General features: G+C 41.7%; 1 protein-coding gene across 1 annotated transcript; it reads left to right on the top strand.

Annotated features, from left to right (window-relative positions):
- The first annotated feature begins 2,950 nt into the window (after nt 1-2,950).
- Nucleotides 2,951-35,369, top strand: CPLX4 (complexin 4). The gene is made up of 3 exons (XM_065407000.1): nt 2,951-3,117; nt 5,685-5,772; nt 35,142-35,369. Exons 1-3 carry the CDS (start codon nt 2,951-2,953, stop codon nt 35,367-35,369), a joined length of 483 nt encoding a protein of 160 aa, XP_065263072.1.
- Nucleotides 35,370-59,854: the final 24,485 nt, after the last annotated feature.

Raw genomic sequence — 59,854 nt, 5'->3', positions numbered from 1 at the left:
TGAACCATACAGAGCTATGAGATGGCTAAATGCTGTAAGTGTTACATTTTTGTTTGATGCCTCTTGAGAGGATGTTATGTTCAACAGCAGCTCCTTTAGGTCATTGAGGAGTGATACTACCGAGCGCAGAAGGACAGTGACCGAAAAGAGGTGTGAAACAGAAAAAATGGGAGGAAGTCTGTATCGTTTGGGTTTTAAATATAGATGTGGCAGGGAAGTCACTGGTGGGAAGGAAACATCCATCACATGGCTCATAGTCTCAAGTGGTCTTCGTACATGATTGGATTGCTATCACTGTGCACCACAGCCAGCAAATGAGAGGAAGTTGGGCTGCGCAGGAGTGTTGCCAGCCTGCTTCTGAGAGGTCATCTCCTGTCTTGACCCTCATGATACGATCTTACGTACATTAATAAACAGAGGACAGGTCTTACTTGATCCTAACAAAGAGAAAGGGAGTGCTTTCTAGGGCTGCTGTTCCAGAAGCAGTGTGGTGAGATTTTTCTTGTACCAATACATCTGAATTTGCTCTGTCACAGTAAGCTACTCCAAGCAAAACTAGAGAACTCCAGGTTCTTAGCTTCAGAGTACGTCAGCTAACTGCCTGAAGAATAAAATGCCCTATTCAGGTTAAGCTGCACCAGTCATCGTGGTATTTGAGTACCCGAATCCCTGCAGAGCTGCCAAACCAGAGAAAACTTGTGCCAGGGATTCTGAACACCAACTCCATTGCAGCTCTCTGGGCACTTTGCAGGAGTGGGACAAAGATCTAGCCAGATGTTCTGCAAAGTGTACAGAACCATGGGCCTATCAACCCACTTATGCAGGACCTAGTAAAAGTGATATTTCTGCTATGCCACATAGCTGAAACATGCCCCCTGCTGTAGATTGGGGATGAAGACCATTCCTCAGCTCCATGTGCATTTGTCTGGACTGTGCACTCTACCAGGATTTTACCCTTTAACAGCAGCCATGATCCACTTTGGAAGCAACTTCCCGTCTCTGATGGGCATTGTGATGCCTATCTATAGAATCTGTAAAGGGGCTATGTAAATGTAAGACATTAATTACTATTTTTGCTTATTGCTACTCTCTTCTGCGTAATGTGGGCTCACAGTAATTTAGAGATTGGCAACTGTATCGGTGCAAATTCTTAATAGTCCTTTGTCAAAGCAAAAGTGATGTTTCCTATCCTGCATGTATCTGTACTCTGGCCAATGAACAGAGCAGGTTGTTTGTTTGGGTTTTTTTTCTGTTGCAAACTGTGTGACTAGATAATGAGTTTTATTCATTATTTGGCAAACAGTTTGTGCATCAGTTTCAGTCTGTGGCTTGCTCCTGAGCTGCAACTGGTCCAAATTTTCTATTCAAACTGTGATTGGTCACCTAATTTGCATGTTCTTGTTTCTTGGTCCCTGATTGGATGACTGAAACTTTGGAAAGTACTTGGGGCCCAGTTTTGCTAGGGGCTGAATAAGCCAGCAAAGTAGAAGGCAATTCCTACTCCCAAAGAATTCAGTTATGCAGGACTTTAAAGGGGAGCATAATGTTTACAAAATGATTTCAGGCTTTAAAAAGCAATAGTTTTGTAAATCTTTTCAGTAGACCAAATGTATTTTGTTTGATTTTAAATTCTCCTAAATAATATTTATCTGTTTTCAAAAGGAAAGTTAAAGTCTGTTGATTAATCAGAGATAATCCAGGATTACTGGACATCCTGCACTTTTTTTTTTAGTAGCAGGGAGTGCTTTAATTAGAAAGGTACTAATGTAGATTAGGGCATTAACTGAACTGGACTCCTCCCATATCGCCAATGAAATGACGACTGCATTGGGAGAGCCATTTTGATAATCAGAGCTCAAAAATATTTCATTAAACAATACCCAATAATCCTCGGCGTGATTATTAAAATATCCCACAGGGTGCAAGGCATTTGAGAGACAGAAACAATTTCCCATCTCCAAAGAGTTTGCAATCTTAAGTGCCAGCTCCTGCAAACCCTTATGTGAGTATACCCAACTCACACAACTAATTCCACTGAAGTCAATGGGCTCATTCATGTGAGTAAGGGTGTGCAAGACCAGCCCCAAGAAGACAATTTTCAGACAAAGGATATCAAAACTGTAATCTAGCTGAACAAAATGCATTTCTTCTTACCCGGCTAAGAACCTTCAGCACTAAATATTCCATGCAGTGCCAATCAAAGTGATGGTCTAGAGAGAGAGAGGGTATAGTGCCATAAGCAAATCAGAATGGTGGAGAAAAATGGGAAGAAATAACTTTTTTTTTTAATAGAGGGAAGAAATTATGATCACACTAAGGATTCGTTCATCTGTCACAGAAACCAACCATTTAAAAGGCTTGAAAAAGCAGATGAAGAAAACCCCCCATCGTACTGTACTTTCTGTCCAATGGGATAAAAATATTAATGGATAAAAGGATTGTTTTTGCTTAATGAAGAATCCTAGTTTTCAAATCTCATTGGACGTGTACATCCAACAGGATTTGCTGCTCAGTAGCCTGAATTTTACAATTCTGTTGTGATCATGTAATCAACCAAGTCTTATTTTAATTCAGATACTGTGTGTTCTGATGAAGGCTCTTTGGTCTCCATGTAATTGAGAGTTTCAAGACTAAAGAAATCAAAATGCTTCTGTGAACTATGTGAATTTTTCTGTATTTACAATTAGCTTAAGGTATTAATATTAAAAGTAGGGAGCTGCATCTAATGACTTTTTGGAGTAATCTGAACCATCTGCCTCTAGATACTAAGGAGTTCACCACTTTAATCCAGATTATGGCTGACGAACTGTTTTTGGCATCCACTTCTCACTAGCATTGTGCCCTTGAAGAGCTGCTGAGGCTGTAGAAATTCCCTTGCTGACAAACATATTGTTGTCTTTCGGGAGCCTTTTTTGGTTTTGTTTTGTTTTTAAATTTTCTTGGGAAGAAAATGGCTTTCTTAATGAAAAGCATGTTGAGCAACCAGGTAAAGAATTTAGGACTTGGTGGTGGAGGTGAGGAAAGCAAAGAAGAAAGTGGTCCTTCCGACCCAGCTGCAGCAGCAGGAATGACTAGAGAGGAATATGAGGAATATCAAAAGCAAATTGTTGAGGAGAAGTGAGTACACATTCCCTTATTATCAATGTGTGACTAATTCATGATGACTTGGCTCATCTGAGACTAACCCCAGAAAAAGTCAGTACATTGTCTCCTTACCCCACATTCCTATTTTTAAGCATAGGGAACATTGCCTTGCCGAACAGCCTCTCCAAAACAAAAGCTCATCTAGCTGCAAATTGTAAGATGTTTTGTATCGTGGTTTCATCCTTCACCCTCATTTCCAATCCTCCCCACCTCCCCACACACTCACCTACACATCTTGTGCTGGTGTTGCTTTTCGCTTCCATATGGGCAAGAGAATTTCTTCAAGTTTATTTCTGTAGGTTTAATGGTGTAAATGCTGGTTGCAATCTAAGAATGCAGTGGTTAATGCTGAAAACCACATGATCTACCCTCTTAAAACATAAATCTGATATGCTTAAAATATTTAATCTCCCCCATTTATCATTGCAAAAATTGAGGACAGGGTAAGAACGAAGAATGTAAAGCTGGTAATGTTTATTCGAAGGATGCTTGACTAATTTCAAAACTATAAATTTAAACCATTTTTTCAGTTGTCCAAACTCTATTAAATGAAGGAGAGAGGTTTTGATCTCTGTTTATAGCTCAGGAATTGTATTTGGCTGATCATTGCAATCCGTAACCACATTCTGACAAGTAAAATGCAGGGGCACTGTTTACATAGCAGATATAAAATAAAATAATGAGTTTCAAGCAGGTAGGAGTTTAAACCCTGTAGAATTATAAAGAAAGACAATTGAATTCTAAATCTCCACTGCATCTAGTTCACTAATGATCAATTACATAATGGTTGTCTAAATCCTACATTTAAGATGATTATAGGTGAAAGGTTAATGACTTATAGAATTTAAGAGGTATCCAGGTCTATATTTAGCAGCAGCAGCTTCAGTCATAAAATTCTGAATAAATGTAACCTGTTTGTAAACACAATTCAAAATGTTACTTTCTTTTCTGGTACATTACATAGGGGGAGATTATTTTTTCTTTTCAATCAGCCTGCAAAAAGATGCTGTGCTGGAATAGATAAGCAAAGCAAGAAATCTGGAGAGGAGGAAAGATTCGAAAGAGAAGAGCATGTTATTTTAATAATGTTTTGAAGTCTGCTGTGTTTGTTAAATATGAAGCTGTGCTATAAGTCAATAACTGAACAATATTCCTTCCAGCACAGGTGGGAATAGGGGAACTGTAATGAAAATGGTTGTGTTTTTGCACAGAAAAACTGAATGATGGAACTGGACGCTGCACTGGTTCTGTAATTGTATTTCAGTTCATCCTGGAATCATGATCACAGATGCAACATCTGGTTTTAGTGACCTCCTAATTTTACTCAGTTTTACAGCTGCACAGCCTGAGGATCAAAGAGGTGAAGTGACTTGCCCAAGGTCACCCAGTGAGTCAGAGGCTCAGACTGGATTAGAACCCCTGACATGACCCCGTTGTCTCCACTATTTTTGTTTAACCTCTAACCAACACTGCTTAGGTTAAAAATGTAAAAATGCATCAATCACCATCTGGAAGGCATGTAAACAAGCAAATGAGAGACTTGTTAAAAGCGAAGGGGTCCTCTAATGAGTCACATAGTCCATTCTCCTGCATCATAAAAAGGTTGATTTCACTATTCATGATAGATGGGCATCAATTCTAGCCTTGATTTTCTAGAACTTCATCTCTGAAGTCACACTTTGACCCCATCTTCTTTATAAAGATTTGAGGATAGCAATAAATAAGTGGGAAATGACTATCTACAAGTATGTGATGGATGTAAAAATGCAGAAAGAGAATCTCTTATTATTGTACATGGGCAGGCTACTTAGAGTATTGGGATGACATTAGGTGAGAAAATGTATGCTGAATATCAGAAAAAGTTCCGGAGTGAGATCTATTCGGCTGTGGAATACCTTTTCAAGTGGACGCTTAAAACTAGCTTACGTGAAACTTTAGAATAGGTTCCACAGAAAATAATGTTGCACCAGCAAGAGGGTGAACTACACGACCTAATAGATATGTCACAGTTGTTATGAATCTACAACAGCCCATTAACCTCTAGTGGACAGGAACAGGAAACTGCATGGCAGGCAATTGCACATTATGTATGCAGGTTTTTAACTTTAAAGGAAGTTTTTCTGCTAAATCCACGTATATTGTTTTGAAAGCTTATGGTTAAGATTTGATCAAACCACTTTTGGTATATGTACAAAAACCAAACATTTTATGAAAAAAATTCATGAAAATTAAGAAGTTTGGAGAGAGAGAGTGTGTGTGTGTGTGTGTGTGTGAGAGGGAAGTTCCCCTGTAAAATGGGCATAATACTAGCCTACCTCCCATAGGTGCCGTGAAGCTGATTAGTAAATGTCTGGAAAGAGCTCTACATATGTTCGTTGTTGTTTGTTTAGTCTGATACAGACTATGCTGTGTTAAAGCATAAAATGGGATGAGAATGACTTCAGCCTGTAGTTTTCTGTAGCTGAGTAATTAGTTCCGTGACAATGACAAGTTGTCACATGATAGGTTTCTGGTTACACACCTATTATTTTGATTTTCAGGATGGAGAGAGATGCAGCGTTTGCACAAAAAAAGGCAGAGAGAGCTTGTCTGAGGGTTCATCTGAGAGAAAAGTACAGGCTTCCTAAGGTAAGATGAAGTCACAATCATGACCTAGTTCGCAGGCCAATTTTAAAACCGTTGCAGTCAGATCTGCTGTCTGGCTGGGGAGATTTCCATACCCATGTCGTCTTCCAATAAATGTGCACATTGAGACTATCGAGTCTCTTGGCCAAAGAGATTCCTATGCTACACTACACTTCACATAACACAAAAATGGAGGAAGGCTGGCTCTAGGTTCTCAAAAGTGGCTAGTGATTTTCAGTGCCTCCATTTTAGGTGCCCAACCTGAGCTGCTTTAAAGGGACTTGATTTTTAAAGGGTGCTCAGATAAATCTCCATCAAGTTTGGCACTCAAAATTGCTTGAAAACCCTGTCTCGTTAAGGCGTGGGGATTGGGCTTCGGAGACCTTAGTTTTATTCCTGGAAGAGATGGCTGAAAATTTTCCATCGGTATGGGTTTTTCAAGAAAATTGGGGTTTGATAAAATGAAATTTTTGGCAAAATGTGTCTGCTTTAGAAAACTTTGATGTTTTTGTCAAAAATCTTTTGTTTTTTTCCAAGGAAAAGTCAAAATTATCCATGGCGGGTGGAGGGGGGGCATTTTCTGACCCACTCTAATTCCTGGCTCTGCCACAGCCTGCCTCTTGCTTTGGGACCCAGTATAGTATCACTTAATCTCTCTGTGCCCAAGTTTCTCCACTTTACCTCGCAGGATTATTGTGAGGCTTCATTGATTAATATTTATATGAGCTACTTCAGATGGGCAGCCCTATAGGAGTGAAAAATATTTTAATGATAAAATAGTGTTACTGAAATAATTTTTAAAAATCTTATGGTTTCTTACTCCAGTTGTCCCACCTACAATAATGGGGGTGAACTGCCCTTTGCAATATTACCGGGTATCACCACAATTAAATATTTGGAGTAAAATTTTCAAAAGTGCCCAGGTGATTTAGGAGCCCACATTCCTTTTTTTTTTTTTTTTTTTTTAAGTGACACACTGTGGAGGCTAAATTCCATTGATTTTTCAATGAGACTTCAGCTCATAAGTGTGTTGGTCATTTCTGAAAATGGGATATAGGCTCTTTTGAAAATGTTACCCTTGGTTCTTGGTATGTATGATTAAGCATAAAAGGGGAGGACAACTTGCAGGTGAGACTTGTGTGGCTTTAGGTTCCTGTTACTCCTCAGTGAGAGAATTTTGGAAGGTCTGTAAGCAGAGTGCTTTGGCAGCAAAAGAAAAGAAGAAAAGAGGAAGTTGGAGCTGAATTGGCATTGGCAGTGGTTTGAGCATTGGCCTGTTAAACCCAGGGTTGTGAGTTCAATCCTTGGGGGGCATTTAGGGATCTGGGGCAAAAATCTGTCTGGGGATTGGTCCTGCTTTGAGCAGGGGGTTGGACTAGATGACCTCCTGAGGTCCCTTCCAACCCTGATATTCTATGATTAGCATTTGGAGCCTTTTTTAAATTTAAAGGTTCATATAGAGGCTGTATACCAAGCATTACTGCTGGACTATTGTATTACAGAGTCTGCAGTTAAATGACAGGATTTAGTTACGACTTAATTATTAGGTTTTAACAGCTGTACTTATACTGTAAATATGGGGAAAGAGTGTGTTTCTAGCTTTGTTCTGTACTGCACTGAACAGAGGGCCAATGCTCAGCAAGACATACACAATAACATTGAAAACTAGGGCTTTCAGCATTTTGATGGCATTGCAAACTCCCACTTCAATGTTGTAGGTTCAAACCCTCTGAACCTTTTGAATGCTGAGTTTCATTTATTCTGCCGTTCTTATAAGGTCAGAAGTTTGTTGCAATGGGTAGTCTCTCCTTCTCCCATCCCTGTCCCTAATGCCACTAATCAAATATTAACTGAGAAACCAAAAGGTAACCCCAAAAGAAGTAAAAGCTGTCAAGCAACAAAGATATCTGGAACATTGCTAACAGCCTGGGCAAGCTGAGATGGCTTCAGGAGCATTTTAGATAGCATGTTGGAGCTGAATTGGCATTGGCATTGGCATTTCTTAAGACAGTGGCATTTCCCAGACTGGTATCCAAATGAATATGTAGAAAGATGTATATGTCTGTCCATAGAGTTAAGTCAATGTGAAATCATAGTGTCTGAAATAGTTGCTCAGAAAATTGACAGGGATTCATTGAGACTCCAGCCTGTTCTATCTGACTTCATGCCTGGCCTCCTCCAGCGGCTGCCAATCTGACCCAAGTATGTGATTCATCTCCACTAATCAGAACTTGCAACCACACCTCCTTTTTCTTTTCTAGTCACTTCTGAGTTCATAGTTGTAGCGTTTTGCTATGGTTTCAGCCTGTGGAAAGTAGCAAAATGTATTTCTTTCCTTCTACATTTCTCTGAGACAAGGCCTTAGAGACCACTGTGGAATATTGTGGACCATAAGTCACTGCCACCTGCTGAGGTGGAGAAGGCTGGGGGGTTTTCCACAGTACTTGGGATAACTGAACTACTAATGATCAGTTTTTTCTGATATTGAACTTATTTTTTTTCTCTTATTAGTGGACTTGTCTGGTGGGTTAGGAGAGCTCTGCAGGAAGATCTAAAGATTGCTTTGGTTAACTTAATTTGCCAATTCTCTGCTTAAAATTTCAGCTTTTATTCCCTTTGCTCTAAAAGACTGGTTTGTCCTCATCGGTAATATGTATTTTCCCCTTGATTCCCTACTCAACCCTCTTTCTGAAGGCTAAGAAGCCCTACAAATAATTCTGGGCCACTCAGCCTTCCTGGGGAGCTAATAGCTGTGTGAACAGCTACACTAGACGAGGCATGGGTGTAATGCTTAGTCTCTTCACCTTAAGCCCTTTAGTACTGGACATTTCTGTGTACGGTGTGAGCAACTGACTCCGTAAAGTTTAAAAGCCAGCCTTACATCTTCGTTTCCTCAGGCAAAGGCCTGAGTTTACATAATAACACATATCTGCTCTTCCAAGACTGCCTTGTAATACAAGTATTTTTCTGACCACAGTTTAACCAGACCAGGAACCAACTCAGTTTCTTATACAGAATCAAACATCTGTTGCATCAATCAGTACTACAATGATTGTCCTTGAAAATCTTTACACTTTTTGCCTAGTGCAAAAAGATAAATGGTTCTCTGGCATATTCCATATAAAGTGAGTACATGGACAGTGGGTGGTATAGCAATATTAATTACAATTGTCTTTGTAATTTTAATGTCCGACTCTTTGAAATGAACGTATTAATCCTCATTACACTTACCATAATTGAGTCACTGTTACCTCGTGCTCCCCATATCTGTTTGTTGTATCCACCTGTTGTCTCTCATTTTATACTTTTTTTCCCCCACCTGGAGGGCCTTGCAGGATCAGATCCGTTAATTGTGCCTCATTATATTTGTCTATGCCTTTGTACTTAGCACATTTAGAATAGAATGAGATGAAGCCGGTTCAAAATTCTGTTGATATAGGACTTGGTCCAGCAGTTTTTGATCATGTGTTTCCAGTGGGGCTATTCGTGTAATTTAAGGCTGCATGATCAGGCCCATAATAGAAAGGGTATTGGGGAGCCATGTAAATGGGGCTCCATGCAGGTGCATTGGGGTCTAGTAGTCCATATTAATTGCGAGCCTAACTGTGGGAAAGTGGATAGAAGGTTAAAAATGGTTAAATTACCTGTAACAGGCAGAGTTGGTCATCTGTTGCCTTTTCCCATCAACATTTATTATTATAGATGATTGGACCATTTTATAAACTTCCATCCACTTTCCCACAATTAGGCTCACAATTCGGGCAGGACTGTGAGGCTCCAATAGGATCACTTCACAGCAGTTTAAAGATTCCTAGAGCGTTTCTCTTTCTATGTTGGATAAAATAGCCATTGTGTACAAATACAACATAAAAGTGTTTTTCGTCCTCAACTATACCGAATTTCTGAGATTTTAGATAGATTCATACTCTCAGATTTTAAGGTCAGAAGGGACCATCGTGATCATCTAGTCTGACCTTCTGCACATTGCAGGCCACAGAATCTCACCCACCCACCCACTCCTGTAAATAGACCCCTAACCTCTAGCTGAGTTACTGAAGTCCTCAAATCATGATTTAAAGACTTCAGGTTACAGAGAATCCACCATTTACACTAGTTTAAACCTGTAGGCAACCTGTACCCCATGCTGCAGAGGCAGGCAAAAAAACCCCAGGGTCTCAGCCAATCTGACCCAGGGGACAATTCCTTCCTGACCCCAAATATAGTGATCAGTTAGGGGTATATTCCTTTGTCAAGAGTTCCTCTGGATGGCATTGACTGACACCTTCTTGGAACAGGGGGCATTGTCTTGAGTTCTCTGCTTGGTGTCCTCCTCTGGATCCCTTGTTTGATCCAGTGATCTATACCCCCATCCCTGTTTTTCATTTTCTGTCTCTTGTAATCAGCTGAGTTTCTGGCTCTGTGGCCCTTCTCTCACCTGAGAGGGCGGGCTTTCCTTTGTTTTGGTGGACTCTGCCCCCTGACCCAGGATTCAACTAGGCTGAATCAAGATACATTTTATCGAACATATGACTGCTGAGTCAAGGCCTTATAAGTAAAGTTCTAGTAACTAGTGCAGTGTATGTAAACGTCAGGTTATTGTAGCAGTAAACTCATAGCATTTTCCTGCAGTCTTCTTTTACTGGGTGAAAAAGGGTTAGGGTTAGGGTTTATCTGGGATGATGGCCCTATTAAATGTTGAGAAGTCTCCATGCAACTTTGTTCTCTATATTAACTAAGCAGCAATAATGAAATTAACAATCAACAGGGAGTTCAACACATTCAAAATGCCCTCAACTAACAAATTATTAATCCGCCCAGGTACTTCATTCATAATTGCTCAGGGTTACTATCACAGAGGCTATGTAACAGCAGGGAATAAAGAGTCAACCATGGGCCCATCAGCAACCATCCTATTAAGGCCCAACTTAAAGAAAAGTTAAGAAAAAAATCTTCCCATGAGCTGTCAGCTCTTGTAATTTTAACTTTGCCAAAGCACGGATTTGGGAATGGATTTTTCTGGGAGGAAAAAATAAGTCTATGGCATCTTCTTTCCTGTGCAAAAAGAATGTGCTAACTACTGAAATGGGTAAGGAAAATGTAGGATGTCAGCAATAAATCTAACACAGTTGAGCCCCTCTTATATTAACCCCTCTTATCCGAATGCTTCTGTTATCCTAATTTAGATTACGTTCTTCTGTGAGCATCACTTACCTGGAAAAACTCCCACTTTTATTGACACTTCCATTTACCAGAATAAATTCCATGACCTCAGTTTTATTTGGATAAATGGGGTTTTTACTGTAATAGCATAACCATTGCTGAAGGCTACCAATAGAGATGGTCAGAAAACCCAGGAAAATAATGTCACACTTTTTAAAAAAAAATGTTCCATTTTGCATGATTTCAAATGGATTCATTTTCTGGTTTTCATGGATTTTTCACAATATTTTTACCAACATTTTATAAAAATGTCTTATTTAATAAAAACAGTGTATTCTTTGTGGGGGAAAAAAGGGAGGGAGTCCATTTTCTATAATGTCTTAAAAACAATTTTGATAAAATTTGTCTAAAATATAGATTAAAGTCGTGGCAAGTTTCACCAAAAAACCAGAAAAAAAATCTGTCAATTTTTTCTCAAAAATGTTTGTAAAAAGGCCATTATTTCATTAAAATCTTTTTGTGTGGAAAAATTTCCATCAGCTTTAGCTAGCAGTATGAGACTTCTTGCCATGAGTTTTGTTCTTGCTTATTTGAGCACAATAAGAAGGATTTAACCTGATCAAAGTTGATAAAAATACTGAAGTCACTTGGTGTCCCTTCTTTGCTTTGATCTGGAAGGTGATGGAGAAAAATAAACATACTGGAAGAGTTAGACAAGGGTTTTTTTAGCAGATTTTTTTGGGGGGCGTTTTTTGTTGCCCAAACTTATCTGATTTAAAAACAATTTTGAAATTTAGTGAGAATCGTGGCAGTGGAGTTCAATATAAATGTATGCCTTGTTTATGTATTGTTCGGGTTACCCCAATATATCAATGAGGTACAACAAGAAGTTTCTTGTTCTGGCAGAGGTGCATTTTGATATGCTTCCTAAAATGGCTCTGTGGTTCCTTGGCTAAAATGCCAAATGTTGTCGTTATTGTTGTTGTTAATTATTTGAATTGTGGTAGCACCTTGGAGAACCAGTTATTGTCCAAGATCCTATTGCATGGAGCTGGTTGGAAAATTTTTGACAATTTTTTTCATCAAAACTTGCCAATTCATCAAAAGTGGAACAGGGACACATATCCAGACTTGAAAAGAGTCAATTTTTTTTATTGTTAAAAAAAAAAAAAAAAAATTGGTTTTGACATTTTTTGACACAACTTTTCATTTCAATGTTTAAGCTAACTAGCCTGAAAAAATGTTTTTAAAAGTCTAAATCTAAACAAGACATTTCAAAATTATTGAAACAAAATGTTTCAACTAATCCAAAACAAAAACATTATTCATTAATATTTTTTTAGATTTGGGTATTTTGTTCTGATTCAAAACAGGAAAAATTTAAGTCTTAAAAATATTCATAGGACAGGAAAACTATTTCCAACACAACTCTACTATTGTGCTTGGTGTAGTCCATACACCAAACAAAAGGACAGTCCCTACCCAAAAGAGCTTCCAATCTAAAAATTTTAGCCACCTTATAACCCTTTCTAAAGTGGCATTCAACTCTTCAATGCATCAGGTACTTCCTTTATCACCATATACGTAAACTACTATTTGCCTGTTTTCTGTGAAGGTAAGGCACAAGATAAGCAGCACCCTATCACTTTCCCTGGTTGGTAAAATTGGGAATAAGAGACCTGCACAGGTCTTGTGAGTTTATTTGCATGAATGTTTGTTTTTATAGCTAAAAGTCAGGAAGCAGAACTTGTAGTAAAAAATTTTCACCAACTAAAGTTTTCTCATTAAGAATACTGTAGTAATGTTCATTGTGCAACAAAATAAAGGCCTTTTTCGTGGAGATTCTTCACCCACTGTTAAGAAGTCTCCAGTTTCATGCTACAGGACTATGATTGAGCCCAAAGTGCTGTTCAAACATGGTGACATTTTTCAAACTAATCTTTCATTTTGGTCTGAAAAATGGACCACCACTGGTAGCTGTCTGACTCCCTCTAACAACTCTCTGGTATTCCATGCTGATATAAATCACAGGAGTCGACCAGCAAAACTAAACTTGTTATGCAGATTTCTTAAAACAATTCCAGTTTTCCATTGCATGTCAATAATTTTCCTGTACATGAGTGTTGATTGCTTTAGGAGGCCCATCACCCACCTCTGTACTTTTAACCACTGTTACTTGCAATCCTAAGAGAACCTTCTGCAATAATCTGTTTTAATGTGAGTAGGTAAGCTGTCTTGTTTAAGAAATTTACTGTTGCCACTGTTGTGGTCAAAGACCCCCACGCAGTCATTTTAGTTCAAAGACTCAAGCCTGAGGCCAGTTTATTGACATACATACCAGTGCACTGGGGTGCAGTCCGAAGACTGACACCCCGAGCAGCAGCTCGCAGGCTACTTTATTTCATCAAACCGCAAGCAAAGTACAAACAATAGTCATGAGTTAAGAAATTAGGGTTGGGGTTAGTCCCTCCCCCAAACCGCAAGTTAAGAAAGTAGGGTCGGGGTCAGTCCCCCCCCCCCCCCCGTACCTTCCTTATTAATTTTCCGAGAAGTGGTTTTCCCCAGGGGTGGTACTTGGCACCAGTTTGGGTACATTTCTCAAGACACGTTATTTTCCGGGGTCTTTTGGTTAAAGATTAGGGGGGGGTTCCATGGGACGCCTAAAGAGGATCTATGATTGGCTATTTTTGCAGATAGCTGGAATCACGGAGTGGGTCACTGATCATTCAAAGGAGAAGCTGCATGAGTCAGTTTGCATTTAGCTAAAGTTACCTATTGCTTCACACAAGCAGTTATTATATTTCATCAGCCATGAACATATTTCATTAGTACTGCTGCTGGGGCTTTTTATTCTTTCCCCCCTCCCCCCTCCTCTGGACATGACACTTGACCGAGTTTGGCAGAAAACTGTGTTTTTTAGTCTAGTTCAGGCCCTGGCCTGGGCCCTGCTTTGTGTAAGGGTAGTTAGCATAACAGATCTTTGTTGGAGGGTTTATTTTGGGGCCTTCAGATTCACAGCTCTGGCTATCAAAAAGAAGCCCCCCCCCCTCTATTTCCCCACACCACTTCTCAGTCTCCCTGAAGAATATTATAACATTCATTAAACCATCACACAGCCACAAATTCGTCAAGGCCTTTGTTGGAGCTTGTATCCTTAAGCAGTCTCTGGAGGGCACCCTGTATGTCTTCATTTGCTTTCTTTCCCAGGGGAGGTGCTTTTTGGTAGGTCTTCTGTGTGCCACTGTCTCCATCCTGTCTCTGTATTTAATGGCACTAATGAGGTTGGAGGGAGTTTTACTGTATAGTGGGGGGAAAAAATCAAAATAATTCCCTAAAGCATACATGAGCACAAAGCATTTTAAGAAAGTTGCAATCTGTGGGCTCGACAGTTACCCAGTGCTGTGTATGGGATTTTGGAGAGTCCTGTATCATTCATATATCTCCAGTGGTCTGCTAGAAAAATAAATAAAACCCTACTGGTGTACCATCACACTGTCTCAGAGAAACAGCACCTGACTATTGAAATAGCCTCTTTGAGAGCCTTCCCAAGGCAAAAATATTGCAAGGAAGTTTACATACACTTCACACGGCCAGCTTCATCTAATATTTTAATGTCATTCAAAAACTCTTCTGTTTTTTGCATGAAAACCTGAGACTGCTGGTGTATGAATTAAATGGAGAATTTAAAAACACGGTCCCTAACCTATAGCTGAACTATATTTTACACATCTACCTCCTACAAAAAACATAACTTAGTACTAAAGTAGTTACAGCCACCTCTGCCCAGTGGTTTAAAGAATTCCCTTCCAAAACATCAAAAATGTTTAAAACAAACAAACAAAACAAAACAAAGCTGGGAACCTAACCACAAAGTAGTTAAAACTGATCTATCAGTTAGAAAACAAAACCACATTGCTTCAGAAAATGATTATAAACACACACATGTATTATTTAAAAAGCAAGTATAAATCTGTGTATTGTATGTAGCGTACTTAGTCTATTACTAACCTTTAGCCATTAAAGGCCCTCTGGTGACCTTTTCATAACATTACATCACTCTTACTTTAAAGCATAACCAAATGTTGGTACCTAAAACTCACCAGCTTTAAAAGCAAATAGCCCTGTTAAAAAAAATCAAACTTGCAGCTTCATAAAATTATGCCATCTTTCTTTATATGACTTGGCAAACCTTGTTCATTACCAGATGTAAAACCAATTTTTTTTTAGTGATCCAATCTATCATTTAAAATATATACCCTTCTCCATAACTGAAAACTTGCTGACTGACTTTAATTGCTCAGTGACATCAATGAAAACTGCTGCTATCAAATGTGGTAGGATTATTTTTAAATAACACTGTGTAAAAATGAAATTGACCTTCTTTGTTTGTCACTTTCTCCCTTTCAACTCTTCATTATTGAATAATACATCTGTGAACTATTAGAAAGCGAAAACAATTTTATATTAGCCCTTAGACTGGGATAGTCAAAGGATCCTAAACCTAAAATCACAGCCTAAGAGTCTGAATGGACACACTTTTTCTTTTGCAGTTGAAAGTTATCTCACTTGTGGCTTTTCATTGGATTTCTCCATTGTAATAGCAGCACTAACACTTCTTAGGTCTTAGATTCATAGTTTCCAGGGTCAGAAGGGACCATTGTAATCATCTAGTCTGACCTCTTACATAACACAGGCCATAGAACTTCCCAAAAGTAATTCCGAGAGCAGATCTTCTAGAAAAATATCTAATCTTGATTTAAAAATTTCCAGGGATGTAGAATCCACCATGACATTGGTAAATTGTTCCAATGGTTAATAATGCTCGCTGTTAAAAATGTGCACCTCATTTCTAGTCTGAATTTGTCTACCTTCAACTTCCAGACATTGGATTGTTATACCTTTCTCTGCTGAGGAGCCCATTATCAAATATTTGTTCCCCATGTAAGTACTTGTAAACTGTGACCAAGTCACACATTAACTTCTTTTGTTAAACTAAATAGATTGAGCTCCTTTGAGGCTATCACTATAAGGCAGGTTTTCTAATCTTTTAATCATTTTTGTGGCTCTTCTCTGAACCCTCTCCAATTTATCAGAATCCTTCTTGAATTGTGGACACCAGAACTAGACACAGTACTCCAGCAACGGTTGTACCAGTGCCAAATTCAAGGTAAAATAACATCTTTACTACCCAAGATTCCCGTTTTTGCTTACAAGGATCACATTAGTCCTTTTGGCCAAAATGTCGCACTGGGAGCTCATCTTCAGCTGATTATCCACTGCCACCCCCCAAAAATGTTCAGAGTTGCTGTTTCTCAGGATAGAGTCCCTCATCCTGTAAGTATAATGGCCTACATTATTTGCTCCTAGATGTACACATTTAGTCATATTTAAAACACACATTGTTTGCTGGAACCCAGCTTGCCAAGCTATGCAGACTGCTCTGTATCAGTGATCTGTCATCTTCCTTATTTACCACTCCCCCAATTTTTTGTTATCTGCAAATTTTATCAGAGAGGATTTTATATTTTCTTCCAGGTCAGTGATAAAAATGTCCAATAGTGTAGGACCAAGAACCGATCGCCGTTGGACCCCACTAGAAACACACCACTTGATGATGATTCCCCATTTACATTACATTTTGAGACCTATCAGTTAGCTAGTTTTTAATCCAGTTAATATATGTCCTATTAATTTTATATGCTAGTTTTTCAATTAAAATGTGCAGTACCAAATCAAATGCCTTATAGAAGCCTAAGTATATTACATCAACACTATTACCTTTATCAACCAAACTTGTAATCTCATCAAAAAAGGTATCTAGTTAGTTTGAAATGATCTGTTTTCCCTAAGACCATGTTGATAGGCATTAATTATATTACCCTCCTTTAGTTCTTTATTAATTGAGTCCCATATTAGCTGCTCCATTATCTTGCCTGGGATCAATGTCAGATTGACAGGGCTGGCTCCAGCATTTCTGCCGCCCCAAGCAAAAAAAAAAGCCGCGATCGGCGGCGGCAGTTCGGCAGCAGGTCCTTCGCTCCTAGACGGAGTGAGGGACCTGCCGCCCCTGAATTTCCGCAAGTGCCGCCCCTTTCCCTTGGCCACCCCAAGCACCTGCTTGTTAAGCTGGTGCCTGGAGCCGGCCCTGCAGATTGACATGCCCATAATTACCTAGGTCATCCCATTTACCTTTTTTAAATATTGGCACAACGTTAGCTTTCTTCCAGTCCTCTGTAACTTTCCCAGTGCTTCAAGAATTATTGAAAATCAGCACTAATGGCCCAGCAACCTAACTTGCATCCAAGAGTTTTAAAAGAGATGGCTGTCTGGACCTTTTGATTTAAAAATGTCTAACTGCTGTTTAATATCATCCAGAGATATTAGTGGAATGCAAAGAATGTTATCAGATTATATGACTGCATAATCTGTTTCCTCCTCCCTCCCACCCCCCAAATACAGAACAGAAATATTTATGGAATGTTTCTGCCTTTCCTGCTTTATTATTGATCATTCTACCATTTCCATTTAGTAATGGATCAATACCACTGTTAGGAGTCTTTTTGTTGGTAATATTCTTTAAAAACTCCTTTTTATTGTCCTTAGCTCTGCTTGCCGTAGATTTCTCCTTGTGTCCCTGTACTTCCTTTATCAATTTTCTACAGTTCCTTCGCTTCTGATTTATATTCATTACTATCAGCTTCACCTTTCTTCCTTTTGTTGTACATTATTTTTTTTATAGCTGCCTTCACTTCCCCTCTAAACCAGGTCATATTTTTTAACCAGCACAGCCTTATTCCTCGATTATGGGATTGTGTCTTTTGGGGCATCTAGTAAAATGTTCTTAAACAATTACCAATTATTAGTGACATTTTTCTGATTAATTCCTGCTACCAACTGACTTACCTCATAATTGTTTTAAACTTTGTGAAATTGGCCCTTTTAAAGCACTAAGTACATATATCACTGGTCTGGACTCTATACTGTTTGCATATTACAAATGTGATCAAGTCATGTTCACTCATACCTAAACTATCATTAATTTTTAGTTTTGTGATCACTTCCTCTTTATCTGTCACAATGCACTCTAATATAGATTTCCCCCTTGTTGAATACAACACTTTTTGAGTTAGGAAATTGTCATCTATTATATTTAGAAATTCCATGGATGGCAGCATGACATTTCCTGATCTTTCCTTGGGGGTACCAAGGGTGGGAGGTACCTCGCTACCACCTGCCCTACGCATGAGGAAGCCTTGTCTGTATCTGCCCCCCCTAGTCTGTCAGCTCCCCAACTCCACCTCCCACAGGCAAACACAAATATTCCCCTCTTAGCCTATGCAGGCTCTGCTGTCCCTCTGCAGACACACTGCAACCCCTGGACCCTCTGAGCATCCCCCTAGAGTGTCTAGTCTCTGTTCCACTGGACACTTGTAGTAGTCATAGATTCATTGTTCCCAAAGAAGCAGTACACACCAGCTTAGCAGTTTCACCTCAGATCACCGCTCTGGTTAACATACAGCACTTAGATATGCTTATAGTGAAAACCAATAAAAGTAAACAAGTAAAAGTTTATTTAAGAAAGTACAGAGATTTGAGAAGTAGCAAGTCAAAGTATTGGAAACAAAGGTTACATGTCAAATAAAATTATAATACACGTTCTATAGCCTAGACTTAATTAACCAGATACTTTCCTGTCTAATGAAGTTTAGCTCCCCAAAGTCTTTGCAGTGTTTTCAAGCCAGGTTGGCTGTGACCTTCCTTTCATAAGACCGAACACATTGACAGTTCATCTCCTCAGTGAAGGATCCCAGATGTACCTCAGTACTCCTGGTTCTACCCCAAAAATCCATTGTCTTTACCTGTAAACAACATGCCCCCCAGCTGTTTTTGTTTTTTCCTGCAGGTTGCCTCTCATGTGAATTCATAATCTCTTCATTTGCATCAGGCTCAGTAAGACACTGTGAGACATTGACTACACAATGACCAGCCAGAGAGATGAGGGTCTACTACCCCCGCCCTGAACAGAACCTGTGTATCACCTTCTGGTGACCTGTCAGCTCACATAATTTAAGGACATATTTTTCAGTATGGATGCATAACTCCTTAAATGTTATCTGTACATATGATGACTAGTAAGCTATTGGGTCTTGGTAGACACCTTACATGCCACCCTTTAGTGAACTATTATATAGATTCCTGATCCAGGGAATCCCTGTAAACCTCTATGTATGTACCCTTTATTCCTTCTGCCAGTTTGCACCACCAGTTTGCATATGTAACTCAGGTTGATCATACAGCTTTATTTCCTACACATTATAGATAGGTGCATAAGGAGCTGGTCATCCTATTCTCTAGCGTGATTTGGTGTTCTGTAGCAGACACCAATTACAACCCCATCTTGTGCATTGTCTGTCAGGATGTTAATCCGTAAGCATTCAAGATGATTTACTTTGAGTTATCAGTGACATGAAGCAGGCAATGCTATTTTGGACAAAAAGGGCCACTTCCCTTCCCCTTTTGCCACTTGATCCTTCCTAAATACAGACGCTCCCCAGGTTACGCAAGACCCGACTTACGCAAATTCACACTTCCGGAAAAAGTTCCATAAGCCAGAAATAGGATTTTCGAGTTGCAGAAATTTTTGCGTAACGTACGGGTATACGTTTCCAACTTACGCAAAATTCGAGTTACATCAGGCTTTCCGGAACGGAATGATTGCTTAAGTCTGGGGGTGTCTGTAGGTTAGAACCATTGATTTTAACATTCCAAAAGTGTGAATCATCCCACTAGGTTTCAGTAATACCAACTAGATCAAATTTATGCTCACAAATGAACAAATACAGTTCTTGTTTGTTACCAGGTTCCTAGCACTGGCGTAGTCAAAGAATTTCTTTCTTTCATGCCCCTGCAGCCCCCGGGGGGGTGGGGAGGATGACAGAGGGTCTCCACACACAGCCCCTGCCTGCAAGTACCGCCCCCACAGTTCCCATTGGCCGGGAACTGCGGCCAATGGGAGCTGCGGGAGCAGTGCTTGCAGGCAGGGGCAGTGCTCAGAGCCCCCTTCTCCCCCCCCCCCGGGACATGCCAGCTGCTTCCACAAGCAGCGCAGGGCCAGGGCAGGCAGGGAGCCTGCCTTAGCTCCGCTGTGCCGCTGACCAGAAGCCGCCCAAGGTAAGCACCGCCCGGCCGGAGCCCGCACCCCTCACCTCCTCCTACAGCCAAACTCCCTCTCAGAGACCGCACCCCCCTGCCCCAGCCCTCAACCCCCTCCTGCACCCAGACTCCCTCCCAGAGCCTGCACCTTGCTCCTCCTCCTGTACCCCAATCCCCTGCCCCAGCCGTGAGCCCCCTCCTGCACCCAAACTCCTTCCCAGAGCTTGTACCCTGCACTCCCTCCTCTACCCCAATCCTCTGCCCCAGGCTCAGCCCGGAGCCACCTCCTACACTCTGAACCCCTCAGCCCCAGCCCAGAGCCTGTACCCCCTCCTGAACCCCTGCCCCAGCCCTCAACCCCCTCCCACACCCAAACTCCCTCCCAGAACCTGACCCTGCACCCTCTCCTGCACTCCAGTCCCCTGCTCCAGCCCTGAAACCCCTCCTGCACCCAGACTCCCTCCCAGAGCCTGCACCTTGCTCCTCCTCCTGTACCCCAATCCCCTGCCCCAGCCCTGTGCCCCCTCCTGCACCCAGACTCCCTCCCAGAGTCTGCACCTTGCTCCTCCTCCTGCACTCCAGTCCACTGCCCCAGCCCTCAACCCCCTCCCACACCCAAACTCCCTCCCAGAACCTGCACCCCCTCCTGCACTCCAGTCCCCTACTCCAGCCCTGAAACCCCTCCTGTACCCAAACTTCCTCCCACAGCTTGCACCCTGCTCCTCCTCCTGCACCCCAACCCCTGCCCCCGGCTCAGCCCGGAGCCACTTCCCACACTCCAAACCCCTTGGCCCCAGCCCAGAGCCCGCACCTCCTCCCGCAACCCAACCCCCTGCCCCAGCCCGGTGAAAGTCAGTGAGGGTGGGGGAGAGTGAGAGAGGGAGGGAGGGGGGATGAAGTGAGCAGGGCAGGGCCTCGGAGAAGGGGCAGGGGCAGGGATGGGGCCTTGGAGAAGAGGCGGGGCAGGGCCACGGGGCAAAGGTGTTTGGTTTTGTGTGATTAGACAGCTGGCAACCCTAGTAATGCTTAGGCCCTGATGCTGCAGTAATCTCTAAACAGGTGGTCTCCTCTCCCCAAACACACACACACACACACACACACACACCTCTGTCCAAAATCCCAGTGAGCCCAATGGATTTCTCCAGTGCTCATTGTAGGATTCTGGCCTCATTTTTCATTCAATCCCCTCTAATCAAACTTCCAATGACAATAGTGGGAGTTCTGCCCAAGTAAGGGCAGAAACTCTGAGTCAGCAAAACAGTTAAGCACGTGCTTTGCTGAATTGGGTCCTAACTGGATAAGTGTTGCAAGATTCACCATTTTGGATCTGTGCGTCTATATGATCTGTTATTTTCTTGGTTGTAACCCAGCTTTCCTCCCTCTGATCATAGAAAATATATATATAAATTATACATTGAAAAAAACAAAGAATTAGATTCAAATTATCTCCCCCACAAAAGCATACCCCTTCATTATCCTTCTAAAGCACTGCATAATACTCTCAAAAAGGTAATACGGCAGCCCAAACTTTAACCAGTTGGAATCGTTGGCCTGAATCTAAATAACAGGCTATTGAACTGAAAGGCGTAAATTTTAACAATATCAAAAAGTATCCTAAGGTGTAAATAAAATAATGAACGTCAAGATTAAAAAGGGCCCCCACATCAGTGCAAAACCTAAAGCTCCATGCTATTTGGACCAGATTTATAGGAGAAAACAGTTCCTTAATGAACCTTAATCCTATTAACAGAATTGTCAGCTTAGGTTTGTCATTGAAAAGATGTTTTCACCCATGAGAGGTATTATTTGTTGACAACTTTCGCCTCTCCACAGTAGTCCGCATATCAACTATTTCCAAGGTAAGATCTGTCTCTACTGCATGTTTTTAATACAGTGAACTGGATTCAGCTTATTAATTGATTTTTTTACCCAACACTGGGCTTGGACTCAGTTGAATATTTCTTACCCACCTTACCCACACACACGGTCCCATTGAAGTCTCAAGTTTGTAGGATTAGGCCTCAAAAAGAAGGTGAAAATAGGAGATACCTCATGAGTTGCATTTTAAAAGCTCATCATTTGAGGAAAGTTCCTGTTATCCTAACTTAGGTTATGATCTCCAAAATTGTGTACTAAATAGTGTCTCTTTTCAAACATCATCATAATGGGACTGTTAGGCTAGTTTGAGCAATTGATATAAATATACAGCTAACCTGAGATATTTGATCAGCCAAGGTAATTCCAAAACCAACCATGACATGCCAGTAACAATAGGAACTTATTTTAAAGATGATCAACAATGAAAACAAAATTAGGTCTACTATTGTTTCTTTATAATGTATTCAGAGAGCCCTTTTTTTTTTTTTAAGAAAGAGGTTGAATGAGAAGTTGCTGCTTGTTACTTGCATTAGAAAGTCAGGCCTTGTGTCTCTTGGTTTTCTTCGAAGACTTCCTGGATGACTGGAGAGCTGTGAGGATGATGTTATTAGAGAAAGCATGCAAGGTGGAACCTTGATAATGTGTGAGGGGAAGTGATTCTTATTCAGACTGTTTAAAATGTTGTTGTCTGACACCTCAATGGACTGAATAAGAGTTTGAAGAAAAGCTCTTTGGGTAAAAAAATCTATAGCTTCCCACTTCAATTGAAGGATGAGAAAGTTCCAGATTTATATGTCTGGCTCCTCTAAGAAAGATTTTCAGCAAAATAGAGAAGATGGGACTTGGCATTCCTAATATTTATAAGGTAAAACAACAAAATTAAAGCACCAGGCATAATGAGACCCCAGTCCTGATTGGGGGGTTCCAGGTGCTAAGATATAAATACACCTCTACCTCGATATAACGCTGTCCTCGGGAGCCAAAAAATCTTACCGCGTTACAGGTGAAACCGCGTTATATCGAACTTGCTTTGATCCGCTGGAGTGTGCAGCCCCGCCCCCCCGGAGCACTGTTTTACTGCTTTATATCCGAATTCGTGTTATATCAGTTCGCGTTATATTGGGGTAGAGGTGTATTTAATAATAATGATAAGGCACTTTGGGACTGCATGCACAGAGGAGCCAAGAAACTTGGAGGTGATTGTCCCTCTCCGCACAGAAAAAGAAAGCGTAATGATAAGGGAACTCATCAGTAGTCAGCAAAGAATTCTCTGCGAGATAGGGGAAGAGCACAGCTCTCTGCCTTAAACATTGCATTTGGGGACTTGATTCATCACTACCTAACTTCAGTGTTATGCTGGTGTAATAGTGGAAGAACAGTGTGGATTCAAAACCTTGACTGGTAAGCTTTGTTACACCTGCAGATATGCTGCTGTGTGCTGCCCACTGTGATTTGTCTAGAAAAATAGATTGAAAATTCAAAGACATTGGTGAAACTAACGTTTTCATTTTAAATGATACCAAATCTGATTCTAAAAAATATTTTTGCATCTCTGAATTTGACATCTGAGCAGCACCTGAGATGTCAATTCTCAATGTTATGCTTCAGTATTTGATTTATAGCTGTTAGTTAGACAGAGATGGTATTGCATTATTATTTTTCATTAAGGCACAGCCAGGGATAGAATCCAGCATACTGAGTCCTGTGCTAGATCAAGAGATATCCATAGTTTTGCTTCTGTTGGACTTCTGTATCAGATAGGGTTTGTTTTTAAATGTAGGCCTGGACTGTGTTCTGCTTTACCCCAGTGTAAATCAAACTAACACTATTATCTTTTTGTCATAGTAGTGCCTAGTGGCTCAACTGAGATCCCATTGCACTGAGCTGCACTGTACAGACATATAGTAAGAGACCATCTCTGCCCTGCAAAGTTCTCAGTCTAAATAGATGAGAGACAGAGTGGGAAAGGATAATGGAGATGAGACAATTTGCCCAAGATTAGTGGCAGAGATGGGAATAGAGCCCGGGTGTCCTGAGTCCCAATCCAGTGCCTTATTCACTGGCATCTCTAGCACTACCTACCACAAAAGTCTTCATGAAGTCTGGATTTACACTGTTGTAACTGGCATCAAAATCTGGTTTGGAGTCGTCGTCATCATCATCCCTTATCCACTGGTGCCCTGTTCTTCTTCTCTCCCCGGGAGTATAATCTACCCTCTGAAAAGTAAATTGGTTTATTTTCACCTTCGACAGTGCTTTTCCTTGGCTCCCACCTGTGTTGTGCTATTGAATGCCCAATAATAAGACCATGGAGTGGAATTTTTAGCTCTCATTTTTTGTGTTTATCTCTTGCACATTTAAAGCCCAGACTGGCATATTCAAATCAGTAACTGTACATCTCACTACTCATTGTGCTCAGGTCGTTCAGAGGTGGCTAGAAAATCTGCTTTCTTGTTGCCTTACCCCCCCTCCCCCAAAAAGGGCAGGGGAGATGACATCTCTCTAGCTGTACATGAATGGCTTATAGCTTCTTTAAAAAGAAGGTCTGAGGTGGCAGTGAGGAACCAGGTGGAAAAATTGTAGGAAAAATTAGATCTGGGCAAAATGTCAGAATGAAATGGTCAAGGGAGAGGGAAAGAATTGTGGGACTTTGTCAGTTTCTTGAATTTTTGTCATGAATATTTTTAGAAGTGAAACATAAATCCCCCCACCCCCAGCTTTTATGTAAGACTTTGCAAAATATCATTCTAAACACCATCTGGACTGCAGCTGAAATGTACAGTATAATCTAATCTCCGCACTTTCACTGTCCATTGACGTTGCTTTGGCAGATTCCTGGTTGCTGGGTATGAAGAGTCTCTCAGTCATTGCCACTTGAAGGAAAAGGTTTACAGATATCATTCAGCATCTTCCATATAACAGGCTCATTATAAAATGATGCACTTACATTCTCTTTGTTTTTAAATTTAAAAAGGAATACATTTTCCTCTTACAATGCATGAAGAACAAAAGAAACATCATTAATTACATGCAGCCTCATAATCCCTAAAAAACCTTGTTGTTTTTTTGGAGCCAGACTATCACTGACTCAATTTAATAACTGCACTATTCTGAAATAAGTGATTTGCTAAATGTTATGCTGTATGCTACATAATCTCTTTCTGCCTCATAGATATTGTCAAAGCACAAAGGGAAACTTTCCTGAGGAGGAGAATTTGGAACACTGAGTTTTCAGAGAACTGTCTGTACAAAACATATACTGGACTCCCTTGTAGGGCCAAATCCTCTCTCTTCAGGCCCTGACCTAATAGAACAGATGTAGCTCCACTGTACAAAGAGGAGTAAGATTTGGGGATTCCATGCAGGCTCCACACACCAGTTGTGCGCCATGGAGCTCTGCAGGGGTGGGAGGTGAGATCTTTCTCCATTGCAAAGGGAGTTTGTGGGGAGAAGGGCTAGTGGATCTATAAATCTGCCAGGCATTCTTCTCCACAAAAAGGTGGGAGTGCACTGCGCACAGTGTAACTGAAACCCTGAGGCTACAGCAGTGCCTGGGGGTGCAGAATTGCTTCCCCTCGGCAATCCCAGCACACAGCCATGGCCCTAATGAAGTCAGATTTTGCATGCAACTTTCATTGTAGGTGCAGATTCACTCTAATTGCAATTGCCATCTGCCCATTGCAAAGCACTGAAACAACCCTGAATTCTGTTCAGTTTCACCGTATCCAAGTACCGCTGTACGTTAGGCACAGGCAAATCACATGACAGAATGATCAACCTAAATGTAGTCTGTTGCTTAATGATATTGAGGAGATCGTTTGGCTCCCCTATGGATTAGTCTGTGATCTTTCATCCCTTTGGCTTTGATTTTAAATAGAGTTGATCAGACTGAATGGTTAGACTAGATGATTGCTAATTACACTGATGTATAAGGTCCATAATCAGGGCTCTGGCTTAGAGCAGATGCTGCTTTAAAGGAAGTAGGCTAAAGCAAAACCATGGCTAATGTTCTCTATACTCTCAGAAGTGCAAGTCCTCAAGTGAGTGTTGAAAAGCATTTGCAGAGTCATGTAGAAAGTAGTGTGTGATTCATCAGTAGACCACAAGCCTTCAAGTAACATTATGCTTTCCTCAGTTAAAATAATATTGAAATCTGTGCTTTCCTCACCAGTGAAAACAATGTTTCCACCTATCTATCTTAGGATTTTATACTGGTACCTATTCATAGTGTCTGAGCACTTTCCATGTAAAATCATTAAAAAGAATTCGCTGGCCGGGATTGGTGGGTTTTGGTATAAATGTATTACAAAGGATATTTTTTATTTTTTTCAGCAGGCTCTAAAATGAATTTGCTATTAAGGCCAAGACTTTGAAAACAGGGTGCTAAAGTTGGCCACCTAATTCTTTATATAGGCACCTGAATGATAGAACTGATTTTTTTAAGTATTGGGCACCAGCTAGCTCCCACTGAAAAATTTGGTCTGATTTTCTAATAGAAATAATAAGGGATTTGTTCTATCAGGCTTACGCAAATCAGTAGAATCCAGATATCTAAACTAAATTTCCATTAAACAATCAAAGTAGGAAAACTGGAGCTCTGAGAAGCTGCCTTGAAAGGAAGGTTGAGGTTTATATTCTTCTTAGTTTACCATTGGTAGTCTATTCCCTACTGGAATTCTTAGCAAGATTAACAGACACTGGGCCAAATACAGATTTGGTGTAAGCAGTTGCAATTCCCCTGACTTCACTAGAATTGTACTTGCTTGCATCACTTCTAAATTTGGCCCACTATAGTCAGAGACTAGTTAAATCCAAAAAATTGCCTCCTGAAACCAGACTTCAAACACTTCAACAGTCCAGGATCTTCAGTCCTGGGATTTTGGTTCAACCCCATCATTGCCTATGTAGAGGTAGGCCGAGTGAGTACTGTATACACATGTGCAGGTAAGGATTTAATATACAGTAATTCATTATGTAGTAGTATTAGTGCATTTATTGCTACAGTTCTGAAGGTTGGGAAATCTATGGCTGACTAGTTAATGTGAATTTGCCTAATTTGTAGGGTAACTTTTGTCATCTGAAGTCTGCCCTCATCCACCTATACTACTGGTTGGGAAGAACCTCAAGAAGAGAAACTCCTTTTGTAGCAAAAGTTTCCTTATTAACACATTGTTAACTCTATAAAGAATATTTATTATAATATTGTTGCTGTCTTCAACAGATCTAGTGGTAGCAAATCATATTCCTATTGTTTCTTGCAAGCAGCCACGAGATAGCATGTTGATTTTATTTGCATCATATTAACTCTGGTGTTGCCCAGGCTATTTTAACAGCATATGAAAAAAAATCAGATTCGAGGTAAACAAAGCTATCAAATATATTGTCACACGGAAAACTGTAACAGTAAATAATGATTAAGCAGTTGGGTAAGCCAATCTGAGCTCCCTTGCTATAGAACCGAGACTGAATGTCCACTGCACATGTGCATTCTTTCATTCATTCTTACATTGATTCATTCAGATACCGGAACCCTCTCACTCGCTGAAACACCTCCTGCTGACAGCATTACTGCTTATTCACATTGGGCCTTAGCCACTGTCATGCTTCATTTTGGAGATATAATGAGGCATTAATGCTTATCTTTGATGTGTGAACTGTGTCAAAATATCCTGCTCTTATGAATGCTGGACCCATCAGAATTCACCATAAAATTTGAACAAAATGGCCATTGTTTGAAAACTTGACATTGTTTGAAAAAAGCCATTGGCAGGGCTTTTCAGTGGGCAAGCAGGAAACAAGCGTGTATAGTATTTGCTGCATTTCGTTCCCTTTAATTGCTTAACTAGTTCCTTCCCTTGCCTCTCGTTTGCATTCTCAGCCTCATGCCCAACTTCCACCCTCTCTTTTGTTGTCTAAGTCCTCCCATTACCCCACTTAACGATGCTGCAGCCAGTGCTCTGATTATGCACAATACAGTCCCTCACTTTCAGCATGTCATAGACCGGGGCGGGCAAACTTTTTGGCCTGAGGGCCGCATCAGGTTTCAGAAATTGTATGGAGGGCCGGTTAGGGGCAAACAGGCAGGCGTGGCCCAGCCCCTGCCCTCTATCTGACCCCCCCCCCCCGCTCCCTGTCCCCTGACCGTCCCCGGACCCCCCGCCCCTATCTGCCCCCCACCGCCCCATCCAACGCCCCCTCCTTCCTGACTGCCTGCCCAGGACCCCTACCCCATCCAACCACCCCTTCTCCCTGACCGCCCCTGGAACCTCTGCTAGGGTGACCAGATGTCCTGATTTTATAGGGACAGTCCCGATATTTGGAGCTTTTTCTTATATAGGCACCTATTACCCCCCACCTCCTGTCCCGATTTTTCACACTTGCTATCTGGTCACCCTAACCTCTGCCCCCATTCAACCCCCCTGTTCCCTGCCCTCTGATCGCCCCAACCCCTATCCACACCCCCGACGCGTGACCACCCCTCTGCCCCCTTACCATACTGCCTGGAGCACCAGTGGCTGACGGCGCGGCTGCACCATGACAGGCAGCCGTGCTGCCCGGATGGAGCCAGCCACGCACCGTGCAGCACAGAGCACTGGGTCAGGCTGGTCTCTGCAGCTGCACTGCCCCAGGAGCTCGCCGCCCAGAGCATTGCGCCGGCGGTAGAGTGAGCTGAGGCTGCGGGGGAGGGGCTGGGGCCTAGCCTCCCGGGCTAGGAGCTCAGGGGCCGGGGAGAACGGTCCCGTGGGCCGGATGTGGCCCGCAGGCAGTAGTTTGCCCACCTCTGTCATAGACAGACGCTGACTGGAGACCTAAATATAGTTTGTTTTGTATATTTGGTTTAAGGAAGATGGAGAAGAATTTGTCCAATTATTTATCCTATATAGGATCTAATACCACACTCATCACCATAGTACGTGAGCGCCTTCTCATGCTGACACACTTTTTTGAGGAGCCTTTGGTGGAAGAAGTTTTGTTCTTAAGGCTTGTTTACCCATGGAGTAGTTCCTGATTAACTCCATGTGTGGACATTCTTATTCCAGCATAAGAGTACCGTGTTCCTGTTTAGCAAACGCTTAAACTCCACGTGTAGACAATCCCTAAGATTCCTTATTGGCCACCAGATTCCTTGTGTTATGAGAAGGAGTAAATAAAATTTCCTTATTTACTTTCTCCACACCAGTCATGATTTTATAGACCTCTATCATATCCCCCCTTAGTCGTCTCTTTTCTAAGCTGAAAAGTCCAAGTCTTATTAGTCTCTCCTCATACGGAAGCCATTCCATACCCCTAATAATTTTTGTTGCCCTTTTCTGAACCTTTTTCAATTGCAATATATCTTTTTTGAGATGGGTGACCACATCTGCATGCAGTATTCAAGATGTGAGCATACCATGGATTTGTATAGAGGCAATATGATATTTTCTGTCTTATTATCTATCCCTTTCTTAATGATGCCCAACTTTCTGTTCGCTTTTTTGACTGCCACTGCACATTGAGTGGATGTTTCCAGAGAACTATCCACAATGACTCCAAGAGCTCTTTCTTGAGTGGTAACAGCTAATTTAGACTCCATCATTTTATATGTATAGTTGGGATTATGCTTTACAATGTGCATTACTTTGCATTTATCAACACTGAATTTCATCTGCCATTTTGTTGCCCAGTCACCCAGTTTTGAGAGATCCTTTTGTAGCTCTTCGTTGTCTGCCTGGAACGATCTTGAGTAGTTTTGTATCATCTGCAAATTTTGCCACTTCACCGTTTACTCTAAAAAAGAGCCACTGTGGCTTAACGACCATGTAAAAGAAGCAGTGAGAGTTAAAAAGACTTCCTTTAAAAAGTGGAAGTCAAATCCTAGTGAGGCAAATAGAAAGGAGCATAAATGCTGCCAAATTAAGTGCAAGAATGTAATAAGAAAAGCCAAAGAGGAGTTTGAAGAACGGCTAGCCAAAAACTCCAAAGGTAATAACAAAATGTTTTTTAAGTACATCAGAAGCAGGAAGCCTGCTAAACAACCAGTGGGGCCCCTTGATGATCGAGATACAAAAGGAGCGCTTAAAGACGATAAAGTCATTGCGGAGAAACTAAATGGATTCTTTGCTTCAGTCTTCACGGTTGAGGATGTTAGGGAGATTCCCAAACCTGAGCTGGCTTTTGTAGGTGACAAATCTGAGGAACTGTCACGGATTGAAGTGTCACGAGAGGAGGTTTTGGAATTAATTGATAAACTTAATATTAACAAGTCACCGGGACCAGATGGCATTCACCCAAGAGTTCTGAAAGAACTCAAATGTGAAGTTGGGGAACTGTTAACTAAGGTTTGTAACCTGTCCTTTAAATCGGCTTCTGTACCCAATGACTGGAAGTTAGCTAATGTAACGCCAATATTTAAAAAGGGCTCTAGAGGTGATCCCGGCAATTACAGACCGGTAAGTCTAACGTCTGTACTGGGCAAATTAGTTGAAACAATAGTAAAGAATAAAATTGTCCGACACATAGAAAAACATAAATTGTTGAGCAATAGTCAACATGGTTTCTGTAAAGGGAAATCGTGTCTTACTAATCTATTAGAATTCTTTGAAGGGGTCAACAAACATGTGGACAAGGGGGATCCAGTGGACATAGTGTACTTAGATTTCCAGAAAGCCTTTGACAAGGTCCCTCACCAAAGGCTCTTATGTAAATTAAGCTGCCATGGGATAAAAGGGAAGGTCCTTTCATGGATTGAGAACTGGTTAAAAGACAGGGAACAAAGGGTAGGAATTAATGGTAAATTCTCAGAATGGAGAGGGGTAACTAGTGGTGTTCCCCAAGGGTCAGTCCTCGGACCGATCCTATTCAACTTATTCATAAATGATCTGGAGAAAGGGGTAAACAGTGAGGTGGCAAAGTTTGCAGATGATACTAAACTGCTAAAGATAGTTAAGTCCAAAGCAGACTGTGAAGAACTTCAAAAAGATCTCACAAAACTAAGTGATTGGGCAACAAAATGGCAAATGAAATTTAATGCGGATAAATGTAAAGTAATGCACATTGGAAAAAATAACCCCAACTATACATACAATATGATGGGGGCTAATTTAGCTACAACAAGTCAGGAAAAAGATCTTGGAGTCATCGTGGATAGTTCTGTGAAAATGTCCATGCAGTGTGCAGAGGCGGTCAAAAAAGCAAACAGGATGTTAGGAATCATTAAAAAGGGGATAGAGAATAAGACTGAGAATATATTATTACCCTTATATAAATCGATGGTACGCCCTCATCTCGAATACTGCGTACAGATGTGGTCTCCTCATCTCAAAAAAGATATACTGGCACTAGAAAAGGTTCAGAAAAGGGCAACTAAAATGATTAAGGGTTTGGAACGGGTCCCATATGAGGAGAGATTAAAGAGGCTAGGACTCTTCAGCTTGGAAAAGAGGAGACTAAGGGGGGATATGATAGAGGTATATAAAATCATGAGTGATGTGGAGAAAGTGGATAAGGAAACGTTATTTACTTATTCCCATAATACAAGAACTAGGGGTCATCAAATGAAATTAATAGGCAGCAGGTTTAAAACAAATAAAAGGAAGTTCTTCTTCACGCAGCGCACAGTCAACTTGTGGAACTCCTTACCTGAGGAGGTTGTGAAGGCTAGGACTATAACAGAGTTTAAAAGAGAACTGGATAAATTCATGGTGGTTAAGTCCATTAATGGCTATTAGCCAGGACGGCTAAGGAATGGTGTCCCTAGCCTCTGTCTGTCAGAGGGTGGAGATGGATGGCAGGAGAGAGATCACTTGATCATTACCTGTTAGGTTCACTCCCTCTGGGGCACCTGGCATTGGCCACTGTCGGTAGACAGGATACTGGGCTAGACGGACCTTTGGTCTGACCCGGTACGGCCTTTCTTATGTTCTTATGTACCCCTTTTTCCAGATCATTTAAGAATATGTTGAATAGGACTGGTCCCAGAGTACAAACCCCTGAGGGACACCATTATTTACCTCTCTCCATTCTGAAAATGGACCATTTATTCCTACCCTTTGTTTCCTGTCTTTTAACCAGTCACCAATCCATGAGAGGACATTCCCTCTTATCCCATGACAGCTTACTTTGCTTAAGAGCCTTTGGTGAGGGACCTTGTCAAAAGCTTTCTGAAAATCTAAGTACACTATATCCACTGGATCCCCCTTGTCCACATGCTTGTTGATCCCCTCAAAAAATTCCAGTAGATTGGTGAGGCATGATATTCCTTTACAGAAATCATGTTGACTCTTCCCCAATAAATTATGTTAATCTATGTGTCTGACAATTATGTTCTTTATTATAGTTTCAACCAGTTTTCCCGATACTGAAGTCAAGCTTACTGGCCTGTAATTACCGGGGTCACCTCTGGAGCCCTTTTTAAAAATTGACATCACATTACCTCCAGTCATTTGGTACAGAAGCTGATTTAAATGATAGGTTACAAACTACAGTTAGTAGTTCTGCAATTTCACATTTGAGTTCCTTCAGAACTTTTGGGTGAATACCATCTGGTCCTGGTGACTTACTACTGTTTAGTTTATCAGTTTGTTCCAAAACCTTCTCTAATGACACCTCAATCTGGGGCAGTTCCTCAGATTTGTCACCTAAAAAGAATGGCTCGGGTTTGGGAATCTCCCTCACATCCTCAACCGTGAAGACTGATGCAAAGAATTCATTTAATTTCTCCACAATGGCCTTATCATCCTTGAGTTCTCCTTTAGCATCTCAATTGTCCAGTGGCTTCTGATGTACTTTAAAAAATGTTGCTATTACTTTTTGAGTCTCTGGCTAGCTGTTCTTCAAATTCTTTTTTGGTCTTCCTAATCATATTTTTACACTTCATTTGCCAGAGTTTATGCTCCTTTCTATTTTCCTCACTAGGATTTAACTTCCACTTTTTAAAGGATGCCTTTTTGTCTCTCACTGCTTCTTTTACTTTGTTGTTGAGCCACGGTGGCACCTTTTTGGTTCTATTACTATGTTTTTTAATTTGGGGTATACATTTAAGTTGCACCTCTATTATGGTATCTTTAAAATGTTTCCATGCAGCTTGCAGGAATTTTACTTTTGGCGCTGTACCTTTTAATTTCTGTTTAACTAACCACTTTTTTGTGTGTAGTTCCCCTTTCTGAAATTAAATGCTACAGTATTGGGCCACTGTGGTGTTTTCCCTGCCACAGGGATGTTAAATTTAATTATATTATGGTCACTATTACCAAGCGGTCCAGCTATATTCACCTCTTGGACCTGATCCTGTGCTCCACTTAGGACTAAATCAAGAATTGCCTCTCCTCTTGTGGGTTCCAGGACTAGCTGCTCCAAGAAGCAGTCATTTAAGGTGTCAAGAAACTTTATCTCTGCATCCCGTCCTGAGGTGACATGTACCCAGTCAATATGGGGATAGTTGAAATCCCCCATTATTATTATTGAGTTTTTTATTTTTATAGCCTCTCTAATCTCCCTGAGCATTTCCCAGTCACTATCAACATCCTGGTCAGGTGGTCAGTAATATATCCCTACTGCTATATTCTTCTTATTTGAGCATGGAATTATTATCCATAGAGATTCCATGATACAGTTTGGTTCATTCAAGGTTTTTTACTTCATTTGATTCTATGCTTTCTTTCACATATAGTGCCACTCCCCCACCAGCATGACCTGTTCTGTTCTTCTGATATATTTTGTACCCTGGTATTACTGTGTCCCACTGATAATCCTCATTCCACCAAGTTTCTGTGATGACTATTATATCAATATCCTCATTTAATACGAGGCACTCTAGTTCACCCATCTTATTATTTAGACTTCTAGCATTGGCATATAAGCACTTAAAAAACTTGTCACTTTTTAGCTGGCTGCCATTACATGATGTAACTGAATGAGACTTTTTTTCATTGGACTGTTTTTCATCAGATCCTACCTGTATTTTATCGTCTTCCATCCTCTCATTCTTATTAGGACACAGGGAATCTCCATTTATAGATACTCCCCTAAGGGATGTCTCTGTCTAAACCACATGCTCCTCCGCACCTGTCGGCTTTCCCTTAGAAAAGTGATTGCATGGGAACTGCAGATATCGTTTACAGCTTGGAAAGAAACAGATCAGAAAAAGTGACTTACTGAGTTTCTAATTTGGGGGTAGGGATGTGGCAGCCCAGCATAATGTTACAATGGCCAGATTCTAAAAGAGCAATCCCCATCCTCAGCACAACCACCACCACCATTCCTTTGATCGGAGGCCTTTTCCGACGGTCCAAGGAAATACAAATCTATTTTTTCCAGCTTTCACTTGCACTGTGCAAACTGGCACACTGGCTTTGTTTTCAAGATCTAATAGATATTTTGCAAGCGTTGCAACAAAAAAATGACAGCACAATTTCTCTAAAGCTAATGACTTCTGGACCACCTGCACAATAGACTTCTTAGCCTAGAAAATATTTAAAAATATAGCTTCATGTCATCTGTAAGTCACAGCTGAAAGAATAAGCTTCCAGAAGTGAGTTACACTGCAGGTTAGCTATGGGAGTTGCACCAGGTTGATTTTGATGATGTTGTTGATATAGATAGATCACACACACAGGGTACCAACTTGTCACCTCCATTAATAGTGATGGCCAAGATTTTCAAAAGTGTCAAGTGATTCTGAGTGCATCAATTTTTGATTGTGTTAGTTGAGACACTTTACAGGGACCTATTTTCAGGGGGCACGTGCTCAACATTTTCTGAAAATCAGGCCTCTTTATGGTTTCCCAGGCTGGACACCAAAATTTACTTGTTGTGTCTAAAAATCTTGACTGAAGTGCCCATGGGTTGCTTCTAGTCACACTGAAGTCAATGGAATGACTCCCATTGACTTCAAAAGGCGATAGGTTAAGTTAATTTTTTTACATTTTAAATTTTTTTTTTTTAATTAATGGAGATATCCTATCTCCTAGAACTGGAAGGGACCTTGAAAGGTCATCAAGTCCAGCCCCCTGCCTTCACTAGCAGGACCAAGTACTGATTGCCCCAGATCCCTAAGTGGCCCCCTCAAGGATTGAACTCACAACCCTGGGTTTAGCAGGCCAATGCTCAAACCACTGAGCTATCCCTCCCCCCACGTTAGGTTCTATATTAGCAAAGGCAGTGTGCTGTCATAATGGAATGTACTATATTTGTTTTTCTCACAGAGTGAAATGGATGAGAACCAGATACAAATGGCTGGTGATGATGTGGATTTACCAGAAGACCTCCAGAAAATGGTGGCAGACGATCAAGTAGAAGAAGAAGACAAGGAGTCTATCCTTGGACAGTTACAGAACATTCAGAATATGGATATAGACACTATTAAAGAAAAAGCTCAAGCCACTTTCACTGAAATAAAGCAAGCAGCTGAACAGAAATGTTGTGTCATGTGAAAGAGAAACCAGAGGTTGAGAGTTTTTGCGAACCATATGAATTTAATATTGTATCATGGGAGTTGCTGGACGGTACAAGCAAAATTGATGGAATGCCATATAGTTCCAAAGCAATATGTATACATATGAGAGAGAGAGAGAGAGAGACTTCTAAACCTCCAGATTTAAATCCATGTAGGCAACGTACCTGCTTAATTAGCACTAATCTAGAGCTGGTCAGCATTTTTCAAACAGAAAGTTTTTCCATGGAAAAATGGCATTTTCAAAAACAAAATTTTTCATGAAAAATTGTCAAATTATTTTTTGCAAAAAGTGCTGCCTTTTTTCCAAAAATTTTATTGAAAACATCAAAAAGCTTATAAGAATGGTTTTTAATTTTTTAACCAGAAATTGGGTCTTTGGTAAATGAAAAATGTCTATAAACCACTGTGATATTGTTTTCAGAAAAAATAAATCATGGAAAAAATGTTACAAATGAAAATTGGGTCATTTTCAAACTCTTCAAAACAAAAGTAATGTTGAAATTTTGACACATTTTGCAAAACTAGATTTCCCTTTTTTGACCACCTCTATGCTAAACATAAAAAAAATCTTGAAATTTATAACAATGCATCATAGGACAAAATGCTTTATGGATTTAGAACTTGCAGGAGATGCTGCACAATCACACAGCTCTGAGTGAATATAGTGATTTTTGTGGTAAGTCAAAGATAGGTGGCTAGCACTAGAGCCAGGAATAATGAATAACGCAAACTTCCTCCAATTACTTTAACTGCTCCTCAATCCTGAACTACAACACAAACTTACTATTACAGTAGTGGGTCTCTCCTGGATTGCCATTTGTGCCAAATGCTGTGGGTTTCTGATGTTGACAAATATCCAGCATAGGCTAAACTGAGATTATTAAATGAAATGAATTTGGTTCTTATTCTACAGGTGAAAGATGCAAAGTACGATCATTATCAGATCCCCAGAAGTGACAGGTAAGTATTTTAACTCATGTGTCACCTTATACTCCAGCAATCATCTTTGTTGTGCATCTTATACTGTATACACATGTGGTGTGTTAGCATTTAATCTGATTGAAGTCTGGGATTTGCACAACTTTAATAGTAGCTTTGTTTCTTTTTCAGCTGTTGATTTTTTCTCTCTACTATTTCTCATGCTTTTCTGTAACTAAGTTACAGTTATTAGACACTGTAGAATATATTTTACTTCTCTTGAAATGTGCTACTTATAAATCTCAGAACAAAGAACCAGTGAGATCAGGAAAGAAGAACCAGTGCAATTGTTAGACACGAGTATTTATCTTACCTGCAGTTTTGCAGGTACACCTCTACCCCCATATAACGCTGTCCTCGGGAGCCAAAAAATCTTACTGCGTTATAGGTGAAACCGCGTTATATTGAACTTGCTTTGATCCGCCGGATCGCGCAGCCCCGCCCCCCCGGAGCACTGCTTTACCGCGTTATATCCGAATTCGTGTTATATCGGGTCGCGTTATATCGGGGTAGAGGTGTATTTACAGTGGGCTAAATCCTAAATTCCTTACTCAAGACAAGTTTCTGATCAGCTACACCAGTGTCAATTCTGAATAATTCCACTGACTTGCTTCTGATTTACACTAATGTAATAGCAGAATCTGGCCCTTAGGTTTTAGTCTTGACTCAAGCAAAACTTTCATCAATGTCAACCAGAGACTTGCCTGAGTAAAGCCTAAGTAAATGCCAAGAGCCTGATTTCTCCTTTCACTTACCCTGATATAAAGTGGGAGTGACCGAAGCATAAATGGGGAGAATTAGGTCCTGAATAAGGACTTTGGGATTCAGTCCTGTAATCAGGTGAACATGAAGATATGATTAATCATAATTTGATTGGTTTAGCCCTTTTCATCCCCAAAGTTTTCAAAACACAAAGGTACAGTATGCAACGACCAGCTTCCAGCTGAGACAAGCTTGGCACAGCCTCTGCTGGCTTTGTTACAGGGAGGCATAATTTTGGATCACTTGCTAGAACTGCTGCCTGTGGACCACGAGGTTAGTTAGCTGGCCAGTCCTCTTCAGTGACTGGCAGACTTGAGGCATTTATTTTTTCTAAAAGAGCCTATAATAAGTGACATTAAATTAGGGACTATGAGATAACTCGTCGATAGCTAGTGCAAAGCATAGTCTTGTGGTTAAGGCAGTGAACTGGGACTCAAGGTCAGATTCAGTGCCTAGTTCTGTCACAGACTTCCTGTGTGCCCTTAGGCAAATCATGTACTCTTTCGGTGCTGGAGTTCTCCACCTGTAACACAGGGATAACAACACTTCTCTGTCGTAAGAATACACTTATTAATGCTCACAGGGCCGGCTCTAGGTTTTTTGCTGCCCCAAGCAAAAAAAAATTTGGCTGCCCCCCTCCCCCCCCCGCCAGCCCTGGGCTCTCTCACCCCCTCCCCCTCAACTGCACCCTCCTGCCGCCCCAGCCCTGGGTCACTGGTAACTCGCTCCCAGGGCGGGTCATTCAGCAGGAATTTTGGATGTGCACAGAACACAGACAGGATTGGTTCCCATATGGTTACAGAACTGCAGTAAAGTGGAACAATTTTCAGCTTGTGTGATTGAAGGATATCTGGATGCATATTATAAGACTGTCCTACATAAATGAAGAAAAGTTGAGGTGCCTTTATTATTCTTTTGTTCCATTCTTTGTTTCTATGGGGAATTTGCCAATGCAATATCACTGTCTTCCTTTTAAACAAATAAAACTAAAACAAACAAAAAAACAAAAAAAACAATGGCTGTTGAAAATAGCAATTCCAGTCCTAATAACCACTGGGAAGCATTTCTTGCTCAATTTATTCTACTTTTTCTACAGCAAGTTACAGTGGATCAGTATATTTGATTTGGGAGAAATGAAGTAACAGCTGCCCAAATTGAGCTTGAGCACTCCTGAATTTTGAGGGTGTTCAAATCTGGAAGGCAGGTGCTAGATTCCCTTTCTGAATATTAGCTAAATCTGGAAAAGAAAAGTCAATTTCTGCTTCCATGGCTCAGAAGTGTAAATCCTCCTACGTGCCTGGTACTGTATCTAAAGCTGCCCAGTCTAGTAGAGCCTCCCCTCCCTTACTTTTCATTTTAAATTCTAGTGGGATCCACGTACCTCCCTTGCTAGGCTTCAGATAGAGAGGTGCACTGTCCATTTAATCCACTCAATTCTTTCTTTGGGGGAGAGCCCAGGGCTAGGGCGGCAGGGGGGTGCAGGAGGGGGCCAGAGCTGGGGCAGCAGGCGGTGTGGGCAGGGGAGAGTCCAGGGCTGGAGCAACACAGGGGTTCGGGGGGAGCCCAGGGCTGGGGTGGGGGCGGCAAAAAACCTAAAGCTGGCTTTGTCCCTACCATTCACAGCAAGCTGCAGCATGAGGTTTCAGTTCCACACTCCTTCCCCTCCCTTTCCTGTTAATTGCAGCCAAGGGAATGCTGGGAAATGTAGTTCTTTCCCTGCTCCAGGGCTGGCTCTAGAGGCAGGGAGCTAACCAAGGAACTACAGCTCCCAGGGCCCCCTGTTGGTTCTCAGCTCCCAGGCTGGATTCTTGCGCCTCTGCAAATTTGCTGCCCCAAGCAACTGCTTGCTTTGCTGATGCCCAGAGCCGGCCCTGAATGCTCAATACTACGGTGACGCGGGCTGTGTAATTCCTTGGTCAGATAGGCCAGGATGAAATTGACAAATATTCTATGATGTGTGTACCTAGATTAATGCTATTTGAGAGGTTTATATGTCTCTCTCTCTCTCTCCCCTCCCCCTTAAGTAAAGGATTAATTTAGAATGAACAAATGCATTAAAATATGGTTGCTGTTTCATTGTGAACACACAAGCCAAACCTGGTCTCACTTATCTTCCTTGAAATGGCCAAAGGCAGCTTTAAAGTGGACTTCAGATATGAGATCCATTAAGAGTTCAACACTCCTGCCCCCAGTCCTCCAGTTTTTAATTACTTCTTCCCAACAGCTTCCACCTTTAATATTGGACTAATGGGTTTATTTGAGTTAAAACTGGCCTCTGAGGGATCAGCCCCCTGAATCCCCTAGGGGAGGGAGTGCCTCGTATCTTTCAGTATCTACAACATGGTCAGTGAAGGAGCTTTGTTGAGAAGCTCCAAAGGAATTCTTATTTGACTGTCTTCAGAAAGGAGGTGTGGTTGCTTTGAAATGGGACCTTCACAGGGTGAATATAGTGTGGAAGTAGCTGGGCATTCTCAGAGTCCAGTGGTGGATACAGAGAAACACCTGCCTCTCTATTATTGAACATTTAAAGGGATTCTGTCAACTTAAGCCAGGTCTGGTAAACACATTTCTTTCCCTATGTTCCTAATCATACCCTAGGTACTAAATGTGAAAGATCCTTTAAAATCTAGTGTACCTGTCTTTGCTGATGCTCTCTCTTTGCCTGTTGCATATCCCTTGGCTTGGCACTGAATATCAAAGAAGCCAGTTTCACTTTCAGGATTTGGTGCAGCAATGATTGGATTGCAATGTTTGTATTGATTTAAACACAATGGTTTTAATTAGAATTTAAAAGCATTGAAGAGACATTTATATTGATCCTAAGCATTAGTTTTATAAAGTTTTGCTTTCACAAAATGTGTATTTTGCTCAATTTAAGAAGGCAACATCCCCTTTGAATATCAAGTTCTTCCCCCTTTATTCCAGCCCCCTACTTGAATAAATGTAATAAAAATATACTTCACCAGCTTTATGAACAACAGCGTATAACATTTTCTTGAACCAGAAAACAAACATTCATGTGAATGGCTGCTGACAGTTTACTCATCCCATGTATGTAAGAAAGAGGAATTAAAAGACCTCAGTAGGGGGTTGATCCTGCACCATTCAGGTCAATGGGAGTTTTCCATTCATTTGAGTAGGATCAATTTCTAAGGATGGGTTAATTCCCTAAATGTAATATATTCGCTCGCCTCCCCCACCACTCCATTTTGTTAGCGGTGTCAAGGCTTTGGCTTAGGTGTTATATCAATGCTTGCATTTAGCCTGCAAGCTTTCCAATATGGTGCTCAAGAAGCAATACCTTAGGTGCTTTATCACAGGAAAAAATAGACTGGATAAGTTCCTCCAAAACTTTTACAAGTTTATCATCTCAGCAAGGGCTATAATACTGTCCCCCATCCACAGTGCAACTCCAGTTGCACAAAGGGATTGAGAGCACTATATGGCTTCAAATGTTCATTACTGTATATATCATATCAAGGGCCATTTTTGTATTCATTTGGGGGAGTATATTCAAATATTATATATCTGTGTATCTTTGATTTATTTTCTGCCACAACATTTCTAACCTTTTGTAATTTTAAAGTGGTTACCTTTTTCTGTGAAGTGGGAAAATGTAGGTGATCTTATTTAAAATGTGTTTGTTTCCCAGCACTTGCTTCAGAAAATATGCTCTGATTAGTTCAGGTTATTTAGAGATTTTAGCAAAAAATTACAGGAATGTTTACGTATTTAATACATCAGTCCTGGCTGCTGAGCAGTTAGGAAAGATTTGAATATCAGGGATGGGTTTATGAGGGACAAAAGAGACTCAGGATATTGTGTCCAGTCTATTTTTGTTAGCATTATGTACATAATATTGTTTCTATGGTTTCTTTGAAGGTAGATAGTAGCAGGAAAAATGTACACAGCTGTAGCCCCACTTTCAGACCCTCCCATCAACGTAATCATAGTTCAAGCCACCGACTATACTACTCCTTTCACATCAACTGTCCCTAGCTCTGTATTTTTCTGTCTCAATTCTCACCCAACAGAGAAAAAAACCCTTTAAGGTTGAGGTTATCAGTCACAAACTCCCAGGCAGGTGTCAATCAAGTACAAACACACACCAAGGTGGCATCAATCTGATGTTGCCTGGCTTCTCAGAAGGGGCACTTTATTTTAATTTAATATACGTGAAAGGAACTTCTGCCTTTGAGACTGTGTGCTAAGAATTATGTAAGTTCCCCATAAATCTTAGGTCCTGAGTTTTTAAAGGTGACCCCTGCTTTTAAGGTCCTTTTTGCTTTTCTATGATGTTTAATGAAGGTCTAAAAATTTTATTTATTTATTCCTAAAAAACCTGTCACTGGGAGGGAGAGTTTCCCTACTTGCTTTTTTCCATTAAAAATGCAGGTCCTCTCTAGCATGGAAGACCCTATGATGACATTTTGTGAGCCCAGAGATTGAGAGACACGTGCAACTCACTATGGAGCTTGAAATGGGTGCAGGGCTGTGCCTGCACATAATTAATTGCAGGATCTGGGCCTGAGAGGAGGGGAGATTTGAATCAAGGTGTTGGCCATGTCAACATGCAAAAGTTGTACTGTTTTAACCATACTGGTATAAGTGGTACAATGCGCCTGGAGTGGATACAGTTATACCTGTATATCTTATTCCTATATGGGCAGGGGGGGAAATATATATCTGTAAAAGGCATCTTTATACTGGTATAACTGAGTCTACACAAGGGATTGTCTCGATATAACTACACTGGTAAAAAAACAAAAAAAACACATCCCTAGCCAACATGGTACAAAAGTGGTGTGTAGACCTTGACTCTTAGAGTTCGAAGACCCTCTAACTTCAATGACTTCAATTAACATTTCTGGGGAAAGAAAGCATTTACTAAAGATTCAGTACCCTCCTTCAATTATGGTGGGAGATCTAACAATATAGACCTGCTGCATCCCCCAACAAGTCCTCCAACAAGACCAGGTGAATCAGACCTATCATTCCGAATACTGGTAAGGTAAGAAAACAGTTAGAAAGTAGAAGAAGAAAACCTTTCCTCCCCTCTTTGTACAGTTGTCAAGAATCACAAATGGTACAAGCCCAAAGTTTTAAAAGCCCTTTGCAGGTGACTTTTAGGACAAGCATTGAGAAGGCTACAGTGCATTTAAAGACTTCTCTTAGCAAGAGGAGGGCATCTTCAACACAATCGGTTTCAGTTAATTTATTATTTTTTGTATCTTAACTGCTTTGGCAACACAGGTAACACATCCCGTGGAAATGGGCTACAATCTTGAAACAGGCAGAAGTTGCATTTATTATCAATGGGGGTTCAGCCCGAGTCAGGCGTACAAGACTGGTTTCAAAATATGGCAAAGGTGATGTGTAAGTAAAGAGAAGGGGAAAAATTGTATATATTTATTACTGGAAATTTATAAACCATGCTTCCCAAACCATGTGCAATCAGCATTATTAAACAGTGGTCTCTGATATGTTATAGTAACCAGATGATTACAGATACACCAGGTGTCATACAGTGTGTATCCATTAGAAATATGAAAGAAGACTAAAACTGGAACGTTCAAAGCCTCTCAAAATATATACGCCTCCTCCTGATGGGAAGTTGACCATGCTTAACCCTGTACAGGAATTCAAGCTGTTGGTAGCAGGTTTGTCTCTGAGTCAAGTGTTGCAGGTTCAAGTACAGTACAGGATCAGGAACTTTGGCTCACACCCACTGTGGCCGCTGTAGGAGGTACTATAGTGCTAGATGTGTCATCCCTAATCTAGCAAGTTTGAACTGACTGTTCCTTGGGCCTCTCAAGGTGAAAGTTAAAAATCCAGCAGCCATGTAGAAAAGAGGAAAGGAAAACATCTGGCGGTGTGTGACGGGGTGGACTAGGCCCAGAGGCCCCCTGCTGGAGGCCTCAGGGTCCTGCCATACTTGTCCCAGGTGAGAAGCAGTGGAGAGGTCCTCCAAGCAGACTAGAGTGGCTGCAAGGGAAGCAGCCAATAAGGGCCCAGGAGGGCCCTATAAAATGGAGCTACAGCGCTGGAGACAGGCAGTTCCTTGCTGGAGGTAGAAGACTGCAGAGGGGCTCCTGGCTGGCAAAGGGAAGACCAACAGAACGGATAGCTCAGTGCTAGTGAGGAGCAAGGAAGAGCTCCTGGCTGGCTACTGGGCTTGAGCTTAGAAGAACCCTGAGCTAAGGGTAAGGCATTGGTGAGGGCTGGGGCCATGGGAAAGTGGCCCAGGGAACTGAAGATAATTTTACTAAAGGGATGCGGTGGTGCGTGGCTCCTGTTCTTAGTATTCCTGGGCTGGGACCAGAGTAGTGGGTGTGCCTGCCCCCTTCACCCCCCTCCCCCCCACATAGGCCATTGGGGAAGGGCCTACAATTGGACATCAGTAAACTCCCAGAAGGGGACTGAACTGGCAGGAGGCCCAGGTGGGGACTGGGGCCAAAACAGGCTAGGAGAGCAAAACCATTGCCTCCAGGGAGGAAGCCCTGGGGGTACAACCCAATGGCAGGGCTGGGACTGGTTGAAAGACTGTGGACACACCCAACCAGAGGGGGCACTTATGAGAGGCGGGTGCTGACCCTGTTACAGTGTACTCAACATTTCCTACCTAAATTTCTTGAAAACAGATGCTAATGTCTATGGTTGTGGGTCAGCTATTTCTAAGCTCATAATAGCTACTCCATTTGCCTATGTATTTGCTGCAATACCAGTAACTAGGGGTCTTGTTCTTTGAGGGGCTTAGAATCCTCAACTTCTGCTGCAGCTGAGACCTGTGTTTAGTAATGTTCAACCTTTCAAACATGGAGACTAAATATACTAATTAGTTCTCAAACTATCCAACACCCTAATCCTCCCTGCAACTGATTCTCCCTCCCACCGAGGGAACTGGCTCACTCCCAGCCTCTGACCCAGCCCCACCCTCACCACTTAACTCATACGAGAGACCAGGTTGGATTGCTATTTCTTTCTTCTTAAGTGCTGCCCTGTTACCATCTGCTCCAGCTTCCCACCAGTTCCTTCTCTTTGGAGAGGCATACATCATCCAATCGCCTCCCAACTGCCAATTCCTGACCTAGTGGTCCAACCTGGGCAATGGCAAGGTAAGTCACATGGAAAGCATGTGCTGGAGATAGAAGTAAAGCTGGGGAGGGGGAAGCCAATTTCATGTTGAAATCTCAGAGCTGTTTCCATTGTGTAGGGTTTGAAGCAGAACCATTTTTTGGTTTTGAATATTTTCTAGGGCTGTCGATTAATCGCAGTTAACTCGCGCAATTAACTCAAAAAATAATCTCCATTAATTGCAGTTTTAGTCGCACTGTTAAACAATAGAATACCAATTGAAATTTATTAAATATTTTTGGATGTTCTTCTACATTTCCAAGTATATTGATTTCAATTACAACACAGAATGCAAAGTGTACAGTGCTCACTGTATTACTTTTGATTACAAATATTTGCACTGTAAAAATGACAATAGTATTTTTCAGTTCATCTCATACAAGTACTGTAGTGCAATCTCTTTATCATGAAAGTGCAACTTACAAATGTAGATTTTTTTTTGTTTGTTACATAACTGCTCTCCAAAACAAAACAATGTAAAACTTTAGAGCCTGCAAGTCCAGTCAGTCCTACTTCTTGTTCAGCCAATCACTAAGAGAAACAAGTTTGTTTACATGTATGGGAGATAATGCTGCCCACTTCTTATTTACAATGTTACCTGAAAGTGAGAACAGGCATTCGCATGGCACTTTTGTAGCCAGCATTGCAAGGTACAGTATTTGTGCCAGATATAATAAACATTCATATGCCTCTTCATGCTTCAACCACCATTCCAGAGGACAGGCTTCCATGCTGATGATGATTGTTTTAAAAAAAAAAAAAAATGCATTAGTTAAATGTGATTGAACTCCTTGGAGGAGAATTGTATGTCTCCTGCTCCATGGTTTTACCCTCATTCTGCCATATATTTACTGTTATGGTAGTCTCGGATGACAACCCAGCATATGTTTGATTTAAGAACACTTTCACTGCAGATTTGACAAAGCACAAAGGTGGTCCCAATATCAAATTACTAAAGATAGCTACAGCACTGACCCAAGGTTTAAGTGCCTTCCAAAATCTGAGAAGGATGAGGTATGGAAGATGGTTTCAGAAATCTTAAAAGAGAAACACTCTGATGCAGAAACTATAGAACCCGAACCACCAAAAAAGAAAATCAAATTTCTGCTGTTGGCATCTGACTCAGATGACGAAAATGAACATGCGTCGGTCCGCACTGCTTTGGATCATTGTCGAGCGGAACCCATCATCAGTATGGACGCATGTCCTCTGGAATGGTGGTTGAAGCATGAAGGGACATATGAATCTTTAGCACATCTGGCACGTAAATATCTTGCGACGCTGGCTACAACATTGCCATGAGAACACCTGTACTCACTTTCAGGTGACGTAAACAAGAATTGGGAAGCATTATCTCCTGCAAATATTAAAAAAAAACCTTATTTGTCTGAGCGATTGTCTGACCAAGAAGTAGGACTGAGTGGACTTGAAGGCCCTAAAGTTTTATATTTTTTTGTACATTTGTAAGCTCAACTTTCATGAGAGATTGCACTACTGTATTTGTATGAGATGAATTGAAAAATACTATTTATTTTGTTTTTTGCAATGTAAATATTTTTAATCAAAAATATAAAGTGAGCACTGTATACTTTGTATTCTGTGTCGTAATTGAAATAGATATATTTCAAAATGTAGAAAACATCCAAAAATATTTAAATAAATTGTATTCTATTGTTTAATAGCACGATTAATTGAAATTAATTTTTTTAATTGCTTAACAGCCCTAATATTTTTTGAAAAACAAATGTTTTAAAAGTTGAGAAAAAATTTCCATCTTTTTGCCACTGAGCACAACAAAATGACTGATGCGCCCAGGGGGTTGGATTCTCCCCCTCCATACACACACCTTTTCCTTTTGCTAGTCTGTCGCTTTTCAAATCTTCATCAACTTTGGAATAGTTACAGATTGACACAAAGCAAAAATGGGCGTACATGAAAATCCTAGACCGCATTCGTACTATTGTCCTCAGTGAAAAGAAAGGGGGAGAACTGGGGGCAAACACAGATTTTTTGGCTTTATCCTAAAAAAAGGAAAAAAGATTGAGATGAAAAATTTCAGCCAGCTCCTTGAGACTTATTCCAGACAAGAGTTCCAGTATACTCTGGCTCCTCAGTGCCTGAAAGGCTTCCAGATGTCTGAACAAGCAACCCTTACCAGAACTGGCTACAAAACCTTAGATGCACACAGTATCCAGGTATTTGCTTCCTCCAATCTGGCCAGTTTATTAACAGTAAAAAAGGCTTTGAAATTCCTTATAAGAATAGCTATACTGGGTCTGACCAATGATCCATCAGGCCCATTTCCTGTGTTCTGACAGTGGGTAGTGCCAGGTGCTTCAGAGGGGATAAACAGAAAAGGCCAATTATTGAGTGATCCATCCTCTGTCCAGTCCCAGCTTCTGGCAGTCTGACATTTTGGAAATCCTCGGAGCATGGGGTAGCGTCCCTGAGCATCTTGGCTAATAGTCATTGATGGACCTATCCTCCTTGTGCATGAATGGTGCTGTATGTAGAACCAAAGGAGAGTCTCACGTTACCTGCTGTGTAATTACATTCCTCAGTTCAACTGCTTGAACCTGATCCTGCAGCCCTTACTCTGAGTGCAGGCTTCAGCAACTGGCCTTCACTTGGATTTCTTTATATTGTCTCATGTGTCGAGTACATTCTTTGTGGTTTCACTTAAATATAATAACTATTCTGTGACATTATCCATGAAAACTGACTGCTCTTGGGTTTTAGAGGATGGACGATTTTCTTGTTATGATTAATGGAAGTATAAAGTGTGGTGGGTTTTTTGTTTTTGTTTTTGTTTTTAAGTAGGGAATTAGTTGGATGATGGCATCAATTTTATGTGTAGAGGTTTGACAAATTAAATCTTTCTGCTTCCCAAGGACACTGTTTGTTCTGATTGCTCCAAGGGGAGAAAGGGAGCCCTGTACAATGGTGCTGGAAGCATTTCATTGTTAAAATAAAATCTACATTGTATTTTAAAGTCAAGTTAAAAGTGAAAGTAATTGAAACTTAAAGGACCTGATTCTCACATACATTGAGGTCCCTTTATATCACTATTTATATTCACATAAGGCCCCTTTATGCAGCCAGAATGGGGTAAATGAGAATCAAGCCCTCAATTTGATGTAGTCTTCGTTCATTAAGGACCAAATCCTACTTCTTTGGGCCTTGTCTACCTGTCCAATACAACCCCTATCCGAGAACTTAGATAATAATCAATCATATCCCTTAACTCCCTTACAAACAGGGGCCCTGGTCCTGCAAGGAGAACCACGCAGACTGACTCCGCATCCAGATGGACCCCTGGCTTTAGTGAGACTTCATCAGCATGGTTCTCTTTACAGAATAGGGGCCCTGGGATGCAGAACAACTCCCAGTGACTCCAGTGGGAATCTTTGGTGGGAGTTGCATCTAATTTGCAGTATAGACAGCTGCTTCCTCATCTTTCCAAGATCTCCTTGTTAAGAGAACCCCCTTCACATGTGGGCTTCCCACAGAAGGGTGGAGTCAGCTGCCTCCACAGCACTCTTCTCCCCCCCACCCCCCTTCACAGGACCTCAGGAGCAGGACAATGATGAGGTGACTATCAGGCTCTGTACCAAGGATAAAGGGAAGTAGGCAGGGATTAAGCGGTCCCTCTGTGGCCCTGGAAATGGAGATGTAACTCGTCTCCTGATCTTCCCAATGGAGCTAACTCAGAAAAGCTAATATAACCTCAGTCAAAGGAGCTATACTGCTAGGAGCCAAGGACCTGGTATGGAGGCATCTGTCCTGTGTCTGTCACCACCTGTGGATCTCTGGGGCTCTTCCAGGGTGGGAGGAGTTCCCTGCAGCTGAACTTCACTGGTATCTCCCCAGCCTACCATTGGAGCAACTGGGCTGGAGCTCTGCAAAAGGCTCCTTGGAGATACACCCTCCCAGCGTTACTCTACCACTGAAACGGATGTTCACCCTCAGACTGACAGTTTTCTTGTAACTGGCTTCCCTGCTGTGATTCTAGTCACACCGTAGACAGGGCTTCACGCATGTGAGCAGCTGGAGATTTCATATGTGCAAGGGAAGCAGGATTTGGCCCTAAATCAAATTTTTTTTTTAAGATGTACAGTCTGAATTTTAGATACATAGACTGCAGAGGTGACTGCTACATACAGCCCTCTATACCTACCAGATTATTATTTTATCTATTTCTATTGCAACAGAGAGCACCCAGAGGCCTCAGTCAGTGATCAAGACCCCATTGTGCTAGGCTCCCCATACTATAAACTTTTATTTGAATATTCTCATTAATAATATGTTTAGATGCAAAATTTAAAAATAATGTAAGCCCAAGGTTTGGGCCTTGATTTCATTGCAGGTAATTTATTTAATTCAGTCTAAGAACCTTTAGTGACACAATGAGTGATGAAATTCAAAATTTTATTATGATAAAATAAATCATGTATAGAAATTGCAGTATAACAAATTAACGCTATATTTATACTCGCATTGCTAAGATGAAATAACACCAAGAGGTGATCAGTCTTTTGATGAAGGAATGGGTGTAGGGTCCTTCCGTTAAGCTGTGTTTGAGACTTTCCATAAATTGGTAGCTACCCTATTTATAACAAAATACAATTAGCTAATGAATTTACCTTTTTTACTAGATCTCTTCTACTACTATAGTTAATCTTCTGTTATAGTGATAGATGCCTGAAGGGGTTTGATTAAACAAATTATTTTTAATTCCTTACAAATGGGCTAGTCCATTTAATGCCAAAGTTGTGCAATAATTGCGTGTGAAAAGCAGGGTGTTTGAACACTAGGGCTTAAGTGTGTGGGTGTATATAAGGGTGTGGTTGTAAGACAGTTTGGTTTGGCACAACCTGTTATTTCCACCAAATTAGCCCTATCTGTAGTGCAAATTTGACCTTGGTCATGCCTAGGTTGACAGATGTGTCAATATGGGCCTTTTTTGTGCTTCCTATGTAATACTAAGGGGCAGGGAGGAATGGATTTGTGCCATTTAAAAAAAAAAAAAAAAAAAGCTTGATTTGATTTGTTTTTTCAAAATAAAATCTGCTTATTTTTTAAATTATAAAGTCCATTCTTATCTGGCCTAGAAGACTCTCTGGAAGACTGCAATACTAGGAGGATTATAACATCCCAGATACCAAGGATGAGAGAGCTGGTTATGTCCCCAAATTCTCACTTGTGCTTTGCTGCCAATGGGTCACTAATTAAGCACATGCATTAGTGTGGGCGGAGTATAAATGAAGTGGTGTGTGTTTGTTTGTTTTTGTTTTGTTTTTTAAACAACAAGGAGTCTGATGGCACCTTAAAGACTAACAGATTTATTTGGGCATAAGCTTTCGTGGGTAAAAACCTCACTTCTCCAGATTCAGTTTTTTTAAAGACTGTTTAAGTTCTTTGGCCAGAAAGCTTTTTCACTCTTACAAAACCCTGACAAGCTAGGTTTTTGCTTTTTTATCTTCTTTGCCACATTTACACTGTATTCACAGCTATTGGCCGACAGATTCCTGAGTGTTGAATCAAGCTATTTAGTTTTAATTCAGAATCACCTTATGAAAAAAGTGCTCCCAATGTGTGTGATCATGGGATCATAGATGTTAGTGATAAGAAAGATCTGTAGATCCATGCAACTAACTTCACCATCATCTAGTATAAGGTAGTTCCATGTGGTATAGTTTCTAAGTTTTTAAACCAACTGTGATGCAATTGGAGCTGCTCTGTATTAATTTATTAATACTGTATGTAGACCTGGTGATTGAGATGTTTACTGTATGAATATATTGGTTTAATGGTGGACTGTCAGGAAAGGAAAGAATGGCTCAAGATAAGCCACTTCTCAGCAAACACTTGAGGGTCGTTAAGGGACAATGTCAGAGGAGGATCCTGGCTTGATCTCCTACTGAGCCTACAGGCCTGAGTTTGTCCAGAAGGGCCAGAGCTCAAGAATGCAGAACAAAAAAAGAACTCTGGCTGTTTAAAAAGAGACAAGAGAGTGTCTCTTAATGGAGTGAGGAGCTGTTCTGGGAAACCAGATTGAGACACAGGCACTTGCTGGGGTGTCTGAAGAAGTTAGGCCTGCCTAGGTTACCATAAGGGGATGGTATGGACTGTTTGGTTTTTAAACCCTTTTTTCCCCTAAATGCTTTGTTCCTACTGCAAAACAAACAACATTTTCAGCTTTAGAAGGCTGTCTTGTCACTGTAGTCACCCCTGGACGCAGGCTCCTGAAGGGAAGAACTGCAAGTGCCAGATCTGGTGAGTAAGCCTGGTGGATCCATAGGGGACTATAGCCCCAGGGCCTGGTCTAAGAGTGGAGGAATTGTGAAATTCCATCCCAGAATAGATGAAGACATGAGGCCTGGCACCTGGAAGATGCATTTGGAGAGACCAGAGTGGGGCAGCGGTACAGCTAGCAGTGTAACTGAGACACCCATTATGTTGTATCTCTTGGCAACTATTGTTTCAAAGGTGAACTGCAAAGGATTGCTAATAACTGGATTTGTTATAATATAGTTCTCCTCTAACCCATGTACAAGCATGGGGCGTTCCCCCAAAAAGTATTGTGTGTGTTTTTTTGGCCTTTTCACCTTAAAAAATAGCAGGAATGTCAAGTTGGGTCTTCCCTTCTTTTTCTGAAAGACTACTGGGCCATCTCTAAGGTGTGTATTGTGAGTACTCACATCTTAACTGAAGGGGTGAGGATAAGCTTTAATAAAAACCCCCTCCCTTTTTTCCAAAGACTACTTTAGTCAGAGTTTAATATGTTTTCTGCTTGAAAATCTTCCCCCCGCCCTTGTTTGAGTTTATCTCTTGTGATGTCATCATGTAACCAGTCACAAGAGTTTTCGAGAACGTTTTTACTTAGGTTAAAAAAAAAAAAAACAAAATAAAACAGATGTGTGTTAAACTAAAAAGTTTCAGCCTGCTTTTCTACATCACAAAGAGAAAAAAGATTCAACAAGCCCAATTTCAACCTTTTAAATTCTGGTGATCAGTCCATGCCTCCATTTATATTTTTTCCCTACATAAACCTGATACTACCGCCAAACCTTTGTCTAGCTTTGCAGATTAAAAGTACCTTATCTAAAAACACCACAGTAAACACATCTAAAGCATTTTGACCTTTGAATTAAAACGTGACAGGAACATCTTGAAAATCTTATTGAAAGCATCTGGTGGTTTCAAGCAGCTAATTAAATTCGTCAGTACATATAGGATCAGCATTTTCACAGTTTAAAGGGTCAAAGGAGAAAGTATCATCAGAATCACTACACAAGTGCTTAATGAGATTCCATAAAATTTAAGGGTTGAATGAAGCGAATAGATTTGAAGTGTAATTATAGAAGTCACTGTTGGAAAAGACTTTTCGCTGTACGCTGTCCCGCATTACTAAAAAGTAATGTATTTTTTTAATGTATGATATCTGTGCCGAAATATAGGGGCTGGGGGCAGCTATATAAGATCAAAGCAAATGGGTGCTGTAATAAAGCTGGGCTGATATTAACAAGAGTGAAGTGAACTAAAATGCCTTTTGAAAGGGATCAGATTATTTTATGCACTATTTTTAAAGACAAGCCAAGAACTTAAAACAAAAACACCAGCTAGAATTTTGAAACTTGGGTGACTAATATTCGGTACCTGGATCTACGTTTAGACGTCTCAGTGGCTTGATTTTCACTGGACTCTGTAGATGTTCAACTCCTCTGGGAATCAAATCACTTATTTGAGACAAGTTTCAAAATCGTATACGGAAGAGATGGCACTTTGCTGACAGAGGCATGGTGCTGCCTACAAGAAACACCTCCGATGACTTGTGAACAGGAATGCAAACACACATTGCACTTTACGGAGAAATAGGTGAGATTCCCATTCGGCTTTAGGTTTGCAAAAATCTAAAAGCAGCAGCCCGCAGAGAATGAAAAGCAACGGGCTTGAATAGTAAATCCTTCCTGTCATCTGACCCACCGCCTGGCACTTAAAAAAGATGACCTCATGCTCTGCGCGTTAAAGGGCTCGCGTTTTCAGAAATCAGCTTGCCACTTTCTTCAACAGCGTTCACAAACCTAGACAAATGCTGATGGGGAGGAGTTTCTGGGTAATTGACAGGGTTATTTTTTTTTAATGCACGAGTCAAATACGGAAAGACATTATTTGCCCCAATAACTGTGAGCACTAGGTCCATTGCCTTCAATGAGATTACTGGCAAGAGATCGTTAAATATGGGAGCAAAGCTTTGAAGAATCGGTGTATTAAATTGTCTCACAGGGAATTTAGCCGTTTATTACTAGTAAAAACTGACAAAATCCTTAATAACACCACTTATCTCTTAAATAGCACTTTTCTTCTGTGCATTTCAAAGTACCTTACAAAGAAGGGAAGCATCAGTAATATCCCCGTTTTACCGATGGGGAAACTGAGGCACGGAAGTGAAGTGACTTTGCCAAGGTCCCTCAGCAGGCCAGCGGCAGAGCTCTGAACCGAACTGATTTTACACACAAAAAGAGCTCAGCCATCCCACCTGCATCAATCAGAAGCACAATTCCCAGCGGCTACCACTCCATTGGTGGGGAAAACGGGCGCTCTGAGCCTGTGTGGAGGACGGTGTTTAAACACAGCTGTGACTGATCTGCACTAATGCTCCGAGGAGTGGCGCTGCGTAGGGGCTAGAGCAAAAGTGGGAGAAAATCCTCAATGTAGACCAAGCCCTCTACGTATCTGCCACTTCACCTTAGATTAGTAGGTGTCTGAGCTTTGTTGGGGTGGCCCTTGGCGTGTGGGATTCAGTCCATTCCTCCTCACTGAAACTCACCCTTCTTCAGGGAGAGTTGAGGCTGATCCCTGTGTCGCTCACCTCTGCTTCCCCTGCCCCCTGTTATTTTTCAGAGAAATGATTACTATTATTTCATGTTTATATAGGGGAAGTGCGCACACACACACCCGCGCCAAAAGCGCTAGCAGTCCGCAAGTGAAATGTTTTGTTTGTATTCTATGTGAAACTCCACACTTTACTTGGTGCTACACAAGACACACAATGAGAGTCCTTGCCTCCAAGGGGTTCCTCTCTAGCCTCAGGTTTTGGTTTGATTTGGTCTCTTACATGTTTATTATTGGCATGTTGTTCCCTTTTAAAGGCACTGTAGTCTTAAACTGTAATCTTCATTAGCTACATCTCACCCTGAATGTTGTGGCACTGGTGGGCCTTTTAGAAATAAAGCTTGGGATTGTCCAAGGAGTTTAAGGGATTTAGAGTCCTTTGATAACCCAGCCAAAATTATTCTTGTACTGCTTCTTGATTAGTGCATCTGGACAGCAGTAGTGTTACTACAGCTTTGCATTTCACAGAGCACCTAACTCCGCTTCCCAAACGTGAATTCACTCTCACAGCATGGGTGGGGGTAGGTACACGTCTCCAGTTCACAGGTGTGGAAAACGGAGCGAGGGGAAGTCCAAAAAAAAAAAGTCATAAAGAGACCCTAGTTGTGAGCGCCTTCGCGGGCGGTGCCCGGTTTGAGACCCCCTCGCGCCTCAGTACTCGCAGGCCCCATCGCCTGCACATGGAGTTGTGGCTGCCCAGCGCTTCTGAAAATCAGATCTGCGGTTGGGTCAGGCTAAGCACACAACCCCCCCCCCCCCCTTATAAATCAATGGCCGCTTCTGAAAGCGTTCCCCGAGTGACTTGTCCTAGGTCGTTAAACCAGCCTGGGGCAGAGCCAGGAATAAGCCAGGCCCAGATTCGCGCTCCTATTACAACACCACTAATAATTAATAAATGATCTTGCTCTAAGTACTTTCTCTAAACGTTCTCGCCCGCAGGCAGGGGGCCGCATACGTGTGTGGGGGACTCGCCGGGAAGACAGCAGATTAGCAGGGGTCTGTCACATGGGAGCTGCTGCTGTTGCTGCTAAAGGGACTCTACCTGGGATTTGCATTCTTACCGCTAATAGGATCGCTAGAGCTCAGGGCCGTCATCCCATCAAGATAAATGTCTCTGGTGCCCACTTTTAAGCAATCTGAATTCAATTAGGCTAATTGGAAAACAAGTAAAGAAGGATTGCATTAATATAGCTTTGCGGCATGAAACTCACAGCTCCGCCCTCTCAGGAGAAATCACTGGTGCAATCGGCCCAGGTCTGTGCTTCTCAGCGGCACACACCTGGCTTATTCACCGACGACAGAAGTGACACATCGTTGTTTATTCTTTAACATTGCTCCTCCTGGGGAAGCGCCTTGGCAAATCGGGCTGAATTGTGCTGGGCACTGACCAGATACATAGTTAATCTCAGTCTTGTATACTCCCACGTGTAGTAACCTACAGAGGATATCTAACCTTTTCCGCGTTCCTTGTTAATGCTGCGTGTATGTTTCATCTACACTGGGCTGAACAAATATCATCAACTGCCCAAGTGGATGGGAACTGAAAATGCGTCTTTCGAGAAACAAATGTTACACAGGACTGCAAGGGAACCCGCAATAAGTAATAAGCTAAGGACGCCAGTTCCCCAGTAAAGTTCAAGTTGTGTTTTCAAAAAGAGCGCTTTAATGTGCAAATAAGATGACCTATGTAGAGACAGGAAAAACACAATACAAATTGCTATAAATTTTTATAACAGTCTGTTGGAGAAACGAACAGGGAATATGAATGTTCCAATAGAGCACAGGCTGATACTGTCTTGTGTATTTTTTTCTCTTAGTTTAGACTTCCCTGTCCATCCAGAGAGCCATATTTACCCTTCATAAGAAGGGCCATACTGGATCAGACCAAAGGTCCATCTAGCCCACTATCCTGTCTTCCGACAGTGGCCAATGCCAGGTGCCCCAGAGGGAATGAACAGAACAGGTAATCATCATGCGATCCATCCCCTGTCGCTCATGCCCAGCTTCTGGCAAAGAGGTCAGGGACACCATCTCTGTCCATCCTGGGTAATGGACCTATCCTCCATGAATTTATCTAGTTCTTTTTTTAACCCTGTTATAGTCTTGGCCTTCACCGCATCCTCTGGCAAAGAGTTTCACAGGTTGACTGTGCTTAGTGTGAAGAAATACTTCCTTTTGTGTGTTTTAAACCTGCTGCCTATTTAAAACCTGCGCTCGCACTCCGTTGTTTCATACACCCATATTGGTAAGTATTGTAACGGTTCAAACAATTTTTTGTTTATGTACAGTTTAAGTGTGTGGGGGGGAGGGGTAAAGGCAATGATCATTTGATCTAGACAAATGAAGGACATGGGAAAGGGAAGCAGGATTCTGTGGGTCAGTGCTTTGTGGTTCTGCTTTCATCCTTCCCTATAAGGGAGAAATTGATGCATATTGCTGAGTATTATTGACAGGAGATAAGTTATTCTCTTCTATTCTGCATCATGTGTAGAAGCTGGTATATAAACGCTTCACATAGTCTCTATTTTTGTCTCACACTTTTTTCATAAAGTACCTGCAACAATAATAGTAATAATACAAAACACCTTTGCAAGAAGCTAGGGCAGGGGTCGGCAACGTTCGGCACGCGGCTCGCCAGGGTAAGCACCCTAGCGGGCCGGGCCAGTTTATTTACCTGCTGACGCGGCAGGTTCGGCCGATCGCGGCCCCCACTGGCCGCGGTTCGCCGTCCCGGGCCAATGGGGGCAGCGGGAAGCCGCGGCCAGCACATCCCTCGGCCCGCGCCGCTTCCCGCCGCCCCCATTGGCCCAGGACGGCGAACCGCGGCGAATGGGGGCCGCGATCGGCCGAACCTGCCGCGTCAGCAGGTAAATAAACTGGCCCGGCCTGCTAGGGTGCTTACCCTGGCGAGCCGCGTGCCGAACGTTGCCGACCCCTGAGCTAGGGAATGGGAAGGGGCGGGGACTATCTCACAAAGGAGAGGAATATCCCAGCTACTTGATTCAGATGATTGATATTTTCAGATCTTATCCTATTCCCCTATTTGTCATTTCCAAGGCGAAATCGTCTTTGCTAAGCTCCGGCCTATCATGGGATCAGTTTCTGAGATGTCACACTAGTGTGAGATGGGATTCAGTGGTGTGCAGAGGATTTACCTAGTGGCTAATGCTTTAGTATCAAAGGAAGACGTTCAACCAATTACCCTTCCTCCGTTTGCTAACCTAAACTGCAAGTGTTAGTCTTGGTTGGGGGGATAAAGTAAGACAAACTTGTTATACTGTCTGTGCAGTAATCGCTAGCTCTCTGAGGGGAGTTGGCAGCTGACCCCCTCACATTATACATCATGTTCTGGGTAGTTATTGCAAGCCTGTGTGGTAATGGATGTCATATAGGTATTTATAATAGATTATGGGACGCTAAGGTAAAAAAATAAAATAGGGGCTCCTTAGCCACGAGGAAGGAACCTCGGACATTGGATAGGCTATTATCCTGCTGTGTTAGGTCACAGTGGAGGACTCCTGCACACTGTGGTTTGGGAACCTGGACCCTCTTGCTTCACCCTACCTTTGATCCAACCCTGGTGAGACACGAAAATAGCCCATCTGCAGGACCACAGGCTGTGGCTTTTGCAGAAGGTGCGCTCCCCTGGCTCCTTTGTGCCCTTATTCCCTGCTCGGGAGCTGAGCAGCAGTTTGTAATTTCATCTTCTTCTACGTTTTGCTGCATCGTGCAGAGGGATTCCGTGCCCCGTGTTTCTGGAGGGACGGGAGCATTTTGTGTGCGGGTGTGAGGGCCCTAAACATCCAGCTCCAAATGAGAAGAAATTAGGGACATTGCACAGTCCATTCATCTTCACTAATAGCGTTCTTGGGAAATACACATGTAGATTAAACCATCACAATGACCCCCGGCTGATTGCTTTGAGTACCCTCCAATGCCCCCACAATGGTATTGACTTGCTTTTTATACTGCACACAAAAGCTAGCCTAACCTTTTCTTGTCCTTTCTCTGGCGCTTCCCTCCTTGCCAATGGCTGCTGAGTTTTTTCCTGCTTTCCCCCAATACACAGTAACTCCAGGCTAACCTCAGCTGGCGCTATGCGGGAGAGCCGGGCAGTTCTAAACGGAATTATCTTTGGGGAAACAAACAAGACCATAAGCCCCTTAGCAGCGTGTGGGCAGAAGCGCAGGAAAGCGCTGCCAATCTCTCTTGGAGGAACAAACGCGAGATCTGAATGTGCCCATAGGATACAGGCTGATACTGTCCTGTGTATTTTTCCTCTCTCACTTTAGACTTTTCTGTCCATCCAGAGAGAGAGAGAGTCCACTTACTCAGGTAGGGGGAAAGACAAGTGCCAAGGGAAAATTAACTAGCTCGCCAACTTCCTCTCCCTCCTGGTGAGCAGAAACTGAACAGGCACAAACTCCTCTACTGACTGTCCTACGTGATGGGCGCACGTTGGCCATACCATTGGCATAACTATTAACTCTGACACTATCCGAGACAGCAAAGTACTATGAATGGTTTCCCTGCCCTGTGGGAAGTTCATTTGCAATTTGTTCCGTCCCTCTTCTTAGCTGAAGGTCCACGCAGTGGCCCCATGTCTGATCATCCAGTACAAAATCGTTCCATCTCTAGGCATTAGGCACATCTGATCATTTCATCACTGCTTCTATCCTGCCTGGGTCAGGGTTATCGCCCCGCGAGGAGCCAGGCACTCCTTCCAGCCGTCCTGTAACTCAGAATCTTATGCTCAGCTTGTTTTAGGAATAACGCCCAGATCCGTTTTTAGATTTAGAAATAATGGTAGATCAGTAACTGTGATCCCAACACATAACCCCTCTTCGTTTGAAGTCAGCTTCTATTTGAAACCTAATTATGCTTTTTTTTTTTTTTTTTAATTACGTTGGCCAAATTTGGAGGGCAAAACGTCAACAGATGGTCAAAGAAAACGTCAGGTATGGACCAAGAACGCTACCTTTTAATGGATTATTTATTGTTATGGTTAATGTAATTAAAGGTTTCTGGTGAGCTGAGACACACGGTAGAATTTTAACTACCCTGTTGGACTTCATGAAAGGCTCCAGCAAGCCCATTGTCAATTTTATGTAGGTTCTCCCTGCTATCACCGAGCTCTGAGCGTTGAAAAGGGGTCGCTGTGCTTTGCCTGGCAGCCAAGCCGAGAGTGTCTCTCCAGCACCCCTAACTTGCTGAAGAAGTTAGTTGGTCTATTGGATGTGCAGCTGGTGCCCATGCAGAATTGCTGGAGAGCTCTCCCCTGGCGAAGGGAAACGATCTGATCGGACTGCAGCTGCTGAACAGCACCATGATTGACGCCCCTATAATGCGGCGAAAGTCTGTCTACGAAATCTCTTCCCTTCCCTTCCTCAAGCCTGCACTGGTGTCAAGGCATGAAGCCAGACCCTGCTTGTTTTAGTTACTCCCATAGTCCCATTGGCTTCAATGAGACTGGGATTTAGTGGGACAAACTGGGAGGAGTAAAACCAACAGGAAGGAGCTGAAGATGTTGTGATATTTCCAGGAAACAACGCCCCTTTTCGTGACAACTGGAATGAAGAGGAAACATTTAAATCAGAAGCTGTGTTAAGCCTGCGGTGGGTCCCAGGGTCCGAGACAGTAGTTAAACTCCGATGCCAGTAACGTTTGGATTTTCAATACACTTCGTTCTCCGAAGTAACCATCAGTGTTTTACCGTGAGAAACGCGTCTCTCATACTTGCTTGCCCTTCATTTTCGTTCACTTCGTTTTTCCACACACCTTTGGAAATCTGTCCACAAATCTGCACTAACATTGAGAGCAAGAACGGATTTTTATTAAAGAGGAATAGAAAAACGATTAGCATATGTATTGCTTAACGAATTTAGAAAAAGACTTTTCCCTCCCAACAGAGAGCCATTACTTGTAAGCAAAGAATGCATTTGACAGAGGACATTAAACAAGAAATATCCAAATACAGAGCAAACTAATTAAAATCTAAAAAGGGAAATGGGATAGAAAGACAACCCCGAAAGCAAGGTAATCAGAATCTAGCAAGGCGGCCTGATTTCTTTTTTAAAAAATTCGATTTAAAACGTTTTTAAAAATGCATATAAGTAGACTTCTTCCCAAATAATGATTCAACTAAGGTCGGCTGAGTTAAATCCATGGTAGGCCCACATCTTGAATACTGCCTACAGATGTGGTCTCCTCATTTCAAAAAAGATATACTGGCATTACAAAAGGTTCAGAGAAGGGCAACTAAAATGATTAGGGGTTTGGAACAGGTCCCCTATGAGGAGAGATTAAAGAGGCTAGGATTTTTCAGCTTGGAAAAGAGGAGACTCTACATGATAGAGGTATATAAAATCATGAGTGGTGTGGAGAAAGTGAATAAGGAAAAGTTATTTACTTGTTCCCATAATATAAGAACTAGGGGCCGCCAAATGAAATTAATGGGCAGCGGGTTTAAAACAAATAAAAGGAAGTTCTTCACACAGCACCCAGTCAATCTGTGGAACTCCTTGCCTGAGGAGGTTGTGAAGGCTAGGACTATAACAGGGTTTAAAAGAGAACTAGATACATTGATGGAGGTTAAGTCCATTAATGGCTATTAGCCAGGATGGGTAAGGAATGGTGTCCCTAGCCTCTGTTTGTCAGAGGGTGGAGATGGATGGCAGGAGAGAGATCAAGTGA

This window comes from Emys orbicularis, chromosome 6 (assembly GCF_028017835.1).
Source record: "Emys orbicularis isolate rEmyOrb1 chromosome 6, rEmyOrb1.hap1, whole genome shotgun sequence".
In the NCBI taxonomy this organism is placed as follows: Eukaryota; Metazoa; Chordata; order Testudines; family Emydidae; genus Emys; species Emys orbicularis.
The sequence above is the reverse complement of the archived record's forward strand: the minus strand, read 5'-3'. Positions and strand labels throughout refer to the sequence as shown.

Excerpts from the sequence above, each read along its gene's own strand:
- CPLX4 (XM_065407000.1), top strand. The coding sequence starts at position 2,951 with ATGGCTTTCTTAATGAAAAGCATGTTGAGCAACCAGGTAAAGAATTTA. Across the intron at positions 3,118-5,684 it reads AAGCAAATTGTTGAGGAGAA|GATGGAGAGAGATGCAGCGT; the intron begins GTGAGTACACAT and ends TTTGATTTTCAG. Across the intron at positions 5,773-35,141 it reads AAAAGTACAGGCTTCCTAAG|AGTGAAATGGATGAGAACCA; the intron begins GTAAGATGAAGT and ends TTTTTCTCACAG.